The sequence below is a fragment of the Cricetulus griseus genome, chromosome 9, assembly GCF_003668045.3.
Source record: "Cricetulus griseus strain 17A/GY chromosome 9, alternate assembly CriGri-PICRH-1.0, whole genome shotgun sequence".
Lineage (NCBI taxonomy): Eukaryota > Metazoa > Chordata > Mammalia > Rodentia > Cricetidae > Cricetulus > Cricetulus griseus.
In genome coordinates this window covers 10,793,793-10,862,869 of record NC_048602.1, presented here as the reverse complement: position 1 = coordinate 10,862,869, position 69,077 = coordinate 10,793,793, and the positions used below count along the sequence as shown (strand labels likewise).

The 69,077-nt window shown below is 53.8% G+C and overlaps 3 protein-coding genes across 7 annotated transcripts in view; 1 reads left to right on the top strand and 2 right to left on the bottom strand.

Annotated features, from left to right (window-relative positions):
- The window catches only part of Dhx34 (DExH-box helicase 34), a 24,683-nt gene extending 23,488 nt beyond the window's left edge, over window positions 1-1,195 (top strand). The window contains exons 16-17 of the mRNA XM_027431053.2: window positions 396-531; window positions 913-1,195. Of these exons, the coding sequence (XP_027286854.1) occupies window positions 396-531; window positions 913-1,046 (270 nt within the window). The 3' untranslated portion in view covers window positions 1,047-1,195. The remainder of the gene's footprint in view (window positions 1-395; window positions 532-912) is intronic.
- Window positions 1,196-11,893: 10,698 nt separating this feature from the next.
- On the bottom strand, window positions 11,894-23,098 carry Meis3 (Meis homeobox 3). Of its 4 annotated transcripts, none has more exons than XM_027431054.2 (14): window positions 22,973-23,098; window positions 22,586-22,760; window positions 20,403-20,578; window positions 20,106-20,265; window positions 19,958-20,008; window positions 19,221-19,271; window positions 18,908-19,057; window positions 15,667-15,778; window positions 15,348-15,496; window positions 13,964-14,040; window positions 13,741-13,799; window positions 13,073-13,156; window positions 12,630-12,699; window positions 11,894-12,333 (listed from the first exon to the last, which is right to left on the bottom strand). In XM_027431054.2, exons 2-13 carry the CDS (start codon window positions 22,595-22,597, stop codon window positions 12,650-12,652), a joined length of 1,131 nt encoding a protein of 376 aa, XP_027286855.1. In that variant the 5' UTR covers window positions 22,598-22,760; window positions 22,973-23,098; the 3' UTR covers window positions 11,894-12,333; window positions 12,630-12,649. The 4 variants fall into 4 exon arrangements, with proteins under 4 accessions (XP_027286855.1, XP_027286857.1, XP_027286856.1 ...); XM_027431056.2 differs by having other exon boundaries at window positions 18,908-19,006; XM_027431055.2 differs by lacking the exon at window positions 19,958-20,008.
- A 14,228-nt stretch (window positions 23,099-37,326) lies between these two features.
- Slc8a2 (solute carrier family 8 member A2) lies at window positions 37,327-62,843 on the bottom strand. 2 transcript variants are annotated; one of them, XM_035449492.1, is made up of 9 exons: window positions 62,169-62,843; window positions 54,143-54,807; window positions 50,613-51,035; window positions 45,842-45,945; window positions 45,698-45,715; window positions 43,528-43,652; window positions 43,149-43,248; window positions 39,211-39,489; window positions 37,327-37,703 (listed from the first exon to the last, which is right to left on the bottom strand). In XM_035449492.1, the coding sequence occupies exons 1-9, from the start codon at window positions 62,841-62,843 to the stop codon at window positions 37,327-37,329; spliced, it is 2,766 nt and encodes a 921-aa protein (XP_035305383.1). The 2 variants fall into 2 exon arrangements, with proteins under 2 accessions (XP_035305383.1, XP_035305384.1); XM_035449493.1 differs by lacking the exon at window positions 45,698-45,715.
- Window positions 62,844-69,077: the final 6,234 nt, after the last annotated feature.

Below are 69,077 nucleotides of genomic sequence, written 5' to 3'. Positions count from 1 at the left end.
TGGCCTCGAACTCACACAGATCCGCCTGCCTCTGCCTCCCGAGTACTGGGATTAAAGGCGTGCGCCACCAACGCCCGACCTCTTTCTTTCTTAACAATTCTTTTTTAATGATTTATTTATTTCCAAATGCATTGGTATTTTGTATGCCTGCATGTCTGTGTGAGGGTGTCAGATCCCCTGGAGGTAGAGTTACAGGCAGTTGTGAGCGACCATGTGGGTGCTGGGAATTGAACCCAGGTCCTCTGGAAGAACAGTCAGTGCTCTTAACCACTGAGCCATCTCTCCAGCCCTAGGGTAGATTTCTGAATGGGTTGTAGCCCTGAAGGGTCTGGGGGGTGGGGGGCCGGGTTCCTTGTTGGTGAGGCAGGGGTCCTAATGCCTTCACTCTGCTGCAGAGTGACACCGACCTGTACAGTGACTGTCTCCGCTCCTTCTGGACCTGCCCACACTGTGGCCTGCACATGCCGTTCACACCCCTGGAGCGCATCGCTCACGAGAACACCTGCCCCGAGGCGCCGAGGGATGATCCAGGCAAGTCTGAGGAGGGGTGGGGCGTGTGTGGGGGTACCTGGATCCTGTGACAAGCATGAGGTCCTTAAACATTGTCTATCACACATTGCTGCCTGTGTCTGGCTTGCTGGATACTGGGGACCAACAGCCCAAGACCCTGGCCCTAGCCGGGACCACCCAGAATCCTTGAAGGCCAGTCAGGGCACAGGGGACCTAGACGGTCTTCCCTTTACCTGTCTTCTGCTTTTCTCTTGGGTGGCTGTTGTGGTTTCTTTGTCGCACAGCCACCTCTGCCTCAGAGAGATGCTGTCACATCTGCCACAGACTGTGCCTGGATGCCACAAATGCTGGCACCAGGCACCAGGGCTGGGTGGGAGCCATAGCCACCCCTTTCCACCACAGGGTCTGAGGAGGCTGCTCCTGCACCACCGCAGAAAACCTCGGCGCTGCAGAGACCCTACCACTGCCCCGTGTGTGGGGAGGACTTCCTCTTCACGCCCACTGAGGTGCTGAGACATCGCAGGCAGCATGTGTGATCCAGGAGCTCCAGGGAGCACCCCAGATGCTCCAGGCCAGAACTCTAGGGAACACGGGGGCGGGGGCAGTGGGGTGTCCGTGTAAATAAAGCAGACTTTGCATCTGAACCTGTGCCTCCCAGTGGGGAGAGCCACAGCTGTGGTCCAGGGCAAGCATCTGTCTCTGGCATTCACACCCCTGAGGGGCCCTGAGCAGGTTAGGTGACTTCGCTGAGGCTGCTCGTGCCTCCTCCGAAGGAGTCTGTGTGGGAATCTCAGAACCTCACCGCTCTCCCAAGGCCCCGCCGTCTGCTGCCCCAGGTTTGCCCTTCCTCCTGGGCCTCTGAGAGTTGGAAGGAGAGATGGGGCAGGTGGGACAATAGGCTCTGCCTGGGTGCTCCCCCACCCCATGTGCTGGGTAGTTTTCAGGGGTCTCTGCTAGACACACCACTACTTGGTGTCTTCTGCTCCTTCCCCCTTACCTGCAGGGGTGGTGCACACACGGCCCTTCCCTGCCCTGCGTCCCTCTTCATCCCCTGGGGAGCTCATCCAGGCCCTGCCTGCTTCAGGCACATCAGCCCTCCTCAGCCCAGCAACTTCTGACACTCGTGGCCTCGGGAGTCTGAGGTGGAACCCATCTGTGCGGTTCCTTCTGCATTGCCAGACAAGCAGCGTGTGTGTGTGTGTGTGTGTGTGTGTGTGTGTGTGTGTGTGTGTGTGTGTGTGTGTGTAGGGGGGTGAGTTTTATCTCATCACTGCAGACTAGGAAGCAAGAGAGTGGACAGGAACGAGACTAACCTTCAAAGGCCTGAACCCAGGAACTTCTTTCAGCCGGGTCCCACCCTTCAAGGTTCCGTAGCCTCCTACAATAATGCTGCCTCAGGCAGAAAAGTGTCTGTTGCTCAGGCAGGGCATCTGAGTTTGGATCCCCAGAAGCCACATAAAAGCCAAGCATAGGGATTCCGCCGACTGACCTGGAACTAGAGCCCCCACCCAGTGGCTGAAGGAAGCAGAGACAGACATCCACAGATATACACTGAGCTGAAATCGGGAATTTAGTGAAGAGAGGGAGGAATGAAGAGCGAAGGGGTCGGTACCAGGTTAGAGAAACCCACAGAAACAGCTGGCCGAACAAGGGAGAGCACATCGACCCCAGATGCTGTCGGGGAGGCCAGTACAAGACTGATCCAGACCCCTGAACATGGATGTCAATAAGGAGGCCTCTGCACTCCAGGGAGCCTCTGGTGGTGGATTAGTATTTTTCCCTGGTGCAAGAAGGGACTTTGAGAGCCCATCCCATGTGAAGGGTTACACTCTGGCCCTGGACACATGGGGAAGGGCCCAGGATCAGCATAGGAAGACTTGGTGGACTTTGCAGAGCCCCCGTTGAGGGCCCTACCCTGCCTGGGGAGTGGTGGGTGGATGGAGTGGGGGGTGGGCTGGGGTGGGGGAGGAGGGTTGGGGGTGAGGGGAGGGAGAGGGAGAAGGGACTTACATGTGAAACAAGCTTGTTCCCTAACTAGAATAAAAAAAAAAAAAAGCCAAGCATAGGAACACACATCAGTAACTCCATAGCTGGGGCTAGGGCTGGAGCAGGTTGATCCCCAGAGCTCATTGGCTGGCCAGTCTAGTCAGAAACCTTATCTCAAAACGGGTGAAGAGTGATCAAGAAAGATACCTGGCACCAGCCACTCAGCTACATACAGATACACACACACACACACACACACACACACACACACACACACACACACACACACTGCAGTCAGCTGGGAAGCAGTAGAATGTTGGTTGACTCTGGAGGAGCAGGAAAGCCAGGAGGGGAACTGAGGCTTTGGGCTGGAGGCAGCCACTATTACAGGCCCTGCAGCTCAGTTCAGCCGGGCACTTTCTTGAAAGACACAGTCTACCGAAACTCACCGTATTGGTGGCTTTTCTCATCTGTCTGAAAGAAACAAGGGAGGGAGGTTTTCCCGAAGCAATCTTGAGTTGTCTACTTTCTGTTTTAAGGCATGTCCCCGCAGGCTGCAGAGAAACTGCCGCGTAACTACGGGCTGTCTCGCCTGCCCTGGGCCCTGCATACACACGACCATGGATCATAATGGCCGACTCCATCCTTAAGGGGCCAAGGCATCGTCACCTCACGTTTTCTTGTGGCGCTGAGGGTGAACTTTAGGGCCCTGCACATTCTAGGAAGTCCACCACACCCCCAGTTCCTAAAACTGACCACATCTGCTAGGTCTCAACCTCCCTATGAGGAAGTCACTCTCAGACCCTCCAAGCCTCCTGGAAGAGGGTTAGACCAACTGTGGCACCTGGAAAGGACACTCCAACATGCTGAGCTGCCCGCAGGCTGCGCAGTGTGCTCCAGGTTCCCAGAGCTGTCACCCATGCTGGGGTGAGCTTTGGTGACACAGCTGTCTTTGAGTCATTTCTGCTCCTTATAAGTAACCACAGTAATACTCATTGGTTCACCAAAGTGGACTCAGGTGGTGTCCCTACTTTGGTCTGTCACGGGATCCCATCTGGGGTGAGTAAACCCATGTTGCATCTCCCCAGGAAAAGTCTGTCACACAACGCGTCCACAGAGAGAGGAAGTGGGTTCCTGGCTGCCAGGGCCCGGGAGCTGGGGAGTGGCTTATGTAAGCTTTCTTCTGTTGATGTTTAGGATGATTTAAAAGCCACTACCTCAAGATGGGCACATTGGAAGGCCTGTAATTAGTCAGCACTTGAGCAGCAGAGAAGGGAAAATCTGGAGTTCGAGACCAGCCTGGCCAATTTACTGAGACCACGTCTCACTCAAAAGCAAACCCAAACCACCAAAAAGTCGCGATAATATCAGACCTGATTGTGCGAGCCTCCCCTGTTAATTACGCTCAGGGGCTCGCAAAACAAACAAGCAACCTAAGTCAAAGCAGAAGGGTCTGCAAATAGAAGGGACTTTGTTGCAGGAGTCAGGGTGGTGATAAGCATCCAGATTCATTATATATGTGCCTAAAATTGTCACAAAAAATAAACATTAAAGTTTGTTAGTGATGCATGGGAAGCTTGAATGATATGCTAAAGTTATACAATTACAGCTCAGTGAACCTGTCATCCAGCAACACCCACGATGGGTCCGTGTGCAAAAGGCACTCGCTGCCAAGCCTGAGCTCCGTTCCCAGCAGTTAGTGGAAGGGAGTGAACCCGTTCTCTTCCAGGACCTCCCTAAGTGTGCGACATACTCACTCCTCCCAGCAACTAAAGAAATAAATGCGGGGTGGGGTGGCACATAGCTGTATTGCCAGCACTTGGGAGAAAGAGGCAGGCAGGTCTCTGTGAGTTTGAGGCCAGCCTGGTCTACATAGTTCAAGCCAGCCAGCACTCTACAGTGACACCATCAAAAAAGAGGGGAAAAAATTTTAAAAACTTCATGGTTCCTCAGCGCCCCCTTGTGGGTTCAAGATTCACTGCTGCTTCTTGGTCCTTGGGTTGATGGCCTCCTACTTTTGCTTGACCCAGCCCCACACTGACCTCCTCTGGGAAGCTGACCCTGACTCCTAGCCAGTCAATGACCTTTGCTCTGGCTGCAAAGGATGAGTCCCGGGAGTCTGAGACACCCCAATCTCAGGGACAGAGACTCCAAGTGCCACTCATCCCAGGCTCACAGGCACAGATTTACGAGGGGTCTGGGATGACATCACTGGTGCTCCTCAGAGCGGCTGTACCCTGCCAGGGAGCTCAGTGCACAAGAGACCAGGAGTTATCATGGGTGGGTCTGGAGTCCTAATGGGCTGCTGTGAAGTACTGCAAGTCAAGCCTGCCCGATTCATAAGTTCCTGCTTTGACAGGATGCCCCCAGTGAAATTTCTGGTCTCCCTGGATTGGGGTTATCAGTTCCCCCAAATTACAGTACTTTCTTTTATCCAGTGTGTAATGGTCCAGGGATGAAGCCACAGTCCCCCCAGTTTTTGTGTGTGTGGGGTAAGAGAAATATCAGTGATACCTGTTGTAGTATTCATTGTTGTTTAAATGCTGAGCATTGAGTCTAGAGCCTCACTGAATGCTAGGCTAGGAAATCTACCACTGAGCCACGCCCCCAGCCCCTCACTGGGAGATTCTAGGCCAGTGTTCAGTTACAGAGCCATCCTGTCCCTGGGCTCATTTTATTTTGATTGCTTTTGGATTTATTTTGCTTTATCTATGTTTTGCCTGCATGCGTGTGTACCATGTACATGCCGGTTGGATCCACTGGTGCTGGCGTTAAGGATGGTTGTGAGCTATCCCATGGGTGCTAGGACTCGAACCCAGGTCCTCTGTAAGAGAAGCAAGGACTTTTAGCTTCTGATCCATCAGTCCAGCCCTGTTTTTTGTTTGTTTTGGTTTTCTTTCCTTTTTTTTTTTTTTGGTTTTGATTTTTTGAAACAGATGTTCTCTCTGTAGCCTCACCTGTCCTAGAACTTTGTTGGTAGCTCAAGTTGGCCTAGAACTCACAGAGATCCATCTGCCTCTGCCTTCCTAGTGCTGGGGTTAAATGTGTGAGCCATCACTGCCAGGCCCTGTTTTTGTTTTTGTTTTTAAATGTATTTGGTTTGTGTGTGGGCACATTCATGCCATGCCATGCATATGGAGTGCAGAGGATAACTTGTAGGTCCAGGGATCGAACTCATATCATCAGGGTTGCAAATACACTCTCACGGCCCCTCTTATTCTGAGACAGGTCTTCCTAAATTGCACAGGCTGGTCGTGGTCTTGAGATTCCCCCTGCCTGGCATCTTCTCTTCCTCTATGCCCTGATTCCTGCGAGTGGGCTGAAGGTTTTGTGTCTCTGCTTAGGAGCCAGGTAGACTTTCCTCCACCTGACCTGAATTTTTTTCTATATACCCTTACGCCTCGCTTAATGATGGCACCCGTCCCAGTGAGGGTTTGATTGCTGTGAAGAGACCACAGCAAGTCTTGTAGAGGAAAACATTTAACTGGGGCTGGCTTATAGTTTCAGAGGTTTAGTCGGTTGTAGTCGTGACAGGGAGCATGGCAGCCTGCAGGCAGGCAGGGTGCCGGAGAAGGAGCTGAGGGTTCTACACCTGGATCTGTCAAAGCCCACCCTCACATTGACAGACTTGCTGCGACAAGGCCACACCTCCTAATAGCGACACTCCCTGTGGACCATGTATTCAAAAACTTGAGGTTTTTTTTTGGGGGGGTGGGCATTCCTGAGTCTATGGGAGAGGGGGGCATTCCTGCTCAAACCACCAGAGACGCTCTGAGGAGAGTTGGCAGACATCGTTTCCTTACATGGATTCAGATCCCCTGGGTGACAGTCCTGTGGGGGTCATTATGGTCATGTGACCTATTGTCGCCTCAACTGTCGCAGCAGCCCTGGGCTCTGGAGACCAAGTGTGGCTGCTTGTCTGTTTGGCCTCTAGAAGCCATAAATGACCAGGCAACACCATCCTCCTGCTTGCCAGATTCCCCAGTGACTACCTCACCTTAGTGGCTCATTTGAAGGACAGCATTGGGCTTACCTTTGACCCTGAAGTGCTACTACTTATACCCTAGCCCTTGGGGCTCAGGAAGGGAACCCCAAAAGATTAGGGTTCCTACTTTGGGGGGCAGCAGTTCCCCCTTAAGTTCTGACTTCTGGGAAAAGAGCTTGTTGGGCACAGTGGTGCAAGCAAACCTATAAACCCATCGCTTGGGAGGTAGAGCTGTTCGAGGCCAACAAGGACTCTATGAAATGCTATCTCCACAAAAATAATTGACGAGAAAGCCAAGTGGAAGCCAGGTATGGAAGCACTGGAGAGCTGGAGACAGGAGACTGAGGATTCACAGCCATCCATTCCCGGCTGTCATGGAGTCTGAGGCTAGTTTGGGTTACATGAGACCCTGGATTTAAGGGGGCTTACTCCACTTGCAGAGGACACAGGTTCAGTTCCCAGGATCTTCCAATAACTTCAGTCCCAGGGGATCCAGCCCCTCTTCTGCTCCCCATGGGCTTATGCATGCAGGTGGTGTACATACATACATTCAGGAACACACACGCACACATAAAATAATATTTTTTTTCCAAAAACAAGAAAAGGGGAAAATTTTCAGTCAGTGTCTCTGGGTTTTATTGCTGCAAAGAGACACCATGACCGCAGCAACTTTTTTTCCCCACCCCCCCTTTTTTTCCCCACAGCAACTCTTATAAAAGAAACCCTTTAATTGGGACTGGCTTACAGTTTCAGGGGTTTAGCTCATTATCATCATGGTAGGGCTAAGCATTCACACACGTGAGTCTGCGGGGACCATACCTACTTAAACCACCACAGTGAGGGACTGTAAAGATGGCACAGCAGTTTAGAGCATTGGCTGCTCTTACAGAAGACCCGGTTCAGTTCCCAGTTCCCACATAGTGACTCACAGTCGCCTGCCATTCCAGTTCCAGGGGATTTAATGCCACCCCCTTCTTATTTCAATGGTCGCTGCACACACATGGTTCACAGACATACACGCAGGCAAAGCAATTGTATACATTAAAAAGAAAAAAAAACAAAAAACTGGTGAGCACAGGCTGGAAGTGGGAAGTGGGTCTGAGCTGTAACCCTCCAGGCATGACCTTTGTGACCAGCTAGACTTTGCATACCGAAGGTGTCACAATGCCAGGAGACATTGCTACCCGTTTGAGTCTCTGGGGGACTCAACCTATCCAAACCACAACAAGCCATCCGCACAGTGCCGCACAGCCACATACATGCAGAGCCCATGGAGGAGGACTCACTGGGTGGACACAGAAGGTGCCTGGTCACCTCACCCAGCTCCACGTCTAGGGATGTCACTGACACCTAGAAAGTAGCCCCCGAAGACACAGAGCCCTCTTTCCAACCAGCCCAATATATCATTGGGATGTACAGACTCTCCTATACCCGGAAGGGAGCTCACACAGAGGCACCAGGACAGACAGCCTGGGACACATCTCTTCCTGGCTGTACACTGTACTATGTTTGACCAGGGTCACACTCCCGGTGGCTCAAGTTGCATTGATCCCTCCAAATAACTGAAGCATCAGCTTGTCACCATGCTGTCTTCAGGGACAGTGGACTCTCCCATCTCACCCCACCCCCCACCCCCTGAGAACCAAGTCTGACCTCTCCAACCTCAGTTTGGCTCCACTGCCCGCCTGCCCCTCCCCTTCCTGGGAACTGTCACTTCTACCCTAAGGGTACACTGATTTCTCCCCTCCCGGAAGAGATATTTTTAGTTGCAATTAACCTTCCCCTCTGTTTCTCTCCTCCTGGGTGGCCCATCAGACCCTACTAATCAGGGAGAATTAAGTGGGAGACATTTCTGGTCACTGAGAAGATGGGGTTTGGTGAGGCAGCTCCACCCATCTCTGCCCTACAACTAGCCAGAGTCTAGCCAGTATCCCACAGTCCCCATCTCTGCCTCCTCCCTCGCCAGCTGCCAAGACCCTTGCCTGTGTTAGTCTGGGGCAGTGAGTCCCCTGTTGGCAAGACTCAGTAATCTCCCATCTTCTGGATGGTCATGGTGGTCCTTCCAGCTGCCTGTCCATCATCCATCCCACTGCAGAGTCCTGGGGACTCTGGGAAGAAATAAACCCAGCTTATTCTTGACACAAGACCGATATCACACCTGCAAAGCCGCTCACGTTAGCTAATTGTAAACAGTTGATTTTTTGTTAATTTTACTTGTCTGTGTCTGTGTATGTCCCTGGGCGGATGCCATGTGTGGGGGGGCCCCTGTGGGGTGTGAGAGAGTGTTGAGTCTCCCGGAGCTGGAGTTACTGGAGTCTGTGAGTCACCAAGTTAGCGTAGGGACTGGGACACAACCTGTCCAGCACCGCTGTAGAGATTCCCATTTAGGTTTTGCTCTGTAGCCCAGGCTGGGTCAGGGCTCACCATCCTCCTTCCCCTGCCTCCAGAGTGATGGTGTTGCGGGCACGTCCCACCCTACCTGGCTCTGCGTTACCTCTTTAAAACGCCCAAGGATTTTGGAGTCTTCCTGGCTGTACACTGGTTTTGTTTGGTTTTGTTTTATTTTACTTTTGTGTTATAACTTTTATTTGCTTATTTGGCGTGTATGGATGTTGGGATGGCTATTCTTGGTTGTCAGCCTGACTTATATCTGGAATGAACTACAATCCAGACATGGAGGTCACACCTGGGATCCAATCTTGAGGCTGGAAGACACACCTTTGGGCCTCACCTTCTGCTGGCAGCCTATAGAAGGACAAAGGAAGAAGGAAAGGGTGCTCCATTCATTCTTCACCTGCCTGCTCTCACGCTGTCGGCACATCCGTTCGTTCCTTGGCATCGGGACCTACTTCGGGGTTCCAGCATATACAGACCAGCCAAGACACCCACCCTCATGGGTCACAGCAACTACTAGATTCTTGGGCTTTCACAGCTAGCCATTGTTGGATTAGCTGGACTGCAGCCTGTAAGTCATTCCAATATTCCATAAACAACCCTGAATAATACAGGTGTTTTGTCTGCATGTGTGTCGCTATACCGTTTATGTGTAGCACCAGTGGAGGCCAGAAGAGGGCGTCAGAACTTGATGGCCAGAACTGGAGTTACAGATGGGTGTGAGCCATCATGTAGGGACCGGGGATGGAACTCAGGTCCTCTTAGCTGCTGAGCCATCAACCAAACTCCTATTTTATTTATTTATTTATTTATTTGGGGTTTTTTCGAGACAGGGTTTCTCTGTGGCTTTGGAGACTGTCCTGGAACTAGCTCTAGTAGACCAGGCTGGTCTCGAACTCACAGAGATCCGCCTGCCTCTGCCTCCCGAGTGCTGGGATTAAAGGCATGCGCCACCAACACCCGGCTCCTATTTTATTTTTTAAATGTGTTTAAGTGTGTGTGTGTGCGTGCGCATGCACGTGCGTGCGTGTTCTCAGACTGGAGCTGCACACTACAAGTATGAAGGTCAGAAAGTCATTTGTGGGAGTCAGCTTTCTCCTTCTACCATGCAGGTATAAGGGAACAAACTCAGGTTGTCAGGTTTGGTGGTGGCAAGTGCCTTCATCTACTGAGACATCTCACTGGCCCTTTATTTAGTTTTAATCTCTGGGTGTGTTATCCACCCATGCACCATAGTAAGTTGTAGAAGTCAAATGACAGCCCCTCACTGGGGGATTCTAGGCAGGGGCTCTACCACTGGGCCACGCCCCCAGCCCCTCCCTGGGGGATTCTAGGCAGGGGCTCTACCACTGGGCCACGCCCCCAGCCCCTCCCTGGGGGATTCTAGGCAGGGGCTCTACCACTGGCCACGCCCCCAGCCCCTCACTGGGGGATTCTAGGCAGGGGCTCTACCACTGAGCCACACCCCAGCCCCTCACTGGGGGATTCTAGGCAGGGGCTCTACCACTGAGCCACACCCCCAGCCCCTCACTGGGGGATTCTAGGCAGGGGCTCTACCACTGAGCCACGCCCCCAGCCCCTCACTGGGGGATTCTAGGCAGGGGCTCTACCACTGAGCCACGCCACCAGCCCCTCACTGGGGGATCCTAGGCAGGGGCTCTACCACTGAACTACACTTCCAGGCCTTCACTGGGGGATTCTGGACACCAGATCTAGTATTGATCCATGTCCCTACCTTAGACTCTCCCTTGTCATTAAGCAGAGTAGCACAGCTGCAGTCTAGTGGACAGGATGCTGTCCCTGTGTCTGTCATCTGCAGTGACTCAACCTATACAGAGCATTCACAGGCTCTAGGCACCCACTGTACCATTTTCTGTTGAGGGGCTTGAGCTCAGAAGGGTTGGTGCCCGAGGGGCATCCTGAACAGACTGTCCACGGAGCTGGTCACTTGCCAGAAGCAGGCACCCAGATCCGAGCACCCAGGCTCTGCATGCAGCTTCGTGGTGTCTTGGGGCAAATATCAGGCTGGCTCTGGAGTTTGTTGGTTTCAGTGCTGGGCTTCTAGCTGCTATGTCAGAGCACTGCCAAAGCTGCCCAGAGTCTGAGAGGCTGCTGGAACTGGCCACCCATGCAGAAACTCAAACTGTTTTTAAGGTTTGTAGGCTTCCTTTTTGAGAACATCTTTGGCATTGTTTTCACAGGGAGAGCTCACATCTGTGTCACGGCACGCGTGTGGAAGTTAGGGGACTGCTTACGGGAGCTGACTCTGTCCTTACACCACGGGGTCTTGAACTTGTGTCTTCAGGCTTGGGGGAGCTTTAACCCCCTGAGTCATCTCGACAACTCTGTTTGTTTTTTAAAGGGGGGTGAGTTTTTTAAAAATTATCTATTGTGCATTGGTGTTTTGCCTGCGTGTACATATGAGGGTGTCAAATTTTGGAGTTATAGACAGTTGTGAACTGCCATGTGGGTGCTGGGAATTGAACCCAGGTCCTCTGGATGAGCAGCCAGTGCTCTTAACCACTGAGCCATCTCTCCAGCCCGATAGCTCTGGTTTTTATGCTGTTCTCTTTATAGGAAGTCATTCCTGTGTGTGTGTGTGTGTGTGTGTGAGAGAGAGAGAGAGAGAGAGAGAGAGAGAGAGAGAGAGAGAGAGAGAGAGCGCAACTGGGAAGAGTCTGTTCTCTCCTCCCACCATGTGGGTCCTGAGGCTCACACTCAAGTCATCAGGCTTGACTGCAAGCACTGAGCTATTTTTTCTGACCCCCGTGACCACCTTTAAAGTCCAGCTTTGCCTAGTATGAGAGGCCAAACAGAAGCACGCTAACCTCAACAATGTTATACACTTTGAGCCACAGAATTTGGGGGCAGCTTGTTACGCAGCGGCATCTAACGGACGCACATGGTATTTCAGAGCAGGGATCAGGAGAAAGACAGCCATTGACTGTTAGTGTTTGTGATTCTTCAGTTTCAAATTAGCAAGGATTTGAACTCTTAGAAGACAAAGGAGACTTTTGGTTTGTGTTTTTAAGACTTTATCATTAAAAAAAGAAAAGTAGAAGAACGTCAGAGAAGGGGGGTGGCGAGGCAGGAGGGTGGAGGGGACTCTCCTAAACTTTGGATCCTGGTGACCCTCCTTCCTTGACCATCCTAGCCCAACCCCAATCCCTTCTCTGTCCCAGATTGGGGCCCCAGCCACCATCTTCTGTAGACCCTGACCCAGTTCTCAGCTCAGGTCCTGGGCAAAGGGGAGGACAGAAGAAGGGTGCAGGACCTGGAGGCTTTGTCTTTGCCCTTGAGAGGCCCTCACGTGGGCTCTTGGGTCCCCAAGCCTCTGGGGGCCCCAGGGAGGTAGGCGTTGAATGGGGTGGGAGCTTTGGAGGCAAAGTCCTGAAGTCCAAGGACCAGTGGGGACCAGTTAAGTACAAGGCTGGTGGTCACAGTCTGGAGGCTAAGGCCTGTGGAAGGGAAGATAGGCCAAGTCAAAAGGTACTGCACTGGTTCCTATGACAGATGAGTGAATAGGGGAGTAGATGGATGCATGGATGGATGGATGGATGGATGGATGGATGGATGGGTAGACAGGTGGGTGGATGATGGATGGGGTAGGCAGAGGGATGGATGGGTAGATGGAGGGATGGATGAAGCTTGGAAAATTCTCATTTCAGGGCCCCACACTGGCACTGCTCTAGTTGGGTCCACGGCTGGAGTTTAACAAAGTTTGAGACTGCCAATCTAGACTTTGGAAACTCACCTTCCTTTCGACCCCAGCCTCTATAGGTAATGCCACTCTCCTTCTAAGTTCAGATTCATCCCCATTGATCCTGAAAAGCAAAAGAGAGGGCCAGTGAGCCTTCCTGCCCACAGATGCCCTAAGACCTCCTCTCTCCTTCTGTTACCCGGGGTCCTTCACCAGGATTAGGTGGGTCAAGTGTTTAAGAAGGTTCTGAGCCTGGTTTTAATCCCAGTACTTGGGAGGCAGACGCAGGCGTGCCTCTGTGAGTTCAAGACCAGCCTGGTCTACAGAGTGAATTCCAGGACAGCCAAAACTACATAGACTCTGTCTCAAAACACCGTGGAAGAGGAGGAGTTGGAGGAAGAAAAAGAACTAGAGCCGACCAGTGGTATTGTGTTCTGCTCCCTGTGTGCAGCTGTGGCCTGGCATAGGAAGTTGCTCAGCAGAGATAGGGAACTTACCTGGCGTCCTGACTGTCACTTGTGGCTGAGTCTCTGTGTAGCCTGCCATGGGTTGGCCCTCAGGGTTGAAAGATGCACCCTGCCCTAGGAAAGCAGATGGGGTGTATGGTGAACCCCAGGAGGCCTACAAAGGTGTTGGAGTGAAGGCAGAGTTTCACAAGACCTGTGGAGGGGCCTGAGGCTGAGGCTTGGAAGTTCCTCAGTGGGCTGGGACACAGGCAGAAGCTCAGGAGCCCCTCAGAGAGAGTTTCAATGAGATAGACCCCGTAGGAGTCATAAGAACAGGGTTGGAGCCAGATGAAGTGATAAACGCCTTTAACCCCAGCCCTTGAGAGGCAGAGATAGGCGGATCACTGTGCATTCAAGGCCAGCCTGGTCTACAGAGTGAGTTATAGGCCAACCAGAGTTACATAGTAAGACTCAGTCTCAGAAATAAAATACAAAGTTGTCAATACTTATTATAGAAAAGAAGTTGGCATTTGGGGTACAGACAGAGCCCCAGGAACCCAGAGAAGGGAGTTGGGGTTCAGATGAAACCACAGAAGCTCCAAGAGGGGACTAAGCTACAAGATTAGCTTCAGGAACCCTCCAAAGGCATTAGAGTACAGACTCAGGCATGGAAGGTCTGGTCCCACCTGGGACTTGGAACTTCCTGCCCTTTTGTGTACCTGTGCGGTTGGACTGGTCAATCATGGGCTGAACGATCCGTCTCCGGGCATTAATAAACCTGGGAAGTGTCAGGGGCAAGGGAAAAAAGTGTAAGGAAGTATTCAGGGGGGTCAGAGAGCCACAAGAAGGGACAGCTGAAGGAATCGGCATCTGGGTGGTGAAGGCCAAGGGGTGGGAGATGAGGTTTCAGCACCACGGACAGCGCTGAGCCCAGCCACTCACCAGTTGTTGACCTGCAGGATGGTGAGCCCGGTGTCCTGCGCCAGCTGTTTCTTTTGCTCTTCTGAGGGGTACGGGTGCTGCAGCCACCAACAAGAGTCATTCTGCCTGCCTCAGTGCTGTCTGCTCCCTAAGGTCTAACCCTGGTCCATCCGGTTCCCAAGGCGGGAGGAGGGTAGGAGAGCCATTCTCCCTCCCTGGCCGAGGAGGCCAAATCCAACCAAGTCTTGGGCAATTATTTTCCATCCCCACCCCGCATAGCAATCAGAGGCAACTGGGCAGGAGGTGCCTCACAGGCAGGGGTGGCAAACAGCCCCACCCACCCCGTCTTGCTCAAGGAGTCCCACAGAGTCCTCTTCTCTCCCTTCTGCTATATATTGCTCAGCTGTACCTTCCACCCTTAGGGTTTTGGTTTTTGTTTGTTTGCTGTAGCCCTGGCTGGCCTCAAACTTGCCTGATAGCTGAGGATGACCTTGCCTCCCACCTGCTGGGGTTTCAAGTGATGCTCACCACAACCTATGTGCGCAGCATTGGGTCCAATCCAAGACTTCTTCATGCTAGGCCAGCAACCCACCCAATTTAACTACAGCTCAAGCCCACCCCCCTTGAAAATTGCATGTATATTCTCATCGTGTGTGTGTGTGTGTGTGTGTGTGTGTGTGTGTGTGTGTGTGTGTGTGTACATGTATGGGCCTGCACGTGGAGGTCACAGGACCTCGGGACTCAGTTCTCTCCTTTCACCAAATGGGTCCCAGGGATCAAACTCTGGCTTTGCAGTATCTTTACCCACTAAGCCATCTCACCAGACATGCTCCTGTGGCTTTTGAATAGAGAGGCTTCCTATGTAGCCCGGGTTGTCTTCAAACTTGGAACCCTCCTGCCTCAGCCTCCCGAGCGATGGGATTGCAGGCTGAGCCACCATTCCAGGGTCTAAGTTTCCATCTTTCTCGGTCCTCAGTCCATCCCCGTCTCTCCCTTCCTCCTCCTGGGCCCTCCTCATGTCTGGTTTTAGACTCTCCCTGTCTGCTTACCAGTCTCCCTCCACAAGGCAGTGTGGTACAAGAGTTAAGGCTAGACTGCTTGCATTTGAACCTGTGTCTGGCTGGGTGACTTCAAGTAAGTCCCTTAACCTCTCTGGGCCTTGTTGCCATTTAGCAACAGGACAGAGTATCCTGTGTGTGTGTGTGTGTGTGTGTGTGTGTGTGTGTGTGTGTGTGTGTGTGTGTGTGTGTGTGTGTGTGTGTGTGTGTGTGTGACTGATGGATAGGAGATGGTGTAGGGGGACCACTGGGGGCTCATCTCTGGGTGGCTCTTGGTTGGGGCTTGGTCTCTGGGACAGCGACCTCCCTCTCTCTGGGCCACCTCTACCCAATCCGAAGGCTCTTACCGAGAGATGCTGAAACAGCCAGGCCCTCATGATGTTGGTGGCCACTTTGGGGAAGATCCCCCTCTTCTTGTTCCGCCGGCGCTCCAGGTCCAGCTCCTCGTCCTCGCCCGCAGAACTGGGAGAGGCCACGCTTGTGTCCAGCCCGTCTCCTGGGGAGGGGGAGGACAAGCCCAGTTGGCGGTGGTAAGCAACAGAGGACCGCAATACCCTCAACCCAAGACACCACGCTGCAGCCGATCCCCTGGAAGTCCCATAGGAAGCCTAACCTTAATCCTCAGAGCAACTCCCATGCTTCCTCTGTCCCTCCTAAGTTGCTCACCTTGGTCACTTGAGTTGTCCCCACTCTGGGAGGCCAGGCCTCCACTGGATGGACCCGGGGTCCCCAAATGTACAGACCCACTGTCCTCATGGTCTCTGATCCATGTGTTGTTCTAGGAAACAAGAATCCGATGTCAGTGGGAAAGCTCAGGGAGTCCAGGCTCTGTAGGCAAAACCCGTCCCTGCCTTCCCGGCTGTGTGGTCTTTGGCAGGTCACTTTGCCTCTCTGTGCCACTTTTTTGTTGTTGTTGTTTTGTTTTCGAGACAGGGTTTCCCTGTGTCTTATGGAGGCTGTCCTGGAACTAGCTCTTGTAGACAAGGCTGGTCTCGAACTCACAGAGATCCACTTGCCTCTGCCTCCCGAGTGCTGGGATTAAAGGCGTGCGCCACCAGCGCCCGGCTTCTCTGTGCCACTTTTGACTGGGAAATGGAAGGTCACAGCAGCTCTCCCCTTGGTGTGAGGAGTGTGCGATGGGCTGGTTTGTGGGAAGGTGTGTAATGATGGCCAGGTAGGCTTACACAGTCTACAGAACATCCGTGTCTAACACCCTAAGTTGCCTCTAATTTCAGACCTCACTCTGGAAGCCGGGGATGGAGATGCTCCTGAACCCCGGTGTTCAGAAGGCTGAGGTAGGATTGGCACGAACAGCAAGGCAGCTTGGGTTAGAGTAGGACCCTGCCTCAAGAGAGCAATAAATGAAGTAAACAAAAGAGCAAACGAAACCTTTCTCATCCAGAGGCAGGATACTGGTGCAGGGGGTTTCCTACTCACCCCCAGCAGGGGCCAGGGCTCTGCCTCAGCACCAAACCCATTAACATGCCCCGGAAAAACACATGAATATTAACTAAGTGGAAAGAAATACAGGCTATAAATAGCCTCTCATTAGTTCAGGTTGGATTTTATTTATTTATTTATTTTATTGCCAATGAATTTGCACTCAACTTACAAAAATTTTTTTTTGTTTCCAGATGTGTTATGTTTTGTTCAGTTCTGGGAACAGATCCCAAGGTATTCTGCATGTTAGGCAGGGGCTCTACCACTGAGCCACCCCCAGCCCCTCACTGGGGGATTCTAGGCAGGGGCTCTACCACTGAGCCACCCCCAGCCCCTCACTGGGGGATTCTAGGCAGGGGCTCTACCACTGAGCCACACCCCCAGCCCCTCACTGGGGGATTCTAGGCAGGGGCTCTACCACTGAGCCACGCCCCCAGCCCCTCACTGGGGGATTCTAGGCAGGGGCTCTACCACTGAGCCACGCCCCCAGCCCCTCACTGGGGGATTCTAGGCAGGGGCTCTACCACTGAGCCACGCCCCCAGCCCCTCACTGGGGGATTCTAGGCAGGGGCTCTACCACTGAGCCACGCCCCCAGCCACTATGCCAGATTTGTCCTGAGACTTCCATGTATCATATAGCTGAACATAACCTCTCTGAGTGTGAGTGCTTTTCCCCCAGACCTTCCCAGAAGGCAGCATTGCCCACAGAGAGGGTGTCACTGTGTGTGTATGTTCCGGGGTGCTGCGAAACAAACAGTGATGTTGGGGTCACTGTGGTGGCCAGTATCAGGCTCATGTGGCTGTCACCTTTGGTGGTGGTTACAAAGTCTGTTTTTTTTTTTTTTTTTTTTCTAGTTTGTGACACAATTCGAGGGTTGTCTATTTTTTAAAACACATTTAAGTATTCAGTGTACACGGGCACGAGTGTGCCACAGCCTGTGTGTGGAGGTCAGAGGACAACCGGAAGGGGTTCATCCTCCCCCCAACCCTCACCCTCGTCATTTGGGCCAGGGGGCTCAAACTCAGGTCCTCGGGCTTTGCATCAAGAGCCGTTGCTCACTGAGTCACCTCACCTGTCACTGGATTGTCTTCTAGGCTATGGGTGTGGTTAGTGTGGATGTGTGCCTATGTGTGCGTGTGACTCTGTGGGAACTGTGTGTGTGTGTGTGTGTGTGTGTGACCTCTGGATGATTGTTCCTTGAGCATAACGGAGGCTGTGTGAAGTCTGATCAGGGACTTCCCTGGCAGTGATATTCAATTCTCTCATGCAAATACCCCGAGCACATTCATGTGACGAGTCTGTGTGTGTGTGCACTTGTGTGTGTATCTGCATGTCTTGAAGGTTTGGTGTCTTGCCCAAATTCTGTCCACCTTATGTACTGAGGCAGGGTCTTTCACTAAACCCAGAGCTCACCCATCCACCTAGTCTAGCCCGCCAGCTCGCTCTGTGTCCTGGTCTCTACCTTCTAAGTGCTGGGATTACAGTCAGGCTTTTAGACTCACCCACCATCTACCTGGGTGCTGTGGATCCAAAAGCAAGTCCTTTGGCTTACACGGCGAGTGCTTTACTTAGTGACTTGTCTTCTCCAGCTCCAACGGAGGGCTTGTGAGGCTCTCCCGTGTGGTGTTGTGTGGGTGTACCCCAGGCTCTGGAGTTGTGAGGCGTGCCTGTCTCTGGGTTGTGCCATTGCTGGATGTGCTGAGAGCATCTGTGTGTGGCCGACACATGGCTTTTTCCAGTTGAGGTGACTTGGGATCCACACAGCTGCTAGGTATGTAACTGTTGTCTGGTGTTCTGAGCGGATGCCACTCTGTTTACCTATACTTCTAAGTCTACGTAGACGAATATGAGGCTGTGTGGATGGTTGCTGGGCAACGTGGCGTGTGTGCGCATGCCTGCAGGCCCCGGTTGTTATGTGGACATAACGAGTTTTTGGCCAGTCTATGTCCATGTGTGACCCTATCTGAGTTTGTCCGGCAGTGTTTAGAGCTGTTGGGCTCCATCAGAATTACCTGTGTGGCAGTGTGAGTGTGTGTATGTGTGTGTGTGTGTGCCGTGGTTATCCTTAGGATGCCAATACAGGAGTGACTGTACGGTCTATGCTACTGTCTCATGGTCGTGGCTTGTCTGAGGATGTACGGCAGGCAGTTCTATGGTCTGTGTTGCTGTGGCATGACTGTGGCTTGTTTCAGGACTTTGGGTGGCTGTAGGGTCTGTGCTGCTGTCTCATGGTTTCGGCTTGTTTCGGGAGGAGGTGGTGCTCATTATAGTCCATTGAGTGGGACTCTCTACACCTGACTTAAGCTGTTGGAGCGTGCGCAGCTGCCCGTGCTGTGGTCCGGCTCTATCTGTGCATTGCTGTGACGTGGGAGTGTGTCACCCACGCTCCAGGGTAGGTAGGAAACACGACTTCCTGCCGTGCCCACGCCCATCTGCGGTTGCCAGGAAGTGCCTGTTGATGCCCACCTGGTCTGGGAGACTGGGGCAGGAGGCCGCGTAGTCCTCAAGGTCCTCCCTGCAGCCACCGTCCCGATCCTCAATCACCAGGTCTATGGGCATCTTGCCCTTGAGGCAGGTGATGTAGCGGTGACAGAAGTTGTCGCACAGGTCGTGGACCTGGGAGGGCAGCGGGGTACTGGGGGGGGCCACCCGGGGGGCGGAGCCAGGGCTGGGGTGAACAGGGTGAGGGAACATTCTGCTTCCACTCCGGTGGGGAGTAGGGGGAGATGGGGTCATAAAGGGAGAAAGGGCAGGGCAGGTGCAAGTGAGACACCCTCACCTTCTCCAGCTCCAGCAGGTGGAACCGGAGTACCTGGATGGCCTGGACCATCTGCAAACAGAGAGGAGGAAGAAAGGGAAGCAGCTGGGTGTGGAGGTGCACGCACCTGGAGGGGGGGGGCTGAGGCAGGAGGATTAGCCCACAAGGACACGGGCAACCCAGAAATATCCTTGAGACGGAACAGCAAAGAGAGGGGTAGGGTTAGGGACACAGAGAAGTCAACTGTGCCAAAGGGGAAAAAAGAGTCGGGCGCAGTCACTCCATATTAGGAAGAGTTTGATGGATGGCTGAGGGAGAAAGAGAAGCGACAGGGAGAGAGTCCATCACAGGGGGAGCTGGCCCAGCCCGCCCTCTGCTCCGGGTCCCACCTCCATCTTGTGAACTACATTTCCCAGAGTCCTTTGCCCTTTAAAGGATGAGGCCCTTAGAAGAACTGGGGTGCAAAGAGAGTGTATTTCTCACTAGCTTCCTCTTCTTCCCTTTTCTCCCTGCCCTTTGCAGATGTGCAGGGAGGTGGTACCACTCTCCCTGGCTCCCTGGTTCATGGAGCTAGAGTTGCAGAGCCAGGATTCAAACTCTGACCACCCGGAGTTCTCCAACTGGGCGACACTCTCGTGTTTGGAAATGTGGTCCAGTGGCTTCCTGTCCTCAGCCCTCAGTCAACCCCAGGAACACAGGTGGGGAAGGACAGGGGCCGACTGGCTACTGAGGGGACACGGGGAAGGCCTGAGCCTCACCAGGTTGTCCAGCTCCGGGTTGGAAGAGAACAGCGGCCTCTCGGAGCGGATCTGGGAGGGAGAAGAGAGGCCAGGCAAGGCGGTCCGGTCCGCCTCCCGCCCGCCCTTCCGGCTGCCTCCCCTGGTGCCTTGTTCTGGGGCTGCCCACCTGCTTAGCAAAGGCAGCAATGTCCTCATTGAAGGAATCGGAGGAGCAGACGTCACCGCCCGGGGATGAGCCCAGCCCAGCCGATGCCCCATCTCTGGGCGAGCATGTGGCCAGCTCACACTTCTCAAAGACCAGGGCCAAGAGCGGGAAGAGGGGGTGTCTGGGGGGGGGACAGGAAAGTGGGCACGCCTGAGGGGAAGTGTGCAATGCTTGGAGGCAGACACAAGGAGAGAAACAGACCCCGGGAGACGCAAAGGACCCTGGGGAGCCCCCTGCCCTGTCCCTAGACACACTCACCCATAGATGTCATCCTTCTCTCTCTTCAAGCTGTCGCTGTCCAAGCCTGGAGCTTGGGGCTGGGGAGGTCGGTGTGGGCCATAGGGCCCAGGGGCTCGAGGTACTGAAGGTGCTGCCTCTGAGAAGCTGGGCAGGGTGTGCTCTGCAATGCCCGGGTAGTGGCGCAGCTCATCATACTACAGGAGAAGGGACAAACGGGGCGGGGGGGAGGGGGAGCTCAGCATCCTCAGGGTTTTCCGTCTCTTTACCCCGGACCACACAACGTGCACTCCGGGCTCCGAGGACCCCAGCCTCTGTCCTCTTAAGTTCCAAGTGTCTCACAGAACTGTCCAAGTGGGGATGAGAGACCACTCAGGACCCAAACGAAGACGCCCAGGTCAGGGGGTGTCTAGGAAGGAGCTGGTAACCCAGGGAGAGAAACGGGCAAAGAGGTGTGGAGACAGAGATGTAGGGGGAGCCATGGAAGAGCCATGGAGAGCATGGAACGGAGGGCAGGGTCTGACAGGAGGAACCGTCCAGAAAATCCACAAAATTCACCTGCAAACGCAAAGCTTCTTCCTGGTGGTTTCACAAATGTGACAGTACACTTCATTTATGGAGTGCTGGGTTCCGGGACCTGGTGCATCCTAGGTAAGTGCTCTACCACTGGACCACATCCCCGTTTCCTCACTGGGGATTCTAGGCAGGGGCTCTACCATTGAGCCACGCCCCCAGCCCCTCACTGGGGGATTCTAGGCAGGGGCTCCACCACTGAGCCACGCCCCCAGCCCCTCACTAGGGGATTCTAGGCAGGGGCTCTGACACTGAGCCACACCCCAGCTCCTCACTAGGGGATTCTAGGCAGGGGCTCTACAACTAAGCCATGACTCCATTCCCCTTACTGGGGGATTCTAGGAAGGTGCTCTACCATTAAACTCTTCCAAGCCTTCACTGAGGGATTCTAAGCAATTGTTCTACCACTGAGCCACACTCAGAGCTCCTTACTGGGGGATTCTAGGCAGGGGCTCTACCACTAAACCACACTCCCAGGCCCTCACTGGGGGATTCTAGGCCAGTGCTCTCCCAGCCTTGTTTGTTTTTGAGACAAGAGTCTCTGGAGTGCTGAGATTACAGATGTGAACCACCACACAGCTAACTACACACCTCAGAATGTCTTAACAACTTATCCCATCCAACATGTAAATCCACCATACCCATTTGCACACACAGTTGGGCACACGGCCTACATACACACTCATGTGACATGCATGCACATAAATGCTATAGGGTATGTCCTCCACAACATGCAGGGTTAGAGCACCACACACCCAATTGCTAGAGATAACCCTATACACACAGGCATAGACAGACAGACAGACACTCATTGGGGGGGGGGCTGTTGAGAGCGATCAAGCCTAACACCAAGTAGGAACTGAATGAATGAGGACAAGAAAGACATTTGGCACAGTCTGGCAACAGTCAATAAACACATTTGGGGTAAGGGGAACCCCATTCCACCATGCAAACAGCTCCAACCAGACATCAGACTGTGCGGGCCAGAGTTCTGGGTCCTCCTGTCACAGAATCAACACTGGGGCAGCAAGACTTTTGATCTCCAGGTCCCAGATCGTCCTCTGCAGTGGAGAGACCTGGGCTCCAAGAGGCAAAGGGCTGGCTGGTATGAGGCAGAGGGGTCCTGTGTGCTCCGGCCAGCCTGGCTGTACTGGGCCACCTGTGTGGCCGTCACTCCTCTTTGGCTTCCTGGCTAACTTCTCCTGCACCCTGAAGTGAATTCACCTGCTCCCTGTTGCTTAGCAAGAACACAGAAGATGGGGCCCTCGCCTCCTTGTCAGGTCCATCTCTAGCCCTCCCAGCCCCGGGGGCTCCGGGGTCTCTCGCCTCTCCAGGACCACAGGAGAGTCCCTTATCTAGCAGCCTAGTAAGATGTCCCACCCCTAACCCCAGGGTGGGTCTGAGACAACGGAAGCCTGGGGGAAGGCAGAAGGAGAGAGAATGGAGCGGAGGGGGTAGGGATGGGGGGGACCCAGGAGACAGAGCTGGTGTGTGTGTGTGGGGGGAGCGGTGAGGGGGAAGAGATCGCGACAGAGGGGAATAGAGGGAGGGGCAGAGGGGACTCTGAGGGGGCAAAAAGGGACATTTAGGGGCAGAGGGGAGCTTGGAGCAGGACGGGTGCGGCCACCTACCCTCCGGGCCATGGGCCGGCGCCGCCTGTCCTGGGCTCGGGCGCTCACGGCCGGGGGCTCATCGCGGCGGGAGGTCCCCGAGGTCCCCGCCGGGTGCCAGGGTCTCCGAGCGGCCGAGACCCGCTGATCGCGGCCGAGGGCGGCGGCGGCTCCTCCGCTCCTCCGCGGGCCGGGCCTGTGTCACATCCGGAAGTTCACGCGGAGACGCTTAACCCGCTGTCCGCCGAGCTGGGCCTCCTCCGGAGTGTCCCTCCCCTGTCTTGTCCCTCCTCTCTTCCTTTGAGTTCCCTCCTCCCTCTCCTTCCCTGCCCCCCCTCCGCTTCGCCCCTGGGCTGTCCCCTCTCTCCTCCTCTCCCCTTCTGGGGCTCCAGGCCTCCCCCAACCCACCCTGGCCGTGGCCTTTGTATGTCAGATTCGCGGGGTCCTGTGTCTGGAGCTTCCCCGGGTCTCCACCCTCCCTCTTGGGCCTCTCTGCTCCTCCTTGCTCTCTCCCTGCCTGGCCGCCAGGGGTCTGCTGTAGCGTTCTGCCCCTCCTTCTCTCTTGTCATCCCCAGGTCTCTGTCTCCCCTGCCTAGCTGTGAGGCAGGGCTCAGAACAAACGGGTGCAGGGACAAACTTATATTTCACTTTGCCTTCTGGTTCTGGGTTGGTCCCTTGCCTCCCCTGGGGGGACAAGGATGCTGTCAGCCTGAGGCACCAGTGTGTCTATGTGTGGACCCCAAAGAAGCAATGAACTGGGTTGGTGGAGCATCCCTGTGTGTGTGTGTGTGTGTGTGTGTGTGTGTGTGTGTGCTGTCCTTCTGAGCCCTGCCTTCAGGAAGGTCCTTTGCCTAAATGAAATCCCCTTAGCTGCTCTCAGGGAATAGATAGGACCTCCAAGCCTGGGGGAGCTTAAATCGTGGGTCTGACCCCTAACGAGCTGATAGCCGAGGTCTGGAGTGGGGTTCCAGTGACAAAAAGAAATTGTGCCAGGGGTGCGCGGCAGGGGGAGCAGGAGGGCCATGGGTTGGGTACGAGCCTGGTTATATAGTAAGATTCTGCCTCAAAAACAAAAACAAAAACAAGAACAAAAAAAAAAAAAAACAGGGAAAGAGGATAGGGGTCAAGGAGAGGAAGGGGAGGGGCAGGAGGGGGGACGACTGAAAAGGAGACAGACACTCGGAGACATGGGAACGGAATCCCAGAGATGCCCCAGACAGTGGAGGTGGCTGGGAGCCTGCTCCCTCGCTGTTGGTGGTGTGAGCCCCGCTGGGCTGGCTGGAGGTGCATTTTATGACTCCCATAAGCACCGCCTGGCACTCCAACATCTTCTCTGCTGGAAATAAAACAAGAGCCAGGGCTGGGGTAACAGGTGGGGTGGGCCTGGAGCATGAGGGATGGAGGGGTGATGACTGGGGTGAGATGGATCAACAGGGACAGGACAGGACTCTGGTTCTTCTCAGCTGCGCCCCCCCTCTACCCAGGGTTCAAGAGTCTGCTCCCCACTTTCAGAACTGTTTGTTCTCTGTCACCCCACGGATCCCAGTGAATGGCTTTGGTTTGGAGTCCAGGCCTTTCTCCAACACGCCTTTCTCTTTCTGCAACAAGCCAGGTGCTTCAGGTTTCAGGGGACCTTGCCTGAGTTTGGGCTTATCACACAGAGTGGGGTCCCCCCTTCAGCTGTCCCCACTGTGGCCTTTAAGGCTGTGACCGGGGGAAGGAGTCTGGTGACTCATACTCACCCCTGACATAGGTATTGTGGGTAGAAAATTAATTTAGATAACTTTCTTTTTTAATTTAGATAACTTTCAATTAAATAAATCCTGTCTGCTCTGCTCTTGACTCCAGGACACTTACCCCTCCCCATTAGCCTTGGTGGAGATTCATGGAGGGAGAACCAAAGTCCCACATGGGAGCTGGTTTTTGGGTGTGTGTGTGTGTGGGGGGGCATGACAGGGTCTCATGTGGCCCAGACTAACCTTGATGCATGATCCCCCTGCCTCAGACTCTTTGAGGCCACAGGCGGTCGATACCACTCTCAGCTTGATTTTTCTGTTCCCCATGCCCGCCTCCATCTTTTGAAACAAGGTCTTTGGAACTCAAGCTGTCCTCAAAGCCATACTCCTCCTGCCTCGGCCTCCCAAGGCCTGGGATGATCAGCATGCATTGCTGTGCCTGGTTCCAAAGCTGAGTTTGAGCCAAGCCTCACTCAGTCCAAGGTGGAGGGAGAGAAGGAGTGGACAGAGAATGGCAGGGAGGGGTCGGGAAACAGAAATGTGGCGTAGGTGGGGGTGCCCACAGAAACTCCAGAGCTGGCTGCTGTTACTCTGCGCACAGAAGGATCTAACAGCTCCGAGCAAAAAGCAGCGGCTGGGGGCCCGTGGGCATAAATCTTTTTAATTAACGAAAGGGACTGGATGTTGGGAAAAGAAAGAACGAGAGTGTCTGGGTGATAAATTAATGGGAGAGGTGGACGGGTGCAGAGAGAAGGCTCCCTCGCCCCAGTCTGTCTAACACACATGCATACGTGTGGACGCACACTCGCTGGCCTGTCTTCCCCTGAGCTCTGGCTAACTCGTTATGGCTGCCTCCTTAACAGGGTTGGGACCCTTTCTCTGGGGCAGGATGGGCTGTTGGCAGCCAGTTTTCTGGCTGGTGTCTCCTGTGGGAGGGTGGTATTTGGGCCACTGTGGATGGAGCTTGGGATCTGTGCTGGCCTCTGCTTGTGTGGCTGCTCGGGACTGATCCTGTGTGGCCCCACCTCACCCAGGGGAAAGCTCCACACTACATCCATGGAGCCAGCTGTTGCCAGCCCTTGTGGAGTGCACGGAGCTTCCCAAATCTTCCCACCTCAGCTCCCAGGCAGGACTCTCCCACCTGGGCTCAAACCATGGAGGCCGTGACTATGGTGCAACCACAACCCCCAAGGGTCCCCGAGGGATCCCAGCCGTCTTTCCGTCTCTATCTCCCTGTCAGTCCTTCTCCCCCTGTCCCTCTGTCTCTGAGATCTGCCATCTGTCTCTCTGATTCTCTCCACACTCCAGGTCCTCCCGGCCTGGCCTGGCTGCAGCAGAAGGAACCATTTATCTCAGGAGCCCTCCTCGTTACAGGCCTGGCCATCCATCACAGCAGCGGGGACTGGGGCCCGCTCGTTTGTCACCTGCAGCCTGCTGCCCTCCCTCCCGCCCCGCCAAGCAATCATTCCATTAGCCATGGCTCTGCAGTCCCAGGGAACGCTGCCTGACCCCGGGGAGGGGGGCAGGAGGCTGTGGCTGTCTGCCCCGGGCGCCCACCCCCACCCCACCCTTTTCTCTCAATTCTGTTTCCCCCTGGCCCTTTCAGTCCCTTCTCAGTCTCCTCCCTCTGCCAGCTGCGACCCCCCTCCCTCGTTCTCATGGCTCGGAGTCCTTCTTTCTCTTCCCCCCTCCTCTTCCTCGTTTCCTTCCTCTTCCTCTCTCTTCTTCCCTGTGTCCCCGTGACCACCTAGGCCTGTCTTGGCCTGTGCGCGTCCCCCACCCGACCGCACCGTCTTAGCCTCCCTTCTCTTTCTGGGTCTCCTAACTCTGCCTCCAAGGTCCCTCCTCTTCTGACTCCAGCTTCCATTCCCATCTGTCGCCCTCCACGCCCCCACCCCCACACAGGGCACAGAGGAAAGGGAGGGAGACAGGGCCAGGACAAAGCACGAGGCACCTTGGGGATGACCTGAGGCCTGACATGCCTTGAAGCTGGGGGCCCAGTCCTGTTTCTCCTACCTTCTCTCAAGTCCCCCCTAGAGTCAGACTCAGGAGATGAAGAGGCTCCTTGGGGAGACCGGAAGCTGGGGCCTGGGAGTTGCCATGAGGGTGTCTAGTCTTTTGAGAGTGGTGTCTCTCCTTTCCCATACCCATAATTCTGCAGGAGGGAGGACTGGGAAGTCCTCCCAACTCGGCAAGGCAGCCATGATGGAGGGAGGCCCTCCATGAACCCCACGGACTCCAGGGTAACCGTCTCCCCTGTCACTGCCCCAGAGATGCGGTGTCACATGACACCTCAATGTCCCTATCCTCTGGTGGGGAACTGGGAGAGCATTCTGCACACTGCCCAAGAGGACTCCAGCAGAATGGAGACCCCCTGGCCCACAGGGTACCTGTCCACCTACATGGCTTTTAACCCTTCCTTTCTCTTTCTTTCTTTCTTTCTTTCTTTCTTTCTTTCTTTCTTTCTTTCTGTTTTGGTTTTTCGAGACAGGGTTTCTCTGTGTAGCTTTGGAGGCTACACAGTCCTGGCACTCGCTCTGGACACCAGGCTAGCCTCGAACTCACAGAGATCCGCCTGCCTCTGCCTCCCGAGTGCTTGGATTAAAGGCGTGCGCCACCAACGCCCGGCTTCCTTTCTCTTTCTTAATGTTTCTGCCAGGTCCCATGGGCTTCCACCCTTGCCTCAGACTGGCTTGTGATGAGCCCAGCTGATGACAGTGACCAGGCACAACTGAGGAGACAGGAGAAAAGAGACCGTCTTGTGATGGTTCATTGTAGATGCCTATTGAGTAATGCCTGGGTACCTGACCGGTGGCTCAACGCCATCCTCGATGGTGCTGGGAAGATGCTTTTACAAAGTCAGCCGGCAAGTTAAGGCAGATTGGCTGTGTGGGCTGTGTCAGAGAAGTTGAAGGCCGTGAGAGAAAGAGACTGAACATCTAGGAAAATAACTCCTTCAATAATGAACTTTTGGGGGCCGGAGAGATGGCTCAGAGGTTAAGAGCACTGACTGCTCTTCCAGAGGTCCTGAGTTCAATTCCCAGCAACCACACGGTGGCTCACAACCATCCGGTATGAGATCTGGCGCCCTCTTGTGGCCTGCAGGGACACATGCAGACAGAACACTGTATACATAATAAATAAATCTTTTTTTTATAAATAAATCTTTAAAAAAAGAAAGAAAAAAGAAATAGTTAAAAAAATAATGAACTTGCTGCGAAACATGAAGATCTGAGTTCAGATCCTCAGCATTTTATTTGTGTACAAGTAGCTAATACGGGAAAATGTTACCAGAGAAATGCTGAGACCAAACCTGAGTATGTGGTTCTTAAGCCTTTTGAAGAGGATTACAGGATGGATTGGGAAGGATTTGAGACTCGGGATGGAAGAGCCCTGGGATACTGTAAACACGGGTCAGTAGGTGACTTGGGTGGAAGATCCGAGGAGTGGAACTCTGACTTCAGGAAGGAACAAGGGTTCTGTTGGGAACTGGGCTGCAGCCCATTTGTGTTCTACTGTGAGGAAGAGCTTGGCCACATTCTATCCATGTCTTGAAGCTCTGGGGGAGGCCACAATGGTTAATTTTTGTTTTGCTTTGTTTGTCCAGACAGAGCTTCTCTGTGTAGCTCTGGCTGTCCTGGAACTCACTCTGGAGACCAGGCTGGCCTCAAACTCACAGAGATCCACCTGCCTCTGCCTCCTGAGTGCTGTGATTAAAGGCCTGCATCACCACCGCCCAGCACTGGTTAATTTTTAATTATCCATTTGCTACAACCTAGGATCACTTGAGAAGAGCACCCAAAGGATCCTTGGTGCTCTTAAGGGGTGGGAATGGCTCTAAGGGTCTGAGGTGGTGGATGACTACAACAAAACAGTGTCCTCCAGACACAACGGGAAAGCTGCACATGGGAACTCAAAGAGGTTGTAACAGCATACACAGGATCTGGCCGAACAAAATCCCAGCATTGAGAGAGGAGGTGGGCGTGACGTCACACCCCTAGCTGAGGAGGCGCTGGCAATCAATGGCTTCTGGTGGAAAGGGAGAGAGAGACAGACAGACAGAGACAGAGACAGAGAGAGACAGACACACACAGAGAGAGACGAGACAGAGGGACAGAGATAGAGACAGAGACAGAGACAGACAGAGACAGAGACAGAGGGATAGAGACAGAGAGACAAAGATAGAGGGACAGAGACAGAGGGACAGAGAGAGCAGAGATAGACAGAGACAGAGACAAAGAAACAGACAGGCAGAGACAGAGAGACAAAGAAAGACAGAGACAGACAGACAGAGACAGAGACAGAGAGAGACAGACACGCACAGAGAGAGACGAGACAGAGGGACAGAGAGAGACAGAGACAGAGAGAAAGAGAGAGAGAAACAGAGATAGAGACAGAGACAAAGAAACAGAGAGACAGGCAGAGACAGAGAGACAAAGAAAGACAGACAGACAGAGAGACAGAGACAAATTCCTTCAATAATGGGGCCCCTGAGAGGCCATCTGTGCTCCAGTATACAGGAAGCATTAAATGGTGGTTTAAAAAAAAAAAGCACATGAATGGGGGGGAGAGTGGTGGGAAAGATGGAGGATGAATTGGACAGGAGTGGGAGGTGGGAGGTGGAAGTTTTTGAGGCCAGCCTGGTCTACAGAGTGAGTTCCAGGTCAGCCAGGGCTGTTACACAGAGAAACCTTGTCTTGAAAAACCAATAAATAAATAAGTAAATACACAAATAATGGCTTCGAGAATAGAGAGTTGGATCAGTAGTTAGGAGCATCTGTTGCTCTTGCAGATGACCCAGGTTCAATTCCCGGCACCCAGATGATGGCTCACAACTGTCTGTAATGCTAGTTCCAGGGGCTCCAACACTTTCTTCTGACCTTCAAGGGCATCAGCACACACGTGGTACACACACATAAATACACGCAGGCAAAACATTCATATATACACAATAATAAAATAAAGAAATATAAAGAATCTTTAAGAGCCTCAATTGCATAGTTACCTAGATGAGGTTGGCCTGTGGGCATGTCTGTGGGGGTGTTGTCTTTACTGTTATTTGAGGTAGGAGGATCCACCCTGAATGTGGGCTGCACCATTCCCCAGACAGAGGGTCCTGGATTTGTAAGAAAGGAAGCCAGTTGGTGGTGGTGCACGCCTTTAATCCCAGCACTTGGGAGGCAGAGGCAGGTGGATCTCTGTGAGTTTGAGGCCAGCCTGTTCTACAGAGCGAGTTCCAGGACAGTCAGGGCTACCACAGTGAGGCCCTGTCTTGAGAAGCAAAATGAAACAAAATGTATTTATTTTAATTTTATATGTATGAGTGTTTTGCCTATATGTATGTGCACCATGTTTGAGCTTAGTGCCCAGGAAGGTCAGAAGAGGGCACTGGATCCCCTGGAACAAGAATTAGGGATTATTGTGAGCCACCATGTGGGTTCTGGGAAGTCCTCTACAAGAGCGGCAAATGCTCTTAGCCACAGAGCCATCCCTCCAGTCCCTTATTGTCAGGGGCCAGCCCTGGTCAGATATAAAAGTCTCCTTTACAAGAGGCCTGGTGAGCTCCATGCTAAACTGCCAATTTAGTCAAGCACCCCATCCCTTAGTGAAGGGACCAGCTCCCCATTTTGGCAGCCATGACAGTAACACATGCTTGCTATGACCTTGTCTTAGTCACTAGAGTTAGGTGCCTGCCTTGTGACAAGGAACCAATCAGAAGTTAGCTGGTGGCGCTATGCTTTACGACCCTGGATGTACTTTACGGACAAGCGCACAGCAATGACGCACAGAGCATAGCAACCGCCCTGGGAGGGCCTATGGGCCATAACAACCAGTTGACCAATCGACACAGGAAAAGCCCTCCAAGCCTGGAGGCACACCAATCCTGAGCCTGTGCGTACCCCTAGACACTCCCCTTACACTGCCCTACAAGATCTCTCGGCAGCCGATTAAAACTGTCTTTTGTAGCCAACCACCATGGTGGGTGGACAAAAGACCCGAGCTAACATGGGGTTAGCTCGTTAAATTACAATAAAGCCTCATGCAGTTTGCAGCAAGCTCTCGAATCTGCCTGGTGATTGGGGTGACCGTGGTCGTGGCCTGGGACCCCGGATACCTGAGTTTTTCCGGGGGTCTTGTTAGGAGCCGTTACAAGCTGTGAGCATGCGCATTAGGTAACTTTGTAACTTTCCAGCCCTTAGTCTCCGCCCCTCCCGTGACGTCATATGGTCCGATCAGCTGACGTCATATGGTCCGACGAGCTTCAGCCAGTCAAAAAGTAACAGTCTGAGGTGACGGTTGCCAGCCTATATAAGGAGGGGGTTTTGGGTGTTCAGAGTCTCCGCTCTGTCAGCTGATGCTCTCCCTCTCAAGTAGCATTAAAGCTTTACTGCAGAAGGATCCTGAGGAGTGTCCCCGTGTCGTTTTTGCTGGCGAGACGGTTAGTGCGGGACAGGGTCTAACATTAGGTTAGTGTTCAAGATAACCACAGGAGAGTTCCGGGACACCTGCTCAGGCCTGAAGGCATTTAACAGCCTTCCCTCCCCCTCCCTTACTTCTTTCTTTACTTCCTCCTTTCTCTTTAAAAACTCCTTGTTTATAATCAATAAATTAGACCTTGATAAGGACACTGCTTGGTCTCGCTTTTCTTTCTCGCCCATTTATTTTCAGGCTTAGTCCCCCTCGGACCCACGAATTACCAGAACCCCAGGGGCCGGGGCACCTTATTAAAAGAATTATTGTGTTTTAAATGTGTGTGTATGTGTCTGTGTGTGCTTATGTGCATCTGAGTGCAGATGCCGTAGAGGCCAGAAGAGGGCGGTAGGTCCCCTAGAGCTGGGATTACAGATGGTTGTGAGCCTTTTGGCATAGGTACTGGGAACCAAACTTGGTTTCTCTGCATTCTCTGAGCTGCTGAGCCTTCTCTCCAGACCCTCATGTGAGTCTCATGAGCCATTCTGCTTCCTCCACGAGTGCATGTTTCTAACCCAGGAAACAGCTTACACGATGGGTGTCTGGCTTGGCTGAGCTCTGCAGGAGTGTGGTGGGAGAGAGGGGCCCTAAGATGCATCCCATTAAGTCCCATTGGAGACAGTGGCAGGCTGAATAATGGCCCCCCAGATGTCCACTCTACAGTCCTCAGAAGCTGAGACTGTAACCAAACGTGACCCCTGAAAGAATCTGTAGAGGTGCCCAATTAAAATTTCAGGGATAAGGAGAAAATATTAACCATCCAGGTGGACCATAAGCACCATCACCAGGGACCTTTTAACTAAGAGAGTGTCACAAGGACACTGGCTGGTACTCTGACAGATGCCCATGACGTAGAGGGGGCTGGAATGGGGTGTGTGTGGAAATGGAAGCTTCTGGAATCTTTGAAACAGATCATCCCCCCACCAAGTCCCTTGGGAGTGCCATCCAGCTGACATCATGATTTAGTCTGGCATCAGACTTTGAAGAAAGTCTGTGTTGCTTTAAACTGGAGAGCTTGTGGGAAACAGACTTTTTGGAAGTTTTCTGAACCTGACAGTCTCTCTCCAGACCCATGTCTCATCTGGAATGAGAGTACATAGCTGCTTGTCCTGTGCCAAGCTGCCTTTTTTTACATACACTCAGAATGCCTGAAGGGAGTTTTCTTTCCAGAGAGAACCCTTAAGACTCACTCTCCACTGTGCCTGGCATGTGACTCAGATCCCAATGGGGTCCCAAGTCCCAAATGTGCACCTTGCAGAAGAGGCCCCTGATGGGATCCATCTGTATGGATGGTGAGAAAAGCGAGCATCAGAGCAAGAAGAAACTTCACAGCAATGACATTGTCTTCCAGAAACACTTCCAGCTGTGTGTTGGGGGCCTAGGGATGAAACCTGTTGCATACTAGGCAAGTGCTCTGCCTTTGAGCCACACCTCGGCACCTCATTGGGGGATTCCAGGCAGGGGCTCTACCACTGAGTCACACCCCCAGCTCCTCACTGGGGGATTCTAGGCAGGGGCTCTACCACTGAGCCACACCCCCAGCTCCTCACTGGAGGATTCTAGGCAGGGGCTCTACCACTGAGTCACGCCCCCAGCCCCTCACTGGGGCATTCTAGGCAGGGGCTCTACCACTGAGCCACGCCCCCAGTCCCTCACTGGGGATTCCAGGCAGGGGCTCTACCACTGAGCACACCCCCAGCCCTCACTGGGGGATTCTAGGCAGGGGCTCTACCACTGAGCCACACCCCCAGCTCCTCACTGGAGGATTCTAGGCAGGGGCTCTACCACTGAGTCACGCCCCCAGCCCCTCACTGGGGCATTCTAGGCAGGGGCTCTACCACTGAGCCACGCCCCCAGTCCCTCACTGGGGAATTCCAGGCAGGGGCTCTACCACTGAGCCACGCCCCCAGCCCCTCACTGGGATTCTAGGCCTCTACCACTGAGCCACACCCCCAGCCCCTCACTGGGGGATTCTAGGCAGGGGCTCTACCACTGAGCCACGCCCCCAGCTCCTCACTGGGGGATTCTAGGCAGGGGCTCTATCATTGAGCCACGCCCCCAGCCCCTCACTGGGGGATTCTAGGCAGGGGCTCTACCACTGAGCTACGCCCCCAGCCCCTCACTGGGGGATTCTAGGCAGGGGCTCCACCACTGAGGTATACTCAAAGCTCTTTCCTATGGACCCAAGCCAGTCCTCACTCCTAGAAGCCTGGATGGATGGACCTCATTCACCATGTCCCTCTGGAACCTTTCCACTGTACTCATTCATTCTGGCTAACACAGAGCTGTTCCTTGTCGCTCTGCCTCCCAGGCCTCATTTCCACCCTTCCCCACCACGACACCTCAGGTAAACTGCTGCTCCTCTCTCAGCCCGTTTCCATTCTGTGGAATGGCTGTGGTGGGGCAGGGGGCGTCCTGATGCAGGTCCTGGTTCCCAGCCCTTCAACCCCAGCCACCTTCGACTCCTCCCTTCCCTCTCCAGATTTTCTAAAGTGTGGTCTTCCTGGCTCTGCTCATTCCGGACTAGGCTGATTCTATCGCTGTGCTTTTCTACCCCGACTTAGACCTTACCAAGCTTCTTCCAGCAAGGTCAAAGCTCAAATGCTTTCTTTTCATAAAAAAGAGATTCTTGGAGCTGGAGAGATGGTTCAGAGGTTAAGAGCACGGACTGCTCTTCCAGAGGACCTGAGTTCAATTCCCAGCAACCACATGGTGACTCACAACCATCTGTAATGAGATCTGGTGCCCTCTTCTGGCATCAAACATACATGCAGGCAGAATACTGTATACATAATAGATAAATCTTTTGGGAGAGAGAGAGAGTGAGCGAGAGACAGAGAGACAGAGAGAGACAGAGACAGAGAGATTGATTCCTGCCAGTGACATCTTTAATCCCAACACTCAGGGCAAAGGCTGACGGATCCCTGAGTTCAAGGCCAGCCTGATCTGCAGAGTGAGTTCAATGATGGCCAGGGAAACCCTGCTTTGAAAAACCACCACCAACAACACACAACAACAAACCAGACAAACACAAAATATAAAAAAAGGAGAGATTCTCACGTAACCCAGGTTAGACAGGATCTCCTGAGCCTCTTTCCTCCACCTCCCTAGAGCTGGGATTACGGGCATGCACGATAACCGGTTTTGTGTGGTGCTGGGGATTGAACCTGGGCCTTCACAAATGTGAGCCAAGCCCTGCACCACCTGAGCCCAGCCCTGGCCCATTGTGGTTCTGAGACAAGGTATCCCTCACTCTGTAGCTCAGGCTGGCCTGTAACTCAGTCTTCCTGCTTCTCTGCTTTAGGAGTGCTGGGATCGCAGGTGTGTGCTAAAGGTTGCTCATATCCTAGGGCGAAGTGTCCCTGAGCCCTGCATCAAACCCTTCAAGCCAGACTTTTCCTGGTGAGCACGACCACATATTGGAAGCTCTCCTGTTACCTGGGTCTCTCTCCTCCTCCACGCACCCCTTAAATGTTGGGGATACCTTGAGTCACTATTTCTATTACTCCCTCCCTGGGCAGCCCATGCCAGCCCCGGCTTGCTGATGAGTCAGTCCCAAGTCTTCCTCCTAGTCAGTCAGTTCCCTCTCCTCAGGGCCACAGGGTTCTGGATCTCTCTCCCTCCTCTTTCTTCTGCCCTGTGTCCCTAGACCTACCCTCTGCGCCCCGATTCACCATCAAAATTACCCATTTCTCATGCCCAGCCCAGCCCAGCCTCTACCCACTTTCTCCTGCCTGAGTCCCTGGTTTCCAGCTTTAGCCTCTGGCTTCCTGTTGTGGCAGCAGGAGACAGTGGTCTCGGAGGCTATGGTTGCTGTGCTAGCTCTCCACTGTGCTGCTCTGGGCCTGGAGACCCCGTGTGCATCACCTAAGCTACACTCTGCACAGCTGTGGGTGAGGTCGCTGCAGCCTCCACTCACCGTGCACGCCCCAGCCCTGTGGCACTGCACCTTCCTTGTCCCTAACCTGGTCACTGCAAGGTCCCGTCCCGAAATTGCCCCTCTGTTTCAGTTGCCACCTTTTCCCAAGGTCTTTCTGCGCCTTCTCACCGCCCTGATTCCACATCTTAGTTACCCGTTTCTCACTCCCCCCGCCCCCGTCCACCCCCCCCCCCACAGCCTCCGCTCCCTTTCTCCTGCCTGAGTCGCTGGGTTTCCGGTCACTGGGACCACAGAAGGCCACGAGGAATGCTTGAAAATACGAATCTGGGGCTGGAGAGCCGGCTTGGAGCTTAAGAGCACTGGCTGCTTTTGCAGAGGCCCGGGGTTCAGTTCCCAGCATTCATATTGTGGCTCACAACTGCCTGTAAATCCGGCTCCAGGGATTCAAAGCCCCCTTCTGGCCTTGGCCGGTACTGCACGCACACGATGCACATATACACACACCCGGGTTCACATATAAAAATATATTAAGTCAGCTGCTGGCCTGCTCCTTTTAAATATCTTCTAAAGCGTTCTTTTGCTTTTAAATACTAAGCCTCCTTAGTGTGGTTTCTGAAGTCTCTCATAATTGGTCCTGAGGTTCTGCTCCCCACCCAACGTGGGAAGCATGTCTTCCGTTCCTGTTCATCCCTGTTGCAACCTGAAAAACCCACTGCCTTACAAGATCCGTACACCTTAACCTTGGCTGTGCTCATTCCCTGGATCCCACCCTTGTGCACAGGGAAATGCACACGCGTCCCTCCCGTTCCATGACTCTGAGAAAGTGGCCTGTTTTATTTAGGAAACTCCATCAACCTCCGTTCCTTCTGGTTTAGGCAAATTGGAGCCCTCCTCTTTTGCGTTCCCACAATGCCCTACGAAGAGGAAAAGCAGGTGGCTGGTGAGCGGGGTGTGGCCAGCAGAAGCTCAGCCCCGGTGAGAGGGCGTGGCAATCAGGGCTAGGCTCGTGGCTGATGGGTGGGGCATGGTACTAGAAGCCTATGGCTGATGGGGAGGGCCGTGGAGAGTGGATGCTCTCGGCTGTATGGGTGGGGACGTGGCTAGTGGCAGCCTATGGTTGATGGGCAGGGGCGTGGCCAGTGGATGCTGGGATAACCCCATGCTGGTGTCCTGCTGTCCGGCCACACTCTGAAGCACAGGCTATTCTAGTCTGTCCCCTGTTGCCTAGGTGTCGGAGCTGCTATCAACCGTCTCCTCCTCGTGCACCCAACTTCCCACGGGAGGACTGTTCAGGCAGAATTTCAAAGTTTTATGGCAATTTTTACAGAAATCACAGAGAAGGGACAGCGAGTGATGCTGGATGAGTCAGGGGTGAGAAGGGCAGTGGGCAATGGGTCCGATGCACAACGGGACGAGAAAAATGCAAAAATAATACGAGTAATAACTTAGGGGAAGGTTATGAAGGTGGCGGGGTCACAAGGAGTGTGTAGCACTCCCCGCCCCCCAAGGGTGAGCTTTTGGGCACGGAACATCAACAGTAAGAAAATGCAGGTGGCCTACCAACAGTTGTGTACAGTTAAAAATGCCCACCCAGACCCCCACCCACCCTCCCTTCCACCCCCGCCCCCCGACAGGCAGAGATGTGGCAGCATTTGCTGGCTTGTAGCATTGGTCCTCTGGGACCCTCGGTCTCCTCTTCGAGGGTCCTGCCCGGATTGGCTGGCACTGAGGGCAAAAAATGAACCTTCTAGAGTATTTTTTTTTTTATCAAACCTTCTAGAATATTGTCAGGGGAGGTCGGCTGGACTCCCTTTGATTTTCGGTCTCCTCCACTACGCAGATTCTCAAGGCTGAGTGAGCCGTGCTGCCCTCTCGAAAAGGGAAAGTCTGTCGACGCCCCTTCCCCCACGACATGCACCCTCCCGTGTCCCCCCTCCCCCAAACACACTATATACACGCGCACGCACGCACACACACACACACACACAGGCCCCTCCCTCCAAGGCGTGGCTGGGCTCTCAGAGGTAGTGGAGGGCGAGTAGGGCGCTGGAATGTCAGAAGTGGTGGGTTCAAGACGTGTCTCCTCTGGCTGAGCCTGGGGGACAGAAACTCCAAACGTCCCTCCTCCCTCTGCAAGCCTCTGAGTGGAGAAGTCAGGAAAAGTGCCTCCCCCCATCCCCCGCTTCTTGCACACACCCACTTACTCTTTCCCCTGGGGACTGCAGGGAGCTCCCTGAGGGTTGGGGGTAAGGGTGGGGATGGGTGGCATCCTGGGACGGCACAGCCTTTCCCCTGAGGTACCTGGGGAGATGTTCTAAGGCCCGGATGGAGCCTTAGATGGAAGGTTGTGGCTGGAGGAGGGGACACGGGAGGACAGAGTCAAGCTGGGTGTCCAGGGAGGCAGAGAAAGTGGCATCTAGTGGGTGGGTGTCTGGCTCGGGATTTCAGATGTAACTTACAAGGGATGGGCTGGAGGGGGGTGCGGCTGAGGAGGGAGATCCAGGGATGAGAAGATCCAGGCGGAAAGGGAGGCCGATCCCAGGAAGAGGGCTGGCGAGGAGGGAGCCTAGGAGAGGAGTCCCAGAGGGGCCCAGGCTGAGTCTGGACAGAGACAGGGGTGGGGTCCAAGAGCTAACGCCAACGAGTCCCCCACCATCAGGGAGGTGGCTAGGGCCCTAGAAGCCCCGGATGTGGCAGTAAGCCTCGAGGCTGGCGAAGAGAATGTAGAGGAACCAGAGACCCAGGAAGAGCGCAGTGGTGGCCAGCTTGGGTCCCCGCGGGCCGCCCAGCTCGCCGCCAATGTGGGGCCGGCGCCGGTACAACAGCACTGCGATGCCTACGAAGGCGAAGACGGTGAAGAGTGTGACCGAGAAGGCCAGCGTGCCCGTACGCACCTCGAAGGGGCGGCCCTGCACCGCCCAGTACACCGCGGCCACCGACCAGGCCACACCCAGACCCAGGAACACGTTCACCGCGTTGGAACCGGTCACGTTGCCGATGGACGCGTCAGCACACTGGTCCTGCAGAGCAGCCACCTTGCTGGCGAATGTGTCTACAAGGACAAGAGGCAGGGTTGAAGGGAGGTCCCCCGAGCCCTCACCTACTTCCTGTGGGATCTGTCTGCATGCAGGAGGCTCCACTGTCTGGAGAACACTTCTTTGGGACTTTTGTGTCAAAGGTTGGCATTGTGCTATTCTTTTTTTTCTTTTTGTTTTCTTTTTGGTTTTTTTCGAGACAGGGTTTCTCTGTGGCTTTGGAGCCTGTCCTGGAACTTGCTCTGGAGACCAAGCTGGCCTCGAACTCACAGAGATCTGCCTGCCTCTGCCTCCCGAGTGCTGGGATTAAAGGCGTGCGCCACCAACGCCCGGCTGGCATTGTTTTATTCTTATGGGGTCCACTTTTTGTCCAGCCCTCTGCTCTGGAAACAGCTGTGTGTCCTTACATGTACCCTTCCTGCTGATGAAAAAACAGTCTCTCTTCCATCTTGTCATGATGGGCTTGATTTGATTTGATTTTGGCCAGACAGGACACTGCCCTGTTTCTGTGGCATGTTCACCCTCACTGGCCGAACTCTTACTCACATCTGAGTTAAAACTCAGCCGGGGTGGTATGCACACCTGCAATCCTAGCACTTGGGAGGCTTAAGCAAGAGGATGACCTTGAGTTTGGGACCAGCCTGAGCTACATAGGGAAATCCAGGGCAACTGAGATAGATTGAGGCCCTATCCGAAAAACAAAAACAGAAAAAGGAGCTATGGCACACGCTAAAGTATTGAGCTGAGGAAAGCTTATTTGCTTTCAGATTTGCAGCTCAGAAAAATATAAAGCTTAAGTGAATTCAGTTTTTGGAGGTGGAGGCAACGTGTTGAGGATTCGAGGCCAGACTCTTCCACATGGTGATTTTGAGATCAGCCTGGGCTACCTGAGACCCACTACAACAAAACAAAAGAAAACAAACAAACAAAAAACCCCAATAAGCTGGCAGGATGGCTCCCTGGGTATAGCGTGAGAACATGAGTTTGAATCCCCGTGCTCATGTAAAAGGTTGGGTGTTGGGCTGGCAAGATGGCTCAATAGGTAAATGGACTTGCCACCAAGCTTGATGACCCGAGTCTAATTCCTGAACCTCACATGGTGGAAGAGAAGAAATGACTCCCTCAAGCTGCTCTCAGATCTAGACACACACACGCGCGCGCACGCGCACACACACACACACACACACACACACACACACACACACACACACACACTCAGAATCATTGCCCGGCTCTCACCACCTACCACATGTATCCGTGAAATCATCTGGGGAGGACCTGTCTCTATGGATCCACCCCTAATGATGGATTTTGTGAGGTTTTCCAGGAACTCTGGGTCCACTTCCCACCCCTGCGTGACTTCCCCTTCTTCCTAGGGGTCCCAAGTCTAATGTTTCCTATCTCATTAGTCCTCCGTGACCCTGCCTTGCTTCTCCGGGGCAGGGTCAGCCCAAACACTGCACCCACAGGACCCCTCCCAGGCCCTCTCATATTTTCCTGCAGAGCCGCCTCCCGGGGTGTTACCAGGGATGGAGGTGCCCAGGGCCACGAAGACCACGGCGTTGACTGAATCCTTGAGGCCCACAGTGCACCCAAAGTGGGAGGCCAGGTCTCCGATGAGGGCGGTGAGTAGACCGATAACCAGGATGCAGACACCGAAGCAGGCCCAGCCGTGGCAGTACTCCGTGGGAGGAACACAGGCGAACAGAACCTTCCAGAACACCGTCAGGAAGTGCATCACGTAGTCAAAGCAGGATGGCAGCCGCTCTTCCCGAGACCCGTCCTCCTCCTCCTCCTCATCCCCTGTGGGCACATGACCCAGCTGGGGCACACGCCATGCCTCAGACTTCCTTGCTTACACAGCTCCATTGTGTTAGGCTTCCAGACAGCTCCAAATGAACTGCTTTCCCAGCATGCCTTGTAGCTAAGAGAATGTCGGTCTGAGAGGAATATATGTCTTTTCTCAGAATCCCTTGCAGCTAAGAGAATGTTGGGCCCAGGTAAATGCAATGTCCTAGAATTCCTAGCAGCTAAGAGTATTGAGCTGAGGAAAGCTTATTTGCTTTCAGATTTGCAACTCAGAGAATATTAAGCTTAAGTAAATTCAGTTTCCCCATATATCACCTGAGAATGTTCAATACAAGTAAATACACTTACTTTCCCAGCATCCCTAGGGGCTAAGGGAGTTTTGGGACCAGGTAAACACACTTACTTTCTTTCCAGAATCCCTTGCAGCTAAGAGAGTTGGATACAGGCACATATACTTAACTTTCCCAGCATTCCTTGCAGCCAAGGGAGTGTTGGGCACAGGTAAATCCATTTACTCTCCCAGAGCCTCTCAAAGCTTGAGGAGGCCATATATCCCTTGCTAAAAGTACTCAGTGTCTCAAAAACCCTGGCTGCAAGAGATGACCATGTCTTGGGCTAAAAATAGTCATTTGCACAAAAGTCTTCCACAGCCTTGGACAGCCATCTGGACAGCTAGAAATACCCAGTTTTGGGAGGAGTCACTGCAGTAACATGGGGCTTTGGCTCAGAGGTAGGTTGCCTGCCTAGCCTGTGAGAGGTTCTGAGTTCTGTCCCCCGCGCCACCAACCAAACACATGCCAAGATCCCACAGTTGGCTAAACACCCTGGCTTTCCCAGAGTCTCCAGGAGCAAGACAGACAAACACCCAGCCAAAATTATCCAAGCTCCCAGAATCCCTTGAGGTTAGCAACAGCCACGTCCTTGGATAAAAATACGCACACTCCCAGAATCCCCCGCTTCTAGCAATGCTAAAATACATACTTTCCCAAAATCCCTTGCAACAGCAGGCTTCCCCACCTCCTTTCCTCTCTCCCTCCCTCCCTCTCTGTCAATGAGACAAAAGGAGAGGCTCCGAAACACCCTAGCTCCTTTGGTACAGGTGCCCTGTTTGTGTTTATTTTCTGAGCTTTGTAGAAAGGCCCAACCAGTCCCTTACTGTGATCTGATCGGCTTTTAGCATCCAGTGATTTGTGTGATTTGAAAAGCACAGAAATATCTGGAACCCTTCACATCCTGAGATGATAAGCAGGAGGCGATGAGTGAAGAAGAAGAAGAAAAAAAGCAGGCTCTCGTGTGCCAAGTATTACAGCTGGAAGGGTGCTGATAAGGGAAGTGGCCAGTGGCCAGTAGGCACCAGGCAGTGGGCAGGCCAGGTGCTGAATCCTGAAATGGCTTGCCAGAGCCAGCCACAAGTACCCAAATTTTCTCTCTAAGAAACAGAACGAACGCCACAGTGGTGGGAAGGGCAGAGCGTGCCCCTCCCACCCGGCTGGAGGACTCCAGTCATATCCCGCTCTGTCCTGTCTAACTTTCTTAACCACAGGCTTGCCAAAGAAAGAAATGTTTGAATTTGAATGTATCCAAGTGGGTTTTGTGGTTTCTTGGTTCTGCAAGAACCAGACTTTTTGCCTCAACCACAAGTAAAATGGAATTAGAAATGAAAACCGGAAACTCAGCAGACACCCTGCCCTTTCTGGCTCCCCTAAGTTCTTTTTGTTCCTGCTAGGACTGTGGACCTGACACCTAGAGGTGACGCAGCCACAGGGCAAAAGCTGAGGACAGAAAAGCAAAAGAGGAGCCAGACCCAGGCGTGGTGGGGCATGCGTTTAGTCTCAGCACTTGGGAGGCAGAAGCAGGAGGATCTCTGTGAGTTCGAGGCCAGCCTGGTCTCCAGGAGGAGTTCCAGGACAACCTGAACTACATAATGAGATCTTGTCTCAAATAAAAACAAAAACAAAAACAAAAACAAACAAGGGCTGGAGAGATGGCTCAGAGGTTAAGAGCTCTGGCTGCTCTTCCAGAGGTCCTGAGTTCTAGTCCCAGCAACCGCATGGTGGCTCACAGCCATCTATCATGAGGTCTGGTGCCCCCTTCTGGCGTGCAGGCAAATATTCAGGCTGTATTTGTAATAAAAATAAGTAAATAAAATTTAGAAACAAACAAATAAATATGTAAACAAAAAATGAAATGAAAAGTCCTCGCTGAGCTTCGGTCACCTGGGATGGGGTTTTCTGCTGGACTCCTGGTACCTGAACTGTACGTAGAGAGGCCAGCGCAGACAGGCCCAGGCTGGGACTCAAGGCTTCTGTACTCTATATTCCACTATGGCTCGCTACGGCTGGTACATCCTGACTGCTGCTTTCTAGCCTGGCGCCAGCTCCTTCCGCATACCCTAAGTTAAATCACCATAACCAAATACTCAAAGGCTTCTGTCCTTGGTGCTCCCTCCACCGGGGAGGACCGTGCTTGCCCTCCTCTTTCTCGGACACGACTGTCTGCAGTAGATGCTTTAGTACCGTCCCTTCCAGGAAGCTTTCTCCCTTACCTCAGGCTGGGTCAGGAGCTTCATGTGGGCTGTTGGGTGGGGTCTCTCTCCTACCTGTGTTACACCCCTGGGCTGTCACTGTTGTGTGGTATTTTTATATTCTCCACTGTGCCGGGAACCGCGTGGGGGCCAGGACACTGCTATGCCAGCCATTTCTCCCTCAGACACATGAAAAGTTGTGGCTTCAAAGGACTGCCTGTACCAACCACACGGGCCTCTCTAGGCTGGTCCCCTATCTCCACAGCTCTGAATCTGAACTGCACTCAACAGGTTTTTTGTTTGTTTGTTTGTTTTTACATTTATTTATTTGTTTGTTAATTGTGTGTGTGATGATCAAAGGAAAACTTGCAGGAGTCAGTTCGCTCAAACTGCATGAGTCCTGGGAATCGAGCTTAGATTGTCAGGCTTAGCAGCAATCGCCTTTACCTGCTGGGCCATCTTCTCTACCCAACATTGTCTTTAACCGTAATTCCTTTCCTTTTAGTCCCTCCGGTTGAGGCCACCCAGAGGGAAACCTGATATTAAGTATGAGAGGCAGTCCTGAACTGAAGCCCCAGATGTCATTATAAACTCTTTGAGAGACTTTAGGCCACCTCTTCCTCCATCTGAGCCTCACTTTCCCCATCAGTGTAGCAAAGGAGGACCCCTTGTGAATGTCCAAGATCCAATCTGTGGATCCAGTCGCCACTGTGCCTCTCTGGCCACACGAGGGCGCTGCGGGTCCGCGGGAGAACTAAGAAGAACGAGGACCACAGCGGGTGGGAAAGAACCCGGTGCCCTGGTGACTGTCTCCATGGCAACAGAGGAGCCCAGGGCTGTCTCGGGGAGGCCCGCTGCCATTTCACCCATCTGTCTTCTAACTTCCTGATGCCACTAGGGTAAAACCCGGGCTGGTCCCCCACCTGCCTTGGGTGGAAGTCAAAGCTAAGTACAGTGTCCTCAACTTTTCTGTTTCCATCTGACTCTCCGTCTCTGGCCTTCCGCAGTGGGAGGGGATGCTCGCTCTCTGCGGGTCCCCACCTGTCCTCTTCGCCCCCCCTCCCCCGTGTACCTTTGTGTCTTTGTCTCTCCATCACCTCCCTTGGCTCCCACTGGCCCCTTAACTTACCTGCGCTCACCGTAACTGCCTCTAAAAACTGTTCCCTCCACGAATGAGTCCCAATCACTAAGGCCAGGTTCGTTTTCTTTATGAGTTTATCCACCGTGTTCTGGGGGAAGAGAGAGTGAAGGGAAGAATTGCTACCCATGAGTGCCCCCAGGGTGGTACGCTGCGGGAAGGGCAGGCTCTGGGGTTGGGAGTCACACCCACATACCCAGTCCGGGAAGGAAATTATGCGCTGTCCACTATCCAGTGCTGAAGCTGGCCCCGGAGACTACCCAAAGACCCCATCGTGGTCCCCAACTTTGAGGTTGACATGCTCTTCCTTTCTTGAGCCATTTCCCTCCCCCGGCAAAGCTCAGGGCAGGCTCCAGGAAAGGGAAATCACCTTAAAGTCATAAGATTCTTCAATGATGACCTCGAGACGACAGTTCTCCCCAAGAACTGGCTTGCCCATCTCCGCTATTCTCCGAGCCTCCTCCTCCTCGGCGGTTAGTTTCCTGTCCCCATCTCCTGCAGCATGAGAGTCGGAGGTTAGGTGTCCAGGAGGCATGCCTAACGGGGTCGGTAATGACTTTACTATCTGTTCTCTCTGGGACATCAGTGAACTGGTCCAGCTTCCTCTGACCACCTGCCCCCTCAGTTCTGGTAATGGCACTCTGGCTTCACATGGTGGAGGCTGTGCGACCTCAGGCAGTGCCTTAGCCTCTCTGTTCTATATTTCCTACATCTGTTTGATGGTTAACAGTAATCGTATCTACCTCATAGGGAGGCTGAGTTAAGCCTGGTCGCTCTAACATCACATTCTAGTCCTGCACCCTGCACCCAGTCTTGTGTCTCGTTCCCAACTCCACTCCTGGATAACATCGCTAGCAACACACTCAGCCATGTGGCGGAGACGGCTCCCAGTTCACCCAAGTCTGTGGGCAAACAGGCGGACTACATTTCCCAACATTCCTCACAGCTGGGCATGGCCATATGATAGAATGGGGATGGGAGAAGTGATGGAGCGGTGGACCTCCAGGACCTGGCCTGTGATCCTGGGGATTTTCTCGCCCATTTGCTTGGAGGCACCAGGGGGTCCAGAGACAACACAAAGTTCAATGGCAGGTGGAGGCACAGGGTGGAAAGGCCCACGCGGGAAAAAGAAAACCGTCTGCTGCAAGAAACTCACAAACTTTGCCTAAGCAAGAAAGTACTGCAGCAAACATTTGCTACTTATTGTAGCAAACAGGAAATGTTAGGCCTGTTTGCTACAGCAGCTTGCTTGAGTTCTGGAGACATCTTAGTCTCAGGCTAATCCTAACTGAATGCTACAGTGTAGCTCATGCTTCTAAACTGCAACTATATCTAAGTTACTGGCTCTAACCTCAACTCTGACCCCTAACTTCTGACCTTGGCACCAGTTATTTTTGGAGGATGGGGGCGGCTGTTTTGAGACAGGGTTTCTATGTATCCCAGGCTGTCTTCCAACTCATTGAGATCTGCCTGCTTCTGACTCCCTCCCAAGTGCTGTGATTAAAGGCTTGGGCTACCAAGTTTCTTCCTTTTCCTTTTCCTTTTCCTTTTCCTTTTCTTCCTTCCTTCCTTCTCTTTCTTCCTTCCTTCCTTCTCTCTCTCTTTCTCTCTTTCTCTCTTTCTTTCTTTCTTTCTTCCTTCCTTCCTTCCTTCCCTTTCTTTCTTTCTTTCTTTCTTTCTTTCTTTCTTTCTTTCTTTCTTTCTTTCTTTCTTTCTTTCTTGGTAGCCCAGGGTGGATTCAAACTCTCTATGTAGTTGAGATGACTCTGAGCTTCTGATTCTCCTGCCTTCACCTCCTAAGGGCAGGGATCAAAGGCCTCCATCATCTTAAGGAAGGGACTTTGTGCACAGGTGGGCAGGCACTTCTCCGACTGAGCTGTCCTTAGCCTCCCATGACCCCACTTCTGATCCAAAATCTTCAAATTCCAACTTCAGCTTTAAATTTTGAAGTAAGTGTGTGTGTGTGTGTGTGTGTGTGTGTGTGTGTGTGTGTGTGTGCAGGTGCATGAGGAGGCCAGAAGGTGGCATCAGATACCCAGGAGCTGGAGTTACCGGTGGTTTTAAGCAACCCAGCATGGGTGCTGGAACTGAACTTGAGTCCTCTGGAAGAGCAGGAAGTGCTTTTAACAGCGGAACTATCTCTCCAGCCCGCAACCTCAGTTTCAGCAAAAGCACTGACTCCAGTTCTAATCTAATCCCATCTCAACCCCTGAGGACAACCTCTGATTCAATTCTTGTCTTGACCTAGTGGGAGGATGGATCTCACAACCCAAAGCCACCCCACCCCACCCCTGTCCCAACCAGCGTCAAACCTGATTCATACAGACCATGCCCAAGCTCAGATCTGATTTCGTAACTCAGCTTCTTCCAACTTTGATTATAAGTGTCATCCTGAACTCCACAACCCCCTCCCTCCCCAGTCCCAGCTGGCTCCAATCTTCACCCATGCCGAATCCACCTCTTACCTCCAACCTGCCCCAAGCCCACCCCTGTAGCTCTGGAGGCTTCTCCCCTCCACACCCGGGGGTCCCTTCACTCACCTTGGTTGAGTAGCAGAGCTGGGGAGAGACAGAGACAGGGACACAATGAGAGAGTCGCTTCTCCTCAAAGCTCAGGCTCGCGAGTCCCCGGGGCCCCCAACCCAGAGCCCCTGCTTCTCCCATAGCCGCCTCTTCACCCCTCACCTGAGATACCCCTCTTAAGCCACTGGGGCTGGCCAAGCTCGATGAAGAAGTTGTCCTTCTTTTCATACTCTTCATCGTCCACTATCTTGACCTGAAGGGTCTTCCTGGGGGAGGCACAGGCAGAAAGCAAACATAAAGTTACCCCCACCCTAAAACTACCTCAGGATGATGCTATTGGCCCTTGGTGGAATTCGGGGGCGGGGGCAGGGACTCTATCAAAATGCAACCACCCAGGACAGCCTGGCCTAATTGCGGACTCCTGACCAATGAGATCTGTTTCAAAAGAGGTGGGCAGCGCCTCTGAGGATGGTTCTTGAGATTGTCCTCTGCCCTCCACACATGTGAGCACACATGTAGGTGCACACACACAAAACATATAAAAAGGCTGGATCTGGCTGGGCAATGGTGGCGCACGCCTTTAATCCCAGCACTCGGGAGGCAGAGGCAGGTGGATCTCTGTGAGTTCGAGGCCAGCCTGGTCTCCAGAGTGAGTTCCAGGACAGTCTCCAAAGCCACACAGAGAAACCCTGTCTCAAAAAATAAAAATAAAAAATAAAAGGCTGGATCTGTAATCCCAATCACTTGAGAGACTGAGGTGCTGGTGGGGGGGGTTACCATGAGATCAAGTTCAGCCTGAGCTACAGGAAGGAAGGAAGGAAGGAAGGAAGGAAGGGAACAACTAATTAAATGTATTAGCACAAAATATTTGCAGCTTCCCACCCTCCATTCTGGCCACATTTGGAAAATCAGCCTAATGTGCCCAGTCTCCCCCCTTCTCTGAAGGTTTTCTGTTCCCATGGTAACTGGGGTGGGGGGGATAGCCCAATGTTACCTGTCCCCTTAAGGCACTGAACCCACACACCTCCTACCCCTCCTCACACTCTCCAAGCCCCACAGCAAGGAATGCTCACAGATTGGGTGCCAGCAAAACTGTTGGCTAGAGGAACAGTGTATGTAGCCAGCCCCATAAGGCCTGGCCCCAGATCCCAGCCACACAAACACCCCACCCACGCAGTCACCAATAGAGGAAGCGCCACCAGTCACCCGCCCACAAACACAGCCATCCCTCTGCAGCGCATGATCTCAGGGAACAGATGCCTGTTCGTTTGAGAGACACCCCCAACACAGCCTGAGACAGACACTGTCACCCGGTGGGACCCTCCTAATGCTCCTCTGTGGACCTTGTGCTTTTGTTATTGAATTACATCTTGGTTTTGTGAGACAGTGTGTCACTATGTAGCTCAGGCTGGAACTCAATATGTAGCCCATACTGGCTTGAAATTCACTATCTTCCCGCCTCTGCCTCTAAAATGCTGGGATGGCGGGGGGGGGGGGGGGCTGTGCCATTACTCCGGGGTTAGATTCCTTTCTTCATTCCTTTTGCTGTCTGTGTATATTTCCCTCAGTCTCTCTCTCTGTCTACCATCATCTCCCTGCCGTTCTCTGCATCTCTCTATCTCCCTGCCTATGTTTCTCTCCTCTCTTGACCCTCTCTGTCTGGACTCTTTCCTCTTTGTCTCTCAGTGACACCCAAATGAAATAAAGTTAACACAATCAGGCAGAAGATCCCTAATCAGGTAATAATTCAATCAACACGTCTCCTCAAGTGAACTCATGCAGCATACACAGACACTGTCATGTAGGGCCAGCCCAGGTTGGCCTCAAACTCTGTGGGAAGGGCTGGCAAGATGGCTCAGTGGGTAAAGGCACTTGCCTTGGAAGCCTGATCGCCTAAATTTGATCCATAGGACCCGTGTAAAAGGTTGAAGGAGAAAAGGGATTCTCCACATGTGAGCCGTAGCAAGCACGATCATACACTCACCAATATATACACAAAAACTCAAAGATGAACTTGAACACCTGACCGTCCTCCTTCGCCTCCCGAGCCCTGCCGTTAGGGATGCGGACTCCCATCTGAAGAGATACTGACAATGGACCCAGAGCTTCCCGCAAGCCAAACACTCTATCCGCTGGGCTGTTTGTAAAACAAGTTTTCACACTGTAGCCCAGGGTGGCCTGCAGCTAGCTCGTGGCGATCCTCCCAGTCTCCAGTTCCACCTGCTGGGATTACAGGCAAGCAACACAATGCTTGCCCGGTTGGGTTTCAAAATACTGTGCAGTCTCCCGGTGTCAGGGGCGGGTTGGGCGCTGTCCGCGGTGCTGAAACGCCGCATCTGGGAAGTTGGGGTTGGATGAGGAGGGGGTCTCCCAAGACACACTGGGCTCCTCAAACTCCACGAGCAGACGCAGCGACACAGTGACACGGTGGCACACACTTTGTCACGCGCCCTCCCAGACACCCCTCAAACCTCTAACACGGTAGCTGATGCTCGTGACAGGTGTGTCAATCACCGCTCTGACAGGCAACCCAAGAGAATTCCAACGGGCAGGACATGGAGAGAGACTCGCGCTAGACAAGGGGAGGACTGTCCCGAGATCTTAGGCAACGGCCTTCTTGCCCAGCTACCAGCCCTCGGTTCCGAGAACACCACTCTAGCTAGCCCTCACCCTTGTTTCTCGATGACCCTGGTTCTCTGGGTCTGAGTTTCTGGCCCCCTCTCTTTCTCTCCTCTGCTTCCTTCTCCTTGTGTCTCTCCGTTAAGTCTCTGACTCCTCCAGTCTCTGTGTTGATCCTGCCCAGGCCTCCACTCCAGCCTGGTTGTTTCAAAGCTCCTCTAATTAGCGCCTGCCCGTCAGAAGAAGGATGTGTTTCCCTAAACGCTAATTAGCCTCCTGTTCTCTAGGCTGCTGTAGCCACAGCTGGAAGTTTGGGCGGAGGCGGGAGGTGGGGGAGGACAGAGGGTGTCCCAGGCTGGGGAAGCCGTGTGGGGGAAGAGAGGCCCATGGGATTGCAGCAGCAGGATGGAAACGGGTTAGACAATCAGAAGGACCAGAGCCATAAAAGGACAACTCTGCCATTCCTTCCTTCCTCCTGTCTCTTGAATTTGGAGAGATGAGGCTGGGGATGAGGATAGGGCTGGTCATTCCACGCAGCCGTCTCATGACCCATCCCCCAAAGACAAATGTGGACGGCTGTGCAGGGCCTATGACTAAAGCATAACCCGAGGCAGAGAGCGAGAGGCTGACGACGGAGCCAGGATCCCAGAGAGGCATAGCCTGGGAGGTCAGAGATTGGCGGATGGAGAGCCATCACCGGCCAGATGAAGGCGAGGCGGAGGCCCCAAGGCTGGAGGGAGCGCGTGGGTGGCAGGAGGAGGGAGCCAGCCGCTGCGGGGGCGGCGGGCGCGGAGGAGCGGTGCTGGCTGCGCCGGGCAGGCGCGGGGGAGGTGAGCTGGGGCCTCCAGGGACTCTGAGGCAGTGCCAGGGCGCAGAGTTTGCAACGCCCCGTCCGTCTGCACGTCTATAGAGCATGCATTGCGCCCAGGCACCTACCAGTTTTCAGGACCCCCGTGCCCCAGGCCCCCCGAATCCCGTGTCGTCGCCCTCCCACCCCCCCGGTCCTCCATCCCTGGACCTACCACCGTTTCCTAAATTTTCCCTGGCTCTCAAGCCTCACCTCTTGGACCCCGCCCACACGCAACGCCACGCCCACCAATCGACCACGCCCCTCTGCTCACCCAGCCCCTTTCTCTAGCTTGGACCCAGTAGGCCACGCCCACCCACAAATAGGCCCCTTTCTAAAGATTCCCTTCCACTGGAGGCCGGTCCTTGCTTCCACAGTCCACTGACTCTCCCAATCAAGGTCCACCCAGGCCCCGCCCATTCTCATACTCTCCTCCTCCTTTACAGACCAATTCCATTTTCCAGCTTGGCGCATTCAAGTCCTCCTCTTTCCTAAACCCTATTGGGTCTCCTCAACCCGGTCTCCTCCCATCCATAGATTAGCTTCTCCGCTCAGCCCCATCAAACTTTGTCTCCGCATGGCCCCACCCACCGTCGAGACCCTCTCTACCGACCTGGGCTTGGACTCCGCCCCTTGGCCAAGCGGGGGTGGGGGCGCCCACGAACTCCCAGGAAACTCACCACCCCCTCACTCTCCTACCCCCCACTCGGTCTACACTGCCCCGCACTACCTCCCAGTCCAGTCCATTTCACAGGGCCCGCCTACTCTGGTGCCACACCCGGCCACAGCCCCATCCCAGCGTTCGTCCAGGGCCATTTTTCAGCCCCCTGCCCACCTTGGCCCGGTCCCTTCCTCCAGCAAGGGCCATTTCTCATCTTGACCCAGCCCATCTCCAGCGAAGACTACTTCCCACACCCTGCCCACGTGAGCCCCGCCCCAGCCCCAGCCCAATCATTCCTCAGTACCAAGCCAAGGCTACCATTCCTCAGCACCACCACCCCACCTTGGCCCCATCCCATTGGCTTTCAGAGCTGGGTTTTTTTTTTTTTTGTTTGTTTGTTTATGAGTCAGGGTTTCACTGTCCTGGAACTCACTCTAGACCAGGCTGGCCTCCGCCTCCTGGGTGCTGGGGTTAAAGGCTTTTCTTGTTTTATTGTTTTTGGTTTTTCGAGACAGGGTTTCTCTGTAGCTTTGGAGCCTATCCTGGCACTCGCTCTGAAGACCAGGCTGGCCTCGAACTCACAGAGATCCTCCTGCCTCTGCCTCCCAAGTGCGGGGATTAAAGGCGTGCGTGCGCCACCAACGAAACACAAAGCGCTCGGCTTGCTGGGGTTAAAGGCGTGCGCCACCACTGCTTAGGGCTGTTCTTGGGTCACGTTTACCCTGACCTCATCCCATCCTCAGGGCCCCTTCCCCAGGTCCATGCCCCCTGCCTCCTGGCCCCGCCTCTCTCCCACCCGCGCTCACATGGTCTCGTCATCGCCGAACTCCAACTCTCCGCAAGCGTCCTCGTAGTGCACGCCACCGCCGCGCGCCGTGCCGTCCACCGTGCGGTAGGGGAGGCGCACGGTGCCGCGCGCGCCCGAGCTGCGAACCACACGCACGTCCACGGTGCCCATGCACTCGCTCACGTGCAGCAGGCGGTCCTGGAAGGAGAAGATGCCCGCGTGGTCGTCGTCCAGGATGGTGACGGTGGCCAGCAGCGGCGCCACGAGCCGCCCCTTGGGCCGCCCGCCGCCGTCGGGCTCGAACATGCCCTGGGCGTCGCCCACACGCAGGTTCAGGAGCCGCACGAAGAAGTGCTCGTCCTCCTCGAAGATGTCGTCGTCAATGATACCGATGCGCAGCTCCTTCTGGGTCTCTCCGGGCTTGAACACCAGCGTGCCCTCGCTGCGGAAGAGAAGCAGAGGGTGCCACCACCCCTGTTATGCGCGCGCGCGTGTTGTGCGGTGCCCGAAGAGGCCGGAAGATCCCCTGGGGCTGGAGGTACATGGCTGTGCACCCCTGCCTGCATGGGTATTGGGACTCGAAGTCGGTTCTTTGGGAAGAGCATCCAGTTCTCTTTAATCTCTGAGCCATCTCTCCAGCCCTGAGGATGTTTTAAGATTTTATTTATTTATTATGTATACAACATTCTGCTTCCATGTATATCTGCACACCAGAAGAGGGCACCAGATCTCATAACAGATGGTTGTGAGCCGCCATGTGGTTGCTGGGAATTTAACTCAGGACCTCTGGAAGAGCAGCCAGTTCTCTCTAACCTTTAAGCCATCTCTCCAGCCCTGAGGATGGGTTTTAGGGTCCCACTCAACCCTTGATCTCCAGCTTCTAGATTCTGTATTTGTAACTGGCTCTAAGGCTCTGGGTGGTGCTGGGACCAAAAACTGAGCAGCAGAGATTTGGGGACTTTGGAATAGACCTTGCTGTTCCTCTGATTAAATAAATAAATAAATAAATAAATAGAAGGGGCTGGGCAAGATGATTCGGTGGGTGAAAGTGATTGACACCAAGCTTGATGACCTGAGTTTGATTTCTGGGACTCACATGGTGGAAGGAGAGCACCAACGACACCTATAAATTGTCCTCTGACCTCCACGCACTGTACACACAGCACACACACACACACACAGAGACACAAATAAGAAATGTAATTTAGGGGCTGGATCAGTGGCTAAGCGCACTGGCTGCTCTTCCGAAGTACCTGAGTTTGATTTCCAGTGCACATCGACGGTGGCTCATAACCATTTATTGAACTCTAGGACTAGGGGATCTGATGCCCTCTTCTGACTTCCGTGGGCACCAAACATACTTGTTGTGTGCAGCATACAATACATGCAGGAAAAACACTCATACACTTAAAACCAAATAGAAATAACTCTAAAAAATGTAACCTAAAAATTAAAAGTAAAATAAACAAAAGCCTTTCAAAAATTGAGCATGGTGGTGCAGCCACACCACAACCCCTCCCTGGGGGATTCTAGGCAGGTATTCAATGGGTATGCCATACCCCATGCAGACTGAATTGCTAATGAGTCCTGAACCCTGCAGATGAGGGGCTCTTGGATTGGGGCTCTGGGGCCGGAAAGTGGTAGCCACCATTACTATGACCAGCTTTATATAAAGGTTTTCCAGGAGAATCCCAGCCTCGTGGGAGGGACACAGAGAAGTGGCAAGAGCAGGAACTGAGGGCAGCGGCTCCTGGTTACTGCAGCTCATGCCTTGACAGACACTGTCCTTGGTGGCTCCCGGCCAACTGGGCCAATTGACTGCGAGCCCAGCTCAAGCATAGAGCCAGCTGTGTGACCTCAGATGTACAACAGATCTAATATAATAATAGCAGATATCTCATTGGGGGGGGAGCTAAGTTCATACACAGACACTCAATGAAATTTAGCTGGATGAGCTGCTTCATGGATATAATCTTAGCACTTGGGAGGTAGAGGCAGGAGATCACTAGTTTGAAGCTTGCGGGGGGGGGGCTATATATATAAGAAAATAAAACAAATTATCCAGTGATATTTGCACATTAATGTTAGAATCATAGGATTCCGCAAGCTGGGATTGTGGCTCAGTGGGTAGAGTGCTTACCTAGCAGCCATGACGTCCTGGGTTCCATCCCCAGGTGTAATGGCGCATGCCTGTGATCCCACCACTCAGGAGAGGCAGGAGGATGAGGAGGTCAGGAACACCCTGGGTTACATAGAAAGTTCTAGACCAGACTGAGCAACGGAAGATTTTTCTTTTTTATCTAAAAACAAAGACCTGGGGATTCTAAAATAAAATGTTTGAAATTCCAGCTAAGGGGATAGCAGGACATGGGATAGCTGCCTCTATCAAACAGTCAAACTGGCGTCTACCAGCAACAAAGGGGTAGGCACCAAGCATCGGGAAAGTGCACCCACCAAGGATCCAGTTTCCCTCATCTGGCTTCCAGCAGGAAGGCAGGAAGTGCACACAAATCTGTCTCTTCTCGAGGAAATATGAAGCCAACTCAAAATGCAGATGGGCACACACCTTTAATCCCAGCACTCAGGAGGCGGAGGCAGGCGGATCTCTGTGAGTTCTAGGCAAGCCTGGTCTACAGAGCAAGTTCTGAGACAGCCAGGGCTACACAGAGAAACCCTGTCTTAAACAAACAAACAAACAAAATAAAAACAAAACCAAAATCCAGCATGATCCAGAAAGAAGAGGCACAGATAACTTGTGAATGTCGAATGGAAAATCTCAAAGACAACTTTGCCTTCCCCACACCTGTGTCTGGAACATTTGGGGAGCAGGAGAATTGTGACACATGACCAACACATGTCCTCCAGGTGGCCAAGAACTTGACAAAATTGTAGGCATTACAAAGGTGAGCCTGTGCACCAGCAACAGCAGGGGCAAGGTGGAAAGCAGTGTGATGCGGCCCCATGAACACATCCCCTACACAGGCATGTGGTAGGCACTCTTCAAATGTGTTAAGCAGTGGAGACGTCTTTTCTCCCATAGCAGAGTTTGGGTGTGGCTCAGTGGTAGAGCCCCTGCCTAGAATCCCCCAGTGAGGGGCTGGGGGCGTGGCTCAGTGGTAGAGCCCCTGCCTAGAATCCCCCAGTGAGGGGCTGGGGGCGTGGCTCAGTGGTAGAGCCCCTGCCTAGAATCCCCCAGTGAGGGGCTGGGGGCGTGGCTCAGTGGTAGAGCCCCTGCCTAGAATCCCCCAGTGAGGGGCTGGGGGCGTGGCTCAGTGGTAGAGCCCCTGCCTAGAATCCCCCAGTGAGGGGCTGGGGGCGTGGCTCAGTGGTAGAGCCCCTGCCTAGAATCCCCCCAGTGAGGAGGGGCTGGGGGCATGGCTCAGTGGTAGAGCCTCTGCCTAGAATACCCCAGTGAGGGGCTGGGGGCGTGGCTCAGTGGAGTGAGCATTAATGAATGAATGTTGAGTGATTGTATTTGTACCCTGGCCCTGGAACACACCTGTAGCTGGGTCCCACCTGGACCTGAGTGTCACGTGTACGGGGACCCACCTGTACTCATAGTCTGATCCCGCCTTGGCAGAGCCGTCCTCTGTGCGGTAGTCCACATAGAAGGTGCTGTTGCCCTCGCCGCCCTGGCAGGCCACCGACAGCAACACGGACCCGCAGTTCTCCAGGCAGTGGTAGAGGCTGGGCTCAAAGAAGATGCGGCTGGCGCCGTCATCCTCGTCGTCAGCCGTGCCGTCGTTGGCCCCGGGCCTGCGGGCTGCGTCTGCAGCGTGTCTTCGAAGCACGTTGCCTGCGCCCGTCATCAGCCGCGTGGCCTGGATGCGGTAGAAGGCGCGGCTCTTCTGCTGGTGCAGCAGTGCGTAGTACTTGGCGATGCCCACCAACTGCTCCAGGTCCTTGTCCGGGTGCTTCTGCTTCAGGTCCTTAAGAATCTGGATGACCTCACGCCGGCTGGCGTCCAGCTCCCGAGCCTCTGCAGGACCCGCACCCAGCACGCCCAGCTCACCTGGGACCTCGGTGCCCACGAACGTACCGTCCAGCTCGATGCTCTTGGGCGGGTCGCCCTCTGCCCCGATGATGATTCCGCTGCGAGGGTCGGTGCGGTAGCGCTTGTACACGTACTTGTAGAAGAGCAGCCGCTTGTCCGCCATCCAGGCGAACACCACGCACACCGGAAAGAAGACCAGAGTCAGCAGCGCCTCCCACACCTGCGGGTGGGCAGGCGGTGAGCACTCTGCTCTCTCTCTCTCTCTCTCTCTCTCTCTCTCTCTCTCTCTCTCTCTCTCTCTCTCCTCTCTCAGTCTCTCCTGTTCATCTCCGTTCACTTCTGCTTTTCTGAGCTCACATTTCTCCACACATATACCCATCTATCACATCCATCCATGTGTCCACCCACCCATCCATCCATCCATCCATCCACCCATCCATCCATCCATCATCCATCCATCTATCCATGTGTCCATCCATCCATCCATCCATCCATCCATCCATCCATCCATCCATGTGTCCACCCACCCACACATCCACCCAACTACTCCTCAACCACATCTGTGTTAGCTGGTTCTCTATCAACTTGAAACAATCTAAAGTCCTTTGGAAAGAGGAAACCTCAATTGAGAAGACTTCCCCCAGTCAGACTGGCCTATGGGCATTTACTTGGTTAGCAGTTGATGTGGAATGACCTAGCTCATTGTCAGTGCTGGCTACCTCTGGATAAGTGGTCCTGGGGTGTCTAAGAAAATAAACTGAGCAAGCCAGGGAAAGCCCGCCAGTGAGCAGCACTCCTGCACACTCTCTGCTTCAGCTCTTGCCTTGACGTCCTTTGATGATGGACTGTGATTTGGAAGTATAAGTGTGGTGGTCGGAAGGAGAATGACCCCCCCCCCCAATAGGCTCATATATTTGAATGTTTGGTTGCCAGTTAGTGGAACTGTTTGGGTAAAGATTAGGAGGTGTGGGTTGGAGAGATGGCTCAGCAGTTAAGAGCACTGGAGGCTCTTCCAGAGGTCCTGAGTTCAATTTCTAGCAATTGCAAGGTGGCTCACAACCATGTATAATAGGATCGGGTGCCCTCTTATGGAATGTAGGTATCCATGCAGAGCACTATACATAAAAAATATAAATAATTTTTAAAAAAAAGATTAGAAGCTGTGGTCTCATTTGGAGTAGGTGTGGCCTCATTGGAGGAGGTGTGTCACTGGGGGTGGCCTTTGAGGTTTCAAATGCCTGTGTCAGACCCAGTGTGCCCCCCCATTCACCTTCTGCCTTTAGATCAGGATGTAAAACTCTCAGCTATTGCTACAGCGCCGTGTCTGTACTGCCATGACAATGGACTCACGCTCTGAAACTGAAAGCAAGTCCCCAGTTAAATGCTTTCCTTTATAAGTGTTTCCTTGGTCAGGGTGTTTCTTCACAGCAGTAGAATAGTAACTAAGACAGTAAATGAAGTAACCCTTCCCTCCCCCAAGTTGCTTTTAGTTATGGTGTTTTATTACAGTAATAGAAACCCTAAGTAACAGAACATCCACTGTCCATCTGTCATCCATCCATCCATCCATCCATCCATGAGCCCACCTGCCCATCCCTCCATCCATGTATCCATCCATCCATGTATCCATCCATCCGTCCATGTGAGTATCCATCCTATTCCTGACCCCTCTTCCCTTCCTCCTCTACTTTCTCTCCTCTCCCCATCTCAAACCATCACTTAAGCCTTTCTCTCTGTCATTCCGGCTGCCTCTTCTCTCTGCCCTTCCCCCAGCTCATGCTTTAAATCTTCCCTTTCTCCCTTCCACTCGGTCTTCTCACCTAGGTCTCCTTGTCTCTATGTCTTTTTTTTTCCCACCCTGACAACCATCTCTCTCCCTTGAAGAGTCTTTGAAGTTTTCCTCCTTTGTCCTCTCAGTGAGTGTGCCTCTCTAAACGGCACTGTGTGCATGTGTGCTCTTTGCCCGGCTCACTCCGGCCTTTTTAATCCATCCACCTGCTGAGTGCTAGACCTTGAGTGCGCTAGACTTTGAGACAATCTTAGCCACCACCAAGTGACAGATGTTCTCACTTGTGCTCCCGGCTTGTCAGGGTCAGAGCCTGCATCTCTCCCTCCCTCTCCCCTCCATTTCGTCCCCCCCCCCTCATCTGGAATGCCTGCTTTCTGATCCCCCACAGTCCTCCACCTCCCCATGCCCACTGGTGACCACAGCCCTGGCCAGGCTCTCTCCTTCCTCAGAGCTTGAGCGGCTCTGAGGGGCAACACTGACTTTTCCAAGTTCATTTCCTGAAAATTTGCTTTTCATTCCTGAGAAGCTGCACCATGCGTGGCAGATAGAGAAACAGCTCTGAGGAAGCCCAGCAGCCTTGGAGTCGCTACATGAGGGCAACCGCTACGCTGGCGCTGATACACATGTCCCCAGCACTCAGCACTGTCAGCTCCAGGCACAGGAGAGACACTCAAGAGGTAAAACAATCTGGCCATAATGGGAGGCTGAGGCAGCCGGAGTAAACAAGTTTCAGGCTAGCCTGGGAAATGTGGTGAAATGTTTTCCAAGCCTGACACCTGGAGGTCCCATTTCCTGGAAGTGAAAGAGAGAACCAATGCTTTCTACCCTGGCAGCCATATGTCCTCTAAAAATAAACACCAAGTTTTAAAAGGGTTTAGCCAGGTGTGGTGATGCACGCCTTTAGCTCTGAGGAGGCAGAGGCAGGCTGATCTCTGCAAGCTGAAGACCAGCCAGGGCTACATAGTAAGACCTTGACTCAAAAATATTTCTTTTCTTTTCTTTTTTTTTTTTGAGACAGGGTTTCTCTGTGTAGCCCTGACTGTCCTGGAACTCACTCTGGAGACCAGGCTGGCCTCCTGGGTGCTGGGATTAAAGGTGTGCACCACCAACGCCCGGCTTTCAAAAGTACTTTTTATTTTTAAGTTCTAAGAGAGAAATGGACAGAACGGGAAAGATAGCTCAGTGGCTGTTTTTTCCAAAGGACCCAGCTTCAGTTCTTAGCACTACCATGGAGGTTGGCAATCATCCATAACCAGCACCTTCCAGTCAGTCTCCGAAGGTAGCAGACACACGTGTGGTGCACAGACAAGCATGCAACGAAACACTCATACAAATAAAAATAAATAAACAAATAAATAAAATGACTTTGTGATAGAGCCCCTGCCTCGGATCTACAGCTAAAGGGCTGGGGGCGTGGCTCAGTGGTGGAGCCCCTGCCTAGAATCCCCCAGTGAGGGGCTGGGGGCGTGGCTCAGTGGTAGAGCCCCTGCCTAGAATCCCCCAGTGAGGGGCTGGGGGCGTGGCTCAGTGGTAGAGCCCCTGCCTAGAATCCCCCAGTGAGGGGCTGGGGCTCAATGGCAGGGCACCTGCCTAGCACATGTAAGGCCCAAGGCTCAATCTCCGGTATGGAAGAAGAAAAGAAATAACAGAAGTACTCTCTGTTCATACCATCACTAGTCCAATAATCTTGGGTTGGCTACGGGCATAGACTCAACCTGTCTGTCCCCTGGACACACACAGGTAATATCCAGCAACACTTGCCAGCTTGCTGTGAAGATTAGCTCCCCTCCCTGCTTTCTGTGGTGTTTCCAGACAGGGTTTCTCTGTGAAACAGCCCTGGCTGTCCTGGAACTCACTCTGTAGACCACTGAGTGAGAGAGAGAGAGAGAGAGAGAGAGAGAGAGAGAACACCTGTGCAGTTGCCTAAGGAGTTGAGAAGATGGTATCAAATCCTGTTACTGGAATTGCAGGCAGTTGTGAGCCACGGATTTGGGTGCTGGGAACCCAAGTCGGGTTCTCTGGAAGAGCAGCCAGCATTCTTCACCACTAAGCCAATCTGTCCAACCGGGAAGGCTTTCACATAAACACCTATATGTCGTCTTTCTCGTTAAAGGTGGAGAGGCAAAAATGGAAGTGTTTCAGATCAGGTGGCTTCCCAAGTTCCTTACAAATGTGTCTGAGGCAGAAAGAGGGCTCTTTTTTTTTTTAACATTTATTTATTGTTGTGAAGTGGGGGAGGGGTGGAGGTCAGAGGACTACTTTCAGGAGTTGCTCAGACCACTACCCACTGAACCATCTTGCCAGTCCTGGAAAAGGGTCTTTTAAGATCCAGTGTCTCCATCCCATAGTTTCTATGTCTCCTGATGGCTCTGAGACCTCACAGCTCCTCTGGGGGCAAAATCTGGGCAGAGGGCTCATGCACCCGCCCCCCCCCACCCCTGTTTATCAGACCTGGAGCTTTTCCAATAATCAGCAGGAAACCTCAGCATCTCCTACTTCATTTCCCTCCCTGAGTGTAAATAGAAGGTCCTTCTGGAAGGTTCTCACCCTACAGAGCTGCCACTGTGAATAGGTGTGATGGTGTGGCCACCCTGGGACCAAGGCCTTTTTTAGTCAATCCCAAGGAGCAAGGGTGCCCTTGAGAGGGGGTATGGGAAACCCCAGGGGTGCCATCATAGCTGAGGAGGAGCATGTTGGTGGCTTCATGAAGACCAGGGACAGTCCCACACGGTAAGAAATAGGCCTACATCCTTCAGAAGATCAGGTACTCCTCCTGTTCCTAGACAGTGTATAATGCCAGGCAGTGGCGTCACACACCTTTAATTCTAGTGAGAGGCAGAGGCAGGCGGATCTCTTTAAGTTTGAGGCCAGCCTGGTCTACAGAGTGAGTTCCAGAACAGCCAGGGCTACACAGAGAAACCCCGTTTTGTCAACAAAACAAAACAAAAACAAAAACAAAAGACACTGTGCATTTCATTGGAACACAGGGTTCAATTCTGACTTTTGTTTGTTTTCTTTTTATTTTTTGACTCAAGATCTCTTGTAGCACAGGCTGGCTTTGCACTCCTGATCTTCCTGAGTGCTGGATCACAGGTGTGCATGCTCAGCCCTGCTTCTGTGTTTTCTATTGTCCCTTGTGATTTTGTAGATGCCAATGGCATTTATGTTTGATTTCAAGGCTCCTCTGCCTCTCGAATGGAATGGTGCCTGATTTTTTTTTTTTTCTTTCTCTTCAACCCAGCTTACTTATCTGAAAAGACCCAGTCTGAGGCCCCTCTGAGCGGGATGGAAGTGCCAACGTACACACATTTACTTGGCTGTGCTAGGGCATCCCAGCCTCTCAGTGTGCACGCAACACTGACTTTTCAAGAAATCAGTTGTGTCAACGATTTCATTCACAGGACGCAGAGCTCTGTTTACTCTGATCCAGGCACACTGATTTAAGACCTTCCACACAGAATGGCTAAAGTCATCTTATAGCAGCCCTGGGAACTCAGCAGTGGAAAGACCCACATACAAAGGGACTTTGTCCAAGGTCACTGAGGGTTTTAGTAGAGGTCAGATTTGAACCCAGGCACTTGGCTTCACGGTGTATGAACCAAGCCTCCTCTTCCTCCCTCTCCTCCTCCTCCTCTTCTTCTGTTTTTTGTTTATTTGTTTTTTGAGACAGGATTTCTCTGTGTAGCCCTGGCTGTCCTGGAACTCAATTTGTAGACCAGGTTGGCCTCCAGCTCACAGATTTCTGCTTGCCTCTACCTCCAGAGTGCTGGGGTTAAAGGCATGTGCCACCACTGTCCGGCTCCAGCCTCTTTTTCTATGGTGACCTAGGGTAACCCTTTTCAGGGTTCAGATATGAAAATGTTGGCCCAGAGAGGATGTGGGCTTTGCCTGAAGTCACATAACAATTGTGGGGACATCTGGAGCCAGGCTGATCTTAACTGGAACCCAGTCTCTTGGATGCTCCTGGAGGGACTCTGCTCACCATTTCTCCATTTTCCCTCTGCCCTCTAGATCACAACTAGCTCTTATGTCTCCTCCTCCCTGCCCCTCCCTACCTCTCACCGATAGTGTCTAAAATTCCTTATTCATAGCTCACACATATGTATGTATATGTCTTCCTCTCAAAACCACTTGGAGGTCTGGGGAGGTGGCTCATGCAGGCATGAGGACCTGCGTTTGAACCTTAGGACCACAGATAAAATTCTAGGTGAGGGAGGAGGGTGGTTTCTGTAAACCCAGTGCTGGAGAGGTGGAGACAAAAGGACCCCTGAGCTCAAGCGCCAGCGTGTCTAGCCAAACGGTGATCTCCAGGTTCAGAGAGAGATCCTGACTCAAAGAATAAGGTGGAGAGCAACTGAGGAAGCCCCCTGACACTAACCCCTGTGTTTGCAACCATATGCTCACTCACATGAAAGCCTACACCTCACACTCTCACAAAGGGCCAGGATGCTGTTCTTTAAGAGAACCTGAAAACTGTCTGGTGCCCTATTCTGTACCTTTGCCAGGGCTGCTAGGAAGCTCATCGTGGCAGTCATGGTTTAAGTGAAAACTCTCTCTCAGGCTTTGATTCTATAGTGTCTTTTTTTCTCTCCCTCCCTCCCTCCTCTCTTCTTCCTTCCTGTACTGGGGATAGAACCCAAGACTTCATGGGGGCTAGGGACACACATTACCCCTCAGCTACATCTCCATCCCTTTTTGTTTTTCTGAGGTGTTTCTCATTGTGTGACCCCGGCTGAATTAGAACTCATAGAATCCTCCTGCCTCAGCTTTCCTAGTGCTAGGATTACAGGCCCAGATAGATAATCCCTGCGGTCTCCACTTTGACGCCAGCCCTAAAGCACTTTTACGTCTGGGTCCTTCTGCAGCAGGATCTATTAAGTGACAGGAGTTAACAGATCACTGCACAGTGTGAACGAGTGATTCTTGGGCACCACAAATAAATTATGCATGTGCCGGGGAACGGCAGAGGCCAGACCCATGAATAAATTATGCAAATAGAGGCAGCCGCCTTAGAATTGTGGGAAATAAATTAACCAAATGTTGTAAAGGAAGATGAGGACAGGCAGGGGTGCAGGTGAAGACACTGGACGTGGAAGAAGAGGTGGAGCATTGTGGGAACTGGGGTGTGAGCCAGGCAGCTGTGAGTTTCAAGTTTGTCTCAGTGTGGAAATAAATTATGCAAAGTGGACACCGGCCTCTGCTGGTGTCCCTGCCAATTGGACGGGAGCGTAACTACACTGAATCTGAACTGAAGATGAATAATGAATGAGCCACGCAAACTGCCCCTGTCTCTCCGACCCTACGGAGAGATAAATTATGCAGATGTGGGTACCGCAGATGCCAGTCTGTGGATATATTATGTAAATGGACCAAGTTGCTCAAATTGATTTGCGCTGTCAGAACGCGGGGGCGGGGCCGTTGGGGGGGGACGGGCCTATGCAAGTGTAGTGTGAATTATGCAAATAGAGATGTCTTATTGCAAAGTCGGGAATAAATTATGCAAAAGAAGTGCTCTCAGGTAACTCTGTGGCAAGCTGAGGCATGTCTTACATGGACCTGGGGCTCTGTTAGCCCATGCAAAGCCTTGGGAATCAACTTCTCTACTTAGACCTGCATCTCTGACTTGCTGTCTCTGGTGCAGAGACTGAGTGGTACAGCTGTATCTGGTGGTACTGTTCACACACACACACACACACACACACACACACACACACACACACACAGACACACAAAATCACACGTGCAGACACCCCAAGCCACCAGGCTCTCCTAGAGCACTGGTCTTTACTCACCTGGACCACACCTGGGGAGAAAACGGCTAGAATGAGATAAAGCCAGACGTAGGCAAAGATGCTCCAGGAAGCCGTGACAAAGAAGACCCTCAGATGCTTGATCTTACGGCTTTCGCCGGCCGGGATGACATACACACACACAGCAATGACCACGAACATATTGAAGGCGGCGCTGCCTACGATGGTGCCTGGGCCCAGTTCACCTGCCTGGAAGTTGTGGCCACAGACCTCGATGACAGACAGCAGAATCTCAGGTGCCGAGGAGCCCAGGGCCATGAGTGTAAGGTTGGACACTGTCTCATTCCAGATGCGCACAGTGCCCACACTGGTCTCCCCGTTGGCCTTGGTGATGGTAATCTCCTTCTCCTTAGATGTGATGACCTCAATGGATGCCATAAAGCGATCGGCAATGATGGACACACCCAGGAACATGTAGACCATGGCCACAAAGTACACCACCGCCCTTGCTGCCTTGTCCCCCAGCGACGGGTCGTCCGGTTCCCACACAGGCAGCAGCACCCCTGGCTGGCAGCGGTAGGAACCTTGGCAGCCACCTGGACTGACATCACTGTCGTTAGCAGGGGGAGGCGGCAGGGAAGGGGTCGGAGTGGCCTCCCCCAAGCAGCAGGGTGCCCCCAGGAGGAGCACAACCCCCACTAAGGCCAGGGGAGCCATGGAGGGTGGTGGAGTCCTGAGGGGAGGAGCAGAAGATAAAAGTGAGTGGATCAGATGTCTCCCTGTTACTCAAAAGGCACAGTAAGGGGCTGGGGGCTGTGGCTCAGTGGTGGAGCCCCTGCCTAGAATCCTCCCAGTGAGGGGCTGGGGGCGTGGCTCAGTGGTTGATAGAGCCCCTGCCTAGAATCCCCCAGTGAGGGGCTGGGGTGTGGCTCAGTGGTAGAGCCCCTGCCTAGAATCCCCCAGTGAGGGGCTGGGGTGTGGCTCAGTGGTAGAGCCCCTGCCTAGAATCCCCCAGTGAGGGGCTGGGGGTGTGGCTCAGTGGTAGAGCCCCTGCCTAGAATCCCCCAGTGAGGGGCTGGGGGTGTGGCTCAGTGGTAGAGCCCCTGCCTAGAATCCCCCAGTGAGGGGCTGGGGGCGTGGCTCAATGGTAGTGCCCCTGCTTAGGGTGGGGCTCACTGATAGACCTCCTATCTAGCATGCAGAAGGCCCTGGGTTTCATCACCAGCACTGTCAAACAAGGAGACTCAGGGAAACACAGAGATTGCCACATGGACACCCAGAGGAAAAGACACAGGAATGCCCAGGACAGAGGGGCCTTGTGAAATGCTAGGAACATTAATGAATCAAAATACCCTGAGAGCTCACAGCGGACACACACTCTATGATCCAGCAGCTCTGTTCCTAGGATAGGCTTACAAGCCCGCGTCACCCAGGAGAGCGTCTACATCAGCTTTGTCTGTAACAGGGCCAACCTTGAAGCCACCCGGAGGCCCCTCAACAAGTAAATGCGGGAACAGCAGTGGACTAGTATACTGCCGTAAGCTGGGAAGTGAAGACGCGGAGGAACCAGACCCTGAGACATGGTATTGAGTGAAGGACGCCAGGCACAAGGAACACCGTGAGGCCTCTGTGTGAGCCTCGAGCTGGAGGGCAGGAGTCCACTGGGCAATTGTCTTTCCAATTTGGCCCTTGAGGGGGCTGTGGTTGGTTCTGGGTCTGAGTGGCTATTTTTGTCTTTCTGTGTTTATGCTATACTACATTTTATGTATTTGGGAAGGGGGTTGGCCAGTGTGCTGAGGCCAAGGAAGAGGTGTGAAGAGAGAATGTATTCCACAAAGTTGTCATCTGACCTTACACATGCACACAATAACAAATTAATAACAAGCACCCGCGAGCGCCCATCCATCATCCTCTTTCTAGAACATTCCATGGCTCCAGTCTCAGAGGACTGTGGCCCCTTCCCTGGCCTGTATGACCCCTCCCTCTCCTTTGTCTGGCACTGTTCCAGCCACTCTACCCTCTGCGGTTCCTTGCACAAACCATGCAAGTTTCTCCCTGGGGACCTCAAGCCCTCTTCCTCTTTGGGCTTCTTCATTCTTTCATCACCTTCCCTGACTGTCCTTGCCCAGATGAAACACCCGGCCTTTTGGGGTAGGCGTCTTCCACTCGGTTCACAAAGTAGAGGGTCAAGGCTCAGAGAAGTGAGGTAATTTGCTCAGGTCACCCAGCATCCGCTCTCCCCAGAAGGGTGCCCAAGGTCTGAGCTCCCAGCCCCGCCCTCATGTAGCCATGGTAACCCAGTTGCCTATTATAGAGAAAAGGCGGGCCAGAGGAGGAGCTGTCACCTGAGCCGGCTGCCCTCTTAGAGATGCCTTGGGGGTGCCTCCAGCCTCAAGTCTCCAGGAATTTCCACCTTCCATGGCAGTCTGAAAAGTTCCTCTGGAAGTCTAACCCACAGCCTGCCCTCAGCTCACACCCACAGACCAGGAGCAGGCTTCTCTGGGGGAGGGAGGCAGCATGTTGGCAGAACTTCCCGAAAAGGAGTGAGCAGTGTGTGTGTGTGTGTGTGTGTGTGTGTGTGTGTGTGTGTGTGTGTGCAGGGGCGGGGAGAGGGGTGATTCTTAAAGGGCCACTGCACAGTTAGCCCCCCAGGCAAGGCCCCTAATGATATATTTAATTAGCAGCTCCTAATTAGCAAACACTCAGGCATAATTATGAACCCACCAGGATCCCAAGCAGATTCCCCTTTGCCTTTCCCTCCTCCCTCTTGGGCTTTTGGGAGAAACAGGGAAGACCCAGAAAGTCAAGAATCCATCTAGCCACATCTAACTGCCTCTTTTTGGGGAGGGCAAGATCCCTGGGAAGTTCTCCAGGAAGACCAGGGTCAGCGGACTAGTGTTTGCCTGCCCAGGGGCGGGCTTAGCCAGGCTATTCAGTCCCTTTTGCTGTCACCCAGATTTTCCCCATCTCTCTCTCTCTCTCTCCCTCTCTCTCTCTCTCTTTCTGGGTCTTGGAAGAGGGACCCAGGAGAGAAAGTACTAGATAAATATTTGTGAAACTCATGGACAAGAGGCCTGGAGCACTGTCTGTCTGTGGCTGGGGCAGCCACACTTTCTGCTCCGGGCTTCCTCCTCTGAGCCTGGAAAGCTAATCTGGGTGTAGACCCAGGGGCAAAAAGGATCAGGCTGAGTCCAGGAGGAGCCAGCGGGGCAGATGGTAACATCTCAGGGCTTGGAGGCAGGGGCATCCCCAGCCTGGTGGGCTGGTGGCCAGCTGGGTTAGTGGTGAGTGAGTGTCCTGTTCTGCCTGGCCTGCCTCTGGGGGATTCTGGGAAGAATCTCCCATCGAGGCAAGCACAGCAGAGTGAGGACCTGGGGTGTATCCTGACTGCTGGGGGCTGCAATGCAGAGTGGGAACACAGAATCCAGAACACACACACACACACACACACACACACACACACACACACACACCGTCTGTCCCGTCCCTCCCTTAGCCACACAGCATGCACAAGGTTGCGAATTACAGACAGGTAAATTGAGGCTGGGGAGGGGAAGGAATTGGCCAAGACAGAGGCAGAACAGAACTGTGGGGTTAGAGGCGTGGGGCTCCTAACCCAGCGACCTTTTAAGCCATCTGGAGTTCCCACACGCCTGCCACACAGGGCGGGGACCTTGTGGGCACGCCAAAGCTCACCCCAGCTCAGGCCCAGGTGTTGGCCGGCACCTCGCCCACCTTCCCCAGAGCCCTTCCTGAGGGAAGGGAAGCGTTAGGCTGAGTCCCCGGGAGATCCGCTTTCCCACCTAACCTCGCAGGTGTGAGGCTGGAGGGATGGAGGAACTTCGGGAAGGACCTGTCTAGCCTGACCTTAGAGCAGTGCCTAGGAGTATGGAAAATGTCGCAGAGTTGTCCAAGGGATGAATGGACAAGCAGTGAGAGATACCGAGAGTTAGACTTTGGAAGGACTGGCCTAATGTTACTACACAGGTTAGGCTGTAGGCAGGACCAGCCTCAGCCTGCCAGGCTTGGGAGGGTGGGGAGACCTGGGCTAAGGAGGGGATGAGGAGCCCTCGGGGGCACCCCAGGCCCTCGGGGGAGTCCACACTGCGGGGGATCAGCCTCCTCCAGGTCCCCGTGCACCAGGGGCGGAGACAGAGGTGTGTGGGTGTGAATTGGCTGCAGGCAGGCACCGGGAGAAGAGGGGAAGAGGCAGAGAGACCCGGGCGCCCAGAAGCAGGCAGGCAGGCAGGCAGGCAGACAGACAGACAGACAGACAGACCATTCACATGGCGCAAGCGAGAAAGCCGGGCAGCCGGGACTGGGAGCCGGAGCTCAGGGAGCCCCCCGCACTTGACGACGCAGCGCGAGCCTGGGTTCCCGCAGCCCCGGGGCTCCGGGGCGGCCACGCTGGGCTCTTACCTGCCGTGCGTGCGTGCGGCCGGGCCGGTCCCCGCTGGGCCGCCGCGGTGGGCGCCTCCGCCCGAGGAGGAGGAGGAGGAGGAGGAGGAGGAGAGGGAGAGGGAGAGAGAGGGAGAGGAGCCGGGGACTGAGGGAGAGCAGGGAGGAGGGAGGAGAGGGGATGCAAGGAGGGGGACCGGGGAGGGGCCGGGAGAGGGCGGAGCCCAGGGGAGGGGGCGGGGACAGAGAAGCTGAGGGTGGGGGAAGCAGAGGGAGGAGCCCCGGGGAGGGGGGCTAGACAGGAGAGGTAGGGGAGCACAGCTGGGGGGGGAAGGGAAGGGGAGGAGGCCAGGGGAGGGGGCGGGGACAGAGGAGATGGGGCGGGGGAATCAGCGGATCCGACGGATTGGGTTGAAGGAGGGAGAAGCCGCTGAGGGGAGGGATGGGCCTGGTGAGCCGGGGGTGGGGGGGGGAAGGACCCCCAGGAGGTGGGAGGGAGGAGACTAAGGAGGGGCAGGGTGGGGGGGACAGGGTAGCCGTGGGCAGGAGGACAGGGGCAGATTGGCGGAGGGAGGAGCTGGAGGAGGAGAGAGGGTGGGCACAGGGCTGCTGGGGAAAGGACCACCAGGAGGAGGAAGAGAAGCCAGAGGAAAAGAGGGAGGAGTCAGGGGAGGGCGGGGCTTATGGGAGGGAACGGGGGACCCGGAGCTCCTGCTAGGGAAACTGCGGAGGGAGGAGCCACTGGGAGGAGGCGTGGCCATGGGCGCTGGTGGGCGGAGCCACAGAGCTGGGAGGAGGCCTTGCAAGGGAGCAGGAGGGAGGAGCCCGGGGAGGGGCGTGGCCTAGGGGGCTAGGGGGCGGGGGAGGGGCCTAGACCGTGGGGCTGCAGGTTGCCCTGGTCTCGGGGTTCAGCACTAGAGGCCGAGGACAGCGACGGGAGGACTCAAGTGCGCGCACCTAACTGTGTCATCTCCGTTCCCCCCTCTGATCACACACAGGCGGCAGCATCCCGTCCATACAAGGGCCCAGAGATGCAGTCATCGCTACAAATAGCCACAGGCTGGCAGACCTGGGGGAAGGGGGGCAGGAATGTTGGGCAGCAGCTCTTCTAAGTTCACAGGCTCAGCCTGCTCAGGGAACCTCACAGAAGGCAAGGAACTGCCAACAGAGTGACCAGGTGCGGCGAGAACCACTCCCGAAGCCTCGACCCCGCCAAAACACTCTCCCCAACAACCCTCGGAGGTAGAGGTTATTAGCTCCATTTCAACATTTCAAAGGTGGGGAAACGGAGGCAGCAGGTAGGTATTGGAGTGTGGCCCCAGGCTCTGTATCCTTAACCACCGCTGCCTCTGGGCTGAGGACAAGGAAGGATGAAGGCTCCCCGGTGTGGTGGCACACCTCTCTGACCCCAGCACTCAGGAGACTGAGGCAGGAGGATGGTTGAATTCCAAGCCATCCTCATAGCAAGACTCCAAACAACACAATTTGGGGGTGGGGGTTGAAGATGTGGACCAGTTGGTAGAATGCTTGCCTAACCACGCACCAAGTTCTGGGTTCTGCCCTCAGTACTGTAAAAACTAGGCATGGTGGTGCATGCCTGCCATCCCAGCAATCAAGAGGCAGAGCGCGGGAGGATCAGGAGTTGAATGTCATCCTTGGCTAGAGGCCAGCCTGAGCTACATGAGACCCTGTCTCCACTCCCCCCTCAAATTGCAAGCGTCCTAGGAGTCAGTCCAGAGCCGAGAGTCCCGGGAGTCTGAAGACGAATTCCCAAGCCTACAGGTGGTTGAACACAACTAACTGCACTTGTGCACACCCCACCCAGCAAGTGCAGGCGTGCACACACCTCGTGAGGGTGCATGCACCACACACCCTCACCACCCCTCTCCAGGCTCCCTCCCTCCACAGGACAGGTGACAGGTGCTGGATGCTGGGCACAAAACAGTGCGGCAGGAAAAGAGGGCTGCCCCTGCCAGGAGCCGGTGCCCACTGCCAGCTCTGGCAGGACACTCTTGGGCCTGCTGCCAGGAGGGGGGGCAGTTCCAGCTCCCTGAGGCTTCCCACGCCTGGGACTGGCTTCATCTAGAGCTTGGAGCCTGGGAAGTTGGGAACTTGGTATCGGATCCCCCAAGACCTGGAGGCTGCTCAACTTTGCAGTGATGGGAGGTGGAGATTTACAGGCCGACTTCCCTGGTGGGAGTGACTGCTCTCTGCCCAACCCCACAAACACATGCCCCTCCAAGGAAGCCCCACCCCCAGCCTGGACTCACTCTGAAACTCACCAAGCCCACTGACTCCTAATTCTATTCCTGGTCCGGGGTTGGGAAGGCAACCCTTCCTGCTTGGCTACCTTCCTCTGGGTCTTGGGCTGGAGACTCTGATGGAGCCAGGGGTGGTAACTGCCTGTCTTGCCCCTCCTGGGCTGTTTAGCCAAGCTGTACTTCAGCGTGGTATCTCTTGTGGCCTGTCTGCCTTGGTCTAACTTTCAAGCCACCCTCACCAGAATCCATGCTCAGTTATGTTGTGCTAGGAGCTAGCCTTGGTTCTTGCCCA

What these genes read in the sequence shown, in the direction of transcription:
- Meis3 (XM_027431054.2), bottom strand. An exon ending in GCCCCAGTCTCCCAGACCAG is followed by an intron (nt 15,779 to 18,907) that starts GTGGGCATCAAC and finishes CTTGTTTCCTAG; the next exon opens with AACAACACATGGATCAGAGA. An exon ending in GGACAACTCAAGTGACCAAG is followed by an intron (nt 15,497 to 15,666) that starts GTGAGCAACTTA and finishes CCCCCTCCCCAG; the next exon opens with GAGACGGGCTGGACACAAGC.
- Slc8a2 (XM_035449492.1), bottom strand. Translation starts at nt 62,843, where the DNA reads ATGGCTCCCCTGGCCTTAGTGGGGGTTGTGCTCCTCCTGGGGGCACCC. An exon ending in GGATCAGACTATGAGTACAG is followed by an intron (nt 51,036 to 54,142) that starts GTGGGTCCCCGT and finishes TCTCTTCCGCAG; the next exon opens with CGAGGGCACGCTGGTGTTCA. An exon ending in GGCAGTTACGGTGAGCGCAG is followed by an intron (nt 39,490 to 43,148) that starts GTAAGTTAAGGG and finishes ATGTGCCCACAG; the next exon opens with GGGATGAGGAGGAGGAGGAG.